Below are 72,089 nucleotides of genomic sequence, written 5' to 3' on the forward strand. Positions count from 1 at the left end.
TGGTGACCGAGAAGGCTACTTGTTATGAATGGCCAGCCACAAGAAGGTAGGGCCTCTATGTGTCAGGGAGACCGGGGCAGAGCCTTCCCCTCTGCTCTTCACCAACGAACATGGGTCATATAGTGTGCCTGAGAAATAGTAAACCATTGAGGATTATGTCTTGTTGCTTCTGCAGCAGAGGCTAGTTATCTTGACAAATATAATTAGCTAACACTGTGATCGACTATTAATACAATATAATCTTCACGAATCTTGGCTCTTCTCTGCGTTCAATGATTCTAATTGTGTACATCCTTTTTACTTTTTGGAAGTCATATAAAATAACAACAACAACAAACTATTGGTAGCTATTCAATCAGTCCCTCTTGAGCCAAGTCTCAGTTTGTTGGGAGAATGACTACAAGGAGGCTGGGGAGGAGGCCCATCTGCTCTGTATCCAAGGGAAGCATGTTGCCAATGCCCTCCCTGGGCTTGAAGGAAATAATTGGACTCATTAAGTTGCTTTTCAGTCTTCTTTTCTTTAGTCTAAATAACCCTTGGGTTAATTAGACATGGTTTCTAGCCTCAGGAAATTTTTCTGTGTGTGGTTAGTAATGGAGAGAATGGTCATAAACTCAATAATTAAATTTTCAGTTTTGCAAATGCAAGAGAATGGCAAGGTACTTGTAAGATGTCTTTAAAAATCAATAGGCCTTGTGAAACTCATATCTTATATCAATAATTCTGCAAATATTAGCTCATAATCGAGACGGTTCTATTAGGGTAACAAAACAGTTAATCTCAGTGCATGCCTGGCCAAGTGTGCCGTTCATTAACAGACAGAATCACGTAGCGCACTTGCTGCCCAGCCCTGGCTGCACATATATCTGGCTTTGTTTTTAAAATGTTGTTGCCTGGGCCTAATCCCAGTGCAATGGAATAAATATCTCTGAGTCATTCTAATATTCAACTGTGGTTGAGAACCACTGGTGAAGTGAACAAGAACAGTAATCTAGAATCAGAATTTGAGTTTTGATACCGTATCTTTTAATTAATCATGTAACTTCAGGCAAAGCATGCAGTCTTTCTGGGCTTCAGTTTTTTTACCCATATAGTAAGTATCGTAATATTCTCCCTGTCTAGTTTCTAGTACAATTTTGATACTAGGAAAAATGTATGTAAAGAAGAACTTTCTAAATTATGAAGAGTGAAAGTATACTATTTTCCTTATTACCATGAACTCGTAGTCATGATTCAATTCCATTTCTAATCATCTCATTAAAGTAGTATGAAATAAGTGAATTAGTAAATTACCCACCTGAGTATCTGTGCCCAAGAGAAAACAAAATATCCAAATGGAGTGATTTTGCTGGTAGACTTCTCCCTTCCACTCTGGTGGTCTGTGTTTGCACAAAGAAGCATTACAACATTTTGATAAATTACCATTCTTTGGCTCCATTCAGGGCACGGTGGAGACAGTGATATTGTCAGAATTGCTGCTACCTTTATGAGCTGACTCTTTCCCACTTTTCTCTAGGTATTTACTACTTTAAAGATCGTACACCTAAACCCAGACCCTGTAAAGGGTAGAGGCAGGATAAGAGTGTAACACAGGGGGCTGCTTTATACTCTGCATTCATATGGGCCTAGATTGGATTCTTTTTTTTTTTTTTTTTTTTTTTTTGAGATAGAGTCTTACTCTGTTGTACAGGCTGGAGTGTAGTGGCACAATCATAGTCCACTGTAGCCTTCAACTCCTGAGCTCAAGCAATCTTCCCACCTCAGCCTCCTGAGTAGCTGGAACTACAGATGTGTCCCACTATGCCCAGCTAATTTGTTTATTTATTTATTTTTAGAGACAGAATCTGGCTATGTTGCCAGGACTGGTATCCAACTTCTCACTTCAAGCAATCCTCCTGCCTTGGCCTCCCATCGTGCTGAGATTATAAGCATGAGCCACCATTTCTGGTCTAGATTCGATTCTTAACTTTATTATTGGCTAGTTGTGTAAACCCGGGTAAGTTATGTGACCTTCTAGAGCTTATTGAATCTTTATTAAGCCATTATTATTGCCAGACAGTTTGCTTAGAGCATAGAAGATCATTTTTTTTAAAGCCCCTCCTCAGAGAGCTCACAGTTCAGAAAGGAACACCAACAACAAAGGTACCATCACGTTTACCTTCAGTGATGTTTTGTAATTAAACAAGCCCAGTGCCTGGCAGAGAAACTGTTCAGTAAATGGTAATGAGTATTATTATTATCCATTGTCTTGGGCATGCTGGAGGCACAAGCCGTGGGACATGAACTGAAGCCCTCAGCCTAAGCAGACCTGGCAGTGGCAGATCTCAGCTTATCTAACCTTTCCTACCCCTGGCCAAGCTCTGGGCTGAAGGAAAGCAGGAACTTCCTCTGAATATAAAAAGGCCTTGCAGGGCCTGCCCTTGACCTCAGCCATCCCTGCTGTTGGACTTGTTCTAAAGCCAATCTATGGCTTTGGGTTTTCTCCAGGACTGACAGGGCATGATTCCAGATCACGATTTCAGAACGCATCCTGGCCAGCAGAGAGCTGCCTGAGTTATCCTCAGGAACACCTTGGCCTCCTGAGAATCTGCCCAACCAAAATTCCTGGGAGCAGGGCCAGACTCACTCAGGTGATTTCTGGTCTTGCTGGGGAACCAGTTTTGAGCCAGAACCTATTCCAAGTTGGGAGGTGAGTAGAAGTTCGCCCAAATATCAACCAGCTCTTCCAGCCATGGCTGTCTTTTGTAGGTTCATTATATCAAAATTAATGGAACACATTTTTGAATCACAGAGATTTATCTATGTGGTAAGAAAATGTTAATATCTGACCATTCACTTTAAAGAACATAACCATTGTTAGCTTTTGACATTAATTAATGGCATTCTACCATGTTATCAGGAGACTCTGCCAAGCTAGAATTTGAATCTGCTCATCTGCTGAAACCTACAAGTGTTTGTAGTTTAAACGAAAGCAAAATCAAAATAAAAAACATTTCTCCAGTAAAAGAAAAATTGAAAAATTGAGTCACAATTTAAAAGCATTTTTATGTTTTCTTTTTCTGTTTTCAAGCCGGACCTCAAACATGCCCATTGACTTATCTAAAGATAATCAGCTACATCACTATCAGTTCAAAATTGATGCATTGAAAGATCATTTTTCATTATAGCGAATTAAAAATGCATCAAGGGTCAGCATGCTATTATAGGATCTGAGCAGTTTAAAAGGGAAGGGCTGACTGATGGCATCACCTGCCACAACATAGCACCTATTGACTTGTTCCTCATAGACATACTTTCTGAAAAATACACCAACCTGGGCTATTTAAGGTTGTCACATGTAACAGAGGTTCTGTATTAGACCAAACTTTATTCAGCCTCCTAAACTTTCTCCTAGGCCCATTAGTTCACTTCCTTATAACATGAAATCTTAGCAAAGAACCCTGCTAAGTTAGTTTACCAAATATACTCCCTGCCAATATCTGCTCAACCTTGATCTCTGATTACCCTTGGTATGTGATCAGGTTTCTCATCCTCCACCATCCCCCACGTGATATCTGAGCACCCTGGCCTGCCTTCAGCAAGAATGTCATGAAGTAGCTTCAGCCAGGATTCCCCCTTACCCTTGAGGATTCTCTTAGCAATTTTCTATCCACTGATGCCATGCTGCTCCTTAGGTATCAATTACCATTTCCCTATGCTGTATTTGAAGTAGAGCCCAGTCTCTCTCTCCCACAGCAAAATGTCACTGTAGAGGTCTCTACACCTATAGTAATCATCTAAATAAAGTCTGCCTTACCATACTTTAACAAGCATCATTGAGTAATTTTTTTTCTTTAAGACATACATGCGGTGAGATCATCTCAATAGTCTGCTTCTACATCGGAAAAGCTGTAAAAGTGTTCAAATCAGAATAGTGGCATTTTGTTGAAGATGTTTTCCTTCTTTCTCTGCTCATTTTTCATCTTCCCGGAGGGTCCTCCTTCTCTCCCTCCCCCACCTCCCCTCCTCTGCTATTCTTTACCCCTCTCACTTGTCTCCACTCATGACAAGAAGGAGTGCCTCCACAGGGCCAATACATCAAGCTGTGACACCAGCAGAGTCTCATTCCCTCCGACAGACGTCAATTTAAAAGGCAAGAGAAGATTTCAAGGCAGGGGTGAGGGACGTGAATGAAATTAGTCATCATTACCCTGAAGCAACATGGGCTGGCTGTAGCTGTTCCCTCATCAGGCTTCTCATGACTATGCCCTGAGGATCACCCCCATCACTCTAAATAGTCATGACACTGCCAATGTATGGGTTAAAATGATGAGCAGGAGAGACAGGCCGATCCCAAAGTAAATAGACTGAATTAGAGGCATTACAACAGTTAATATGTCAGGTCCCTGTAGGGATGCCATAGATCCTGTGTGGTCTATTTCCCCTGCATATTGAAATTGATTGTGCCTTGGGCAATGGCAGGGCTGATGGGGGAGGGGAACTGACGATTCATCCTTCCCCTCACGTGGATCAAAGAAAACAGATAGTGTTATGTGAAATTATTTGCTCTGAAAGTGCTGGGACTAGAATTTAATAGCGAAAGAAGCCATGAGTGTTAGCTAGTGTCTCCCTAGGCCACACCATCCAAGGAGCATAAATAAGGTCATGCTCTCACCAAAATCATATTTCTGTGGCAAAACTGCAGGAACTATACCCTCCTTTTCCTCCCACCTGGCCAACTGTTTCTCGAAACCTCAAGGGATGCCTCCTGTATTTTTGAACACAGTGCTCTTGGCCACCACATCTAAGGTTCTCCTCCCCTTCTGCTCACTGTGTTGGTATCTATTGGGTGAAGCTACCAACTCCTGAGCTAGTCCCTGATGCCAAACATTGGTGCCACTGTGATGTTGTTGGCACTGACACTAGCACCTATAATGCCACAGAGAGTCTCAAGTTAGCGTTCACAGGCCCGGCACCAACACTCTTAATCCAGTGGATTCCTTCTTAAAGCAAATTCAATGCCACGATAACTTCAATGAAACTGATCTTTGTGTTTCTATTTCCTCATCACTGCCACCCACCCCTTCAAAGCTGTAGTCAAGAATTGGCAGTGACTGTTTCAGAGGCTGGTCTGGGTAATTGTTAATGCCTTGGTTCAGGGTCTCCTGAGACAGACTCAGAAGGAGATTTGTGTGCAGGATGTGTACTGGGAGTACACTCAAGACCGACAATTGAAAACAACAACAAAAAAGAAAGAAGAAAGAAAGAAAGAAAGAAAGAAAGAAAGAAAGAAAGAAAGAAAGAAAGAAAGAAAGAGAGAGAGAGAGAGAGAGGGAGGGAGGGAGGGAGGGAGGGAGGGAGGAAGAGAAAAAGAGAAAGAGGAAGGAAGGAAGGGAGGGAGGGAAGGGAGGGAAGGAGGGAGGCTCATGCCTATAAGGTAGGAGGATCACTTGAGCCCAGGAATTCAAGACCAGCCTGGGCAACATAGTGAAACTCCTGTCTCTATAAAAAAATACTGTTTTTTTTTTTTTTTTTAAAAACTGATGACTGTGTGAGGGGAGATAAAGAAGCTGATAAGGTAGAGGGAGAAGAAGATGAATCATCTGTGGGGGTGTGAGGCAGCAGGGGTTGGAAGAGGAAGCAGATTAATTGTGATGAGATTGCAACAGAGGCCTTCTCCGATTGCACTGGGGAGGTCTGGAGCTGGCCTGGCTGCTCAGAGTTATCTGTCACTGAAGCAAGGAGCTAGAATTTGTACTCCCTCATCATGCAGTTATGAGATGTGGGTTGTCTCAGGTAGGAGACATAAACTTGAGTGAGGTGGTTCTTTTCAACTAAAGGCAAGTCCCAAGGGATTCAGATGGGCGTGGTATGTAACAAACTCTGTTCAACTGGGGGAATGAGTATCTCGGTCTTCAAGGGGGATCTGGCTTGATCTCTCTCCCTCTCCTTTTCGCTATAGACTTTGTTTGTTGACCTTGGCCGAACACTTTTCCTTCTTAGGCTGAATTCCTTTTAAAGAAGATCCCTAAATCAAGGCAAGCCCCTTCACCTGAGTCCTCTTTGAGCCCTTGGATAAATGATTGCCAGTGCTCATAGTTGGACCACTGCCATAAGCACAATCAAAATATGTCTCATTTAAATCCTAGAAATAAAGGCAAGGAGCTTGTATAACACAAAGCATGTGAGACCTGAGTTCCCTTCTGCCTGTCTTAGCAATTAGGTGACTTAGAACAATTACTCCACCCCACCATCAGGCCCTGCCTCTTAAATGCAAATTCAGACTAACTAGTTTCCAAGGTCATTTTCCAGTTTTAGATTTCTCCAACCATGTGCTCATGGAGACATTAAAGAGGCAAATGGCATGATTTATGTCTTAGAGGATATTGAAACTGTTAATGAGGAAAATAAAGCAACTAAGAAACAATGAAAAAACTAGAATAATGAACCAGAGTTAATACACTAAAATTCCAAAATATTTGCCAGAGGCAATTGATACTAAAGCAAGCCCTCTTTTCTGTAAAGGGATAAATAGCCAATATTTTCAACTTTAAAATCATACATGGTCTCTACTGCAACTAATTTCTATTGTAATGTAAAAGCAACATACATAAAATGTTAGTGAATGAGCATGGCTGTGTTACAACAAAATTTTGTTTACGAAAACAGATGACAAGTTGTTGTTTGCCAGTCTTTCTGTAGGGTTAAAAAGAGGAAAGAAACCTTAAAGATTAATCCCTTGCATCTCAAAGAGCAGTTCATCTATGCTCAGCATTGGCATCATCTAAGAGAGTATCAGAAATGGAGAGTCTCAGGCAGCACATACCAGACCAGCTGAATGATAACATGCATTTCAAAAATACCACCAGGTGATTTACATATGCACAGTACAAAGCAAATAGCACAAATCTCATCTTATTTTCTCATTTTACAGATGAATATACTGAGGCCCAGAGTGATCAGATGACTCATCTGAGGTCACACAGCTAGTTTCAGATCAAATTGAGATTAGATATCTGATGTTTTCTTCATTCTCCAATATTTATTGAGCATCTCCTACATGTCAGGCAAAACTACCCACTTTCATGTGTAAATTAGTTCAACCATTGTGGAAAGCAATGTGGTGGTTCCTCAAAGAGCTAAAAATAAAACTACCACTTTACCCAGCAATCCCATTACTGGGTATATGCCCAAGGGAATATAAATCATTCTATAATGAAGACACATGCAAACATATATTCACTGTGGCACTATTCACAATAGCAAAGATATGGAATCAACCTACATGCCCATCAATGGCAGATTGCATAAAGAAAATGTAGTACATATACACCATGAAATACTATGCAGCCATAAAAAAAAAAGGAGCCCTTGTCATTTGCCAGAACACTGATGGAGCTGGAGGCCATTATTCTTAGCAAACTGATGCTGGAACAAAAAGACAAATACTGCATGTTATCACTTATAAGTGGGGCCTGAATGATGAGAACACATGGACACAGAGAGGAACAACAGACACTGGGGCCTACTTATGATAGAGGGTGAGAGGAGGAACAGGATTAAAAAAATAACTATTGGGTACGAGGCTTAGTACCTGGTCAACGAATAATCTGTACAATGAACTCCCGTGGTGTGAGTTTATCTATATAACAAACCTGTACATGTGTCCCTGCACCTAAGATAAAGGTTAAAAACAAACAAACAAAAAACCTACCCACGTTTATGAAACTTGTGTTCCTTTAAGAGGGCAACAGAATAAAAAAATAAAAAAATTGGCAAATTAAAAATTAATAAATGTTTTTGGGGAATAATAAATCAAGGATAGAGAATAGGGAGTACAGGGAGGTGCACACTACAATTTTATACAAATTGGCCAAGAGAGACATCATTGAGAAGTTGAGGTTAGCAGACAAAGGAGTACGTAAACATGCTGAACTTCCTGTCTTATGAAAGTGACATGAATATTGATGTAATAAATCAATTAGAGAAGGTAAATATGAGTTTGAGTCTTAGTCTACAGGGAGCAAACATGGGAACAAAATCAGAATGCGTAACTTTTACACAAGCCAAAGGAAACTCAGTCTATCCAATGGGCATTAAGAATTAGGGGGGGAAGAGAATAAAAGTGAAGGAATGAATAATAAATAGATGTGGAAAATGTAAAAAATCTAAGATTGCATAAATTATATAATTCAACAATACGTGTCTCAAGAAACATGCTTAAAACTAAGACACAAGGAATGTTTGTGGCTAAAAATGAGAATAAAAATATACTGATGTGGGAATCTTTATATCTGGTAATATATAACTAAAGTAAACAATGTATTAAGAGCAAAAAGAAACCTTTGTATATTGATAAAAGAAATCATGTCGATAGTAAATTCTATGCCCTCGAAAATAAAGCCTAAAAGTATAATTAAAATAACTGACAGTACCCTAGAGAAAAATAGCTATATCAAACACATTCTTCTTAAAAACAGATTATAGAAACAGACAAAAATAGATGTCAAATGCTTGAACAATTTGAGATTTAAATTATATCAAAGGTTTAAGCTATATTATACCTATATTATGGCACATATATTTTGTACATATGTGACATCTAACTCCATAATTCATAAATAGAAAATGTACAACCTTGGGAATTTTTATAAAATTTGACTGTTAAGCCATAAGTGAATGTACAACCAATCTAAAACCATTGATATTATTGGGATTTTTTTAACATAATGTAGTACAATTGGAAAACAAAATGGAAACTAAAATAATCTTTATTTGTAAGCTAAGCAAAAATTAGTAAATAATCATTGTATTGAAGAAGTAAACATATAATACTTAGAAAAGAATGATAATGAGTGAGGTAGGCAGAAATCTATAACGGCCCCTAAGATTCCTACCCGTGGTGTACACTGACCTTCTTCCAGTTAGTCCATCAAAGACAAATCTAGGTGGGACTGTGAAGGGACTTCGCAGATGTAATTAAGAGTTTAAATTATCTGAGTTGGAGGTAGACAGATTATTCTTGGTAGGGCTAATTCAGTGTGGCCTTAATGGAAACTGGGCTCTTCTTGGTGAAAGAGATTTAAAGAACAAGAAGGAATATGTGCAAGGGTTTTTTTTGTTGTTGTTGCTGACTGTGAAGATGGAGAGGGCCAAGAGGAAAACAACATGAGTGGTCTCCGGATGTTGAAAGTAACCACAGGTTAAGAGCCAGCCAGGAAATGGGCCCCTCAGGCCTACAACCACAAGGAACTGAATTTTGCCACAACCATGTGAATTTGGAGATGATCCAGAGCTCCCGATGAGAACACAGCCTGGCTAATACCTTGTTTTAGACTAACCAGATCCTGAGCAAAGAATCTAGCTCACTGTACGTCAAATTCTGCCCTAGAGAACTGTGAGATATTAAAGGAGCCTAGAGCTTTTTATATTGAGAGATTTGGGAGGATTTTACCATAAATTTATTTCTCTCTCTCTCTCTTTTTTTTTTTTTTTTTTTGAGACGGAGTTTTGCTCTTGTTGCCCAGGCTGGAGTGTAATGGCACGATTTCGGCTCACCCCAACCTCTGCCTCCTGGGTACAAGCGATTCTCCTGCCTCAGCCTCCTGAGTAACTGGAATTACAGGCATGCACCAACACGCCTGGCTAATTTTTTGTATTTTTAGTAGAGACAGGGTTTCTCCATTTTGTTCAGGCTGGTCTCGAACTCCCGACCTCAGGTGATCTGCCCTCCTCGGCTTCCCAAAATGCTAGGATTACAGGCGTGAGCCACCGTGCCCAGACATTTCTCAAATTGATATGAAATGACTCAGGTGATCTATTTTTTTAAATGAAATTTTCTAATTTGTGTTTTTGTCCTCTATTTTTTGACAGATTATCGATAGCTATTTTCGATTACATGTTTTATAACTCCATTATCTGACTACCTTATAGGTCTGTTTTATTTTCTGATTTTTTTTCCTTTGATTTTAGTTACTTTTTTTGTATGTTCGGTTGTTGTTCTTTACATTTGATTATTTATTATCGATTGGTTGATTGATTTATGTTTCCAGAATACTCTATTTTTGTTTAATCAGGATGCTGAAGCTTGCATATGAAAAACGTCAGAAATCATTTGAGGCTCAGGAGGATGTTTTCTTCCTCTAATGAGGTTTCACTTTATTTCTGACTGGCAGTTATTCTAGAGACACTAAGAATCTCAGGTTATCTAAATCTCAAAGGGTTTAAAATTATTTGAACCTAGACTTTGCTTCCTGTTTGGGCTGGTCTATTTGTGGTTCAATGTTTACCCTCAGAACCACTCAAAGGCATGAGTTTTTACAAGGACCCTCTGCCTAGGCAGGATCCGAGCTTCATTTTGGGCTCAGACCTATGAGTCTATTGAAAACTGTGCTTGCCTTCTCCACCTTACAGCCACTGCTTTTGGAAGTGGCAATCATCTTGAGAGAAGCTGCCGCAAATGATTATTGCTGTGCTGTTATCAAACCATAGACTAATATTCCATAATATTGATTCACCATCACTTAATATTAATATCTTGAAGACAATTGAGGTTACTTATAACTTTTCAAAATATGTATGCAGAAATCAAATATATTTCAGATGGGATTTTTTCTTAGACATTTGACATTTTTGTTTTACTATCTCACAGTATGCAGTGTTGTCAAGGAGAAACCTGATGTGAATATGCTTCTTTTCGTTTTGTAGGGAAGCTACAAAAGTGATACCTTTCTAGAATATTTTAGGAGTGGTATTCTTTTAGTCTTGGCTTGTAGAAGAATCACACCTTGGTATATTTAGCTGTGATATTTTACTCATTCTCCAGGTTTGTAAGTTTGGGTCTTTTCAATATGTTTCTTCTGCTCTGTAAACATTTTCTGTTTCATTGATTATGTATTTTTCTCTATTCTCTAGGTTTCCTTTTCCCGATGTTCCTATTAAATGGATTTTGGGTATACTGGATCTATTCTCTGCAACTATTTATTTCATTGTACTTTCCATTATTTTTTTCCTCTCACACTGTTCTGTGAAATTATTTGCAGGATCATCTAGCTCATTATTTACTCTTCGGCCTAATTCATTTTGTCATTCAACTCACCTTTTGAATGCATAGTATTTTTATTTTCAAAATCTTCAGATTATTTTTTCATAAAATGCTCTTTTATAGATATGATAAACATATTCCTATAATTTCATTAGAATTTAGTCTGCTTGCTCCATTAAATATTTTTTCACATTAGTTTTGTACTTTTTGAATGGGGGTTCTTTCTTTAGTGGTTTTGGTTTTCGTCAGGTATTTGTTGATTCTTAGATATAATTCAAACTTTAAACCATATTTATTTTAAAGTTCCAGACAGTTAAAATGCTGGTGATGCACGCACATGTTTATCATAGCACTATTACCTGTTTGTGGATGCATGTTTTGATTGTAGAACCTGGTCTTTTGAGAGCTAGAAACACTGTGGAATATAGTGTGCTGCAGCCTGCTTTGCAATTTTGAAGGCACCCTCTCCATCTTTCACGGGATCTTTATATATCTGAAATTCTCTGGCTTTATTGCTCCATTCACTGATACCTCTGAGAGGAAACTTAGTTACTTTGTCCTCTCAAAATATTTCTACAAAGAAAGTAATAGCTCCAGTTGATAACTACCTAAGGCCTCATAATCATTACCTATATCCTTTGGCTTTGAATATTCCCCCAAAGCAGCGGTCCCCCAGTTTCGTGGAAGGCAATTTTCCCACAGACCAGGGTGCTGGGGCAGGGGGTGGGTTGGGGATTAGATAGTTTTTGGATGAAACTGTTCCACCTCAGATCATCAGGCATTAGATTCTCATAAGGAGTGCCACCTAGATCCCTTGCATGCACAGTTCACAATAAGGTTCCTGCTCCTGTGAGAATTTAATGACACTGATGATCTGATGGGAGGCAGAGCTCAGGCAATAATGCCAGCAACGAGGAGCAGCTGTAAATACAGATGTAGCATTGCTGTGCGGCCCAGTTTCTAATGGGCCAGGGACCGGTACCAGCCTGCAGTCCATGGGTTGGGGACCCCGGCCCCAAACCACTCTGATTTCAGTACCATTTCTTTACTTTGTACATTTTCATTACAACTCGATATAGCCTTAGGTTCCTATTTCATTCCTATTAGCTTTCTATTCTTCAGAAATTCATCAAACTTCTGCGTTTATCAGAGGCAATCTTTTTTATTTTCCATAACATTATAAAATATTTTAAAACAGTTTATGTTTCATTTCAATGGATTTTAGACTGGGGTGAAAGCAGTTGCTTATGCTCAGTCCACTCTGCTTTAATAGTTTTTCAATGAAAATCGCAATGTTGCAGCAGCATAAATTGTAGAGAAAAAAGGCTCTGGAGAAGTTGACGCAGAACACATAATGATGGTGCATGTGTACTGTGGGGAAAAGGATGAGAATACGAGGGTAAGCACGAAATTTCCAGAGACTGACTTGTATTCCAAGTTGAGTCTGATTAAATATTTCGTCCTTGGTTAGTCAAAACAAAGAGAGAGCAGTATAATAAAGACTGAGCTAGAGCTCAAATCAGAGAAATGCTTCAGAATGAGTCAGGGCACATCTCACACAAATCCTCTTTCAAAAACACAGGACACAGGTGAGTATTTGATGACAGAAAGAAGTTTGAAGGCAAAAACCATGTTGAAGTGCAGGATTTGGGTTGCTTTCAGTATAGTGTTTATTGACAGTGATTGACATTTCATTGTAGCCATCACTGAAAGAGACTGCAATTATCTCTCAACTAAAGTACAGACCAACATTTTTTCTATAGTATGTAAATAATAATGATCATTATATTTCTTGAACTCTTTTGATGTATTCAACCCCAGCCTAGGTACTCAGGGCACTTCAGAAGTCACTCAAAGTACAATAATAATAAAATAAAATTTTAACACATTTAAAATCAGGCATTTTTAAAAGTATGTGCTATTTATAAAAGCCTATTACCAAAGATGCACACAGAGGCATTGCACAATGTGGAGGCAACACATTGAGGTCAACTCAACCATCTCTATACATTTAAATTTGAAACTGAATATTAAGAGTAGTAGACTGTAGGTGGAGAGATCTGGAAACTTATTAGGCTGACATCACTAGTATTTTATTTTATTTTTATTTATCTTTAGAATCGGGGGTATATGTGCAGGTTTGTTGCGTGGTGCTGAGGTTTAGGTTTCTATTGGACCCATCACCCAGATAGTGAACATAATACCTAATAGGTAGTTTTTCAACTCCTGTTTCCCCCACTTTGTCCCAGCTTTTGGAGTCCCCAGTGTCTATTGTTCCCATCTGTCTGTCCACCTGTACCTAATATTTAGTTCCCACTTATAAGTGAGAACACGCAGCATTTAGTTTTCTGTTTCTGTGTTAAATTTACCTAAGATTAAGATGATGACCTCCAACTGTAGCCACATTGCTGCAAAGGACATGATTTCACTCTTTCTTATGGCTGCATAGTATTCCATGTTCCACTATTGATGGGCACCTAGGCTGATGCCATGTCTTTGCTATTACAAATAGTGCTATGATAAACATGTGTGTGCATCACCAGGATTTTAACTGTCTGGAACTTTAAAATAAGTATGGTTTATGGCTTGAATTATATCTTTGGTGATCACCAAACATGACTGCATGGTAGAATCATTTTAAAAAATCCATGGGTGATATGGTTTGGCTGTGTCCTCACCCAAATCTCATGTTGAATTGTAGCTCCCACAATTCCCACATGTTGTGGGAGGCACCTGGTGGGAAGTAACTGAATCATGGGGGCAGGTCTTTCCCATGCTTTTCTCATGATAGTGAATAAGTCTCATGAAATGTGATGGTTTTACAAGGGGGAGTTCCCCTATACAAGTTCTTGCCTGCCGCCACCCATGTTAAGACGTGACTTTGCCCCTCCTTGCCTTCCACCATGATTGTGAGGCCTCCCCAGCCATACGGAACTGTGAGTCCATTAAACCTCTTCTTTATTAATTACCCAGTCTTGGGTATGTCTTTATCAGCAACGTGAAGATGGACTAATACACTGGGTTTTACTCAGATTTTGTTTCAGTTGGCTTTTAGGGTGCCTTGGGAATTAACAGTGTTAAAAAGATCCTAGATTATATACAACATGCAGCAAAGTAGTAGAATCACTAATATGGAAAACCAAATTCTTCATGGCTCTTTCACTGTAGAAATATGCACCTTACATATTTATATGTTCCTCTCTCTCTTTTTTTTTTTTTAACTAAAAGGTCTAGAATTTCTCTCAAAATGCTCCCAGATCTTAATTTTAGGTAAACATGGGCATATAAAAATGAACTCTAGCAGGAAATTAACCTATCTCCATAGAACCTAAATGGCTTTTTTCCTTCCAACAAATGTTAGAAACACCACCCAACACAGAAAAAAAGGAAAAAAAAGAATAGCTTTCATTGTCAAAAACAGGAAACATCTGAACTTTAACAAATCCTTTGGTGAAAATTTGCAAAACTAACTCCTTCTAAAAGACAACGTAAATGAAACCCCCCATTTTCCACACATGATCATCGACAGAGTTCACTGCTATTCTCTAACTAGACACTATGAATCACCTACGAACTTTCATAGCATGATTTGTATTTATTATTGGAGTATCCAAATTTGTCTTCAGTCTTGATATTCATTTTCCATTCATTTTTAAACCTGAAACAGACCAGAAGCATCTCACATTTTTTAAAAAACTAAGTGAATGAATGCCAATATGGAAAAATATGTGTCTTTAAATGCTGTGGTCTCATAAAATCTGTAACAAAAAAGCTCTAACTGCTCAATTTCACCTCTTAACTCCTGTGATTAAAATCTTTCAAAGGCTTCTTATTTTTCTTAGGATAAAATACAAAATAGAATATACTAGTTATTTTCTGCTCACCAGTCTTCCTCCCCCTCCTTTCTCTGCTCTGTTCTATGTTCAAAGAAAGGCCCTGGCTGGGAGACATTGGCAGGGTGGAAGGAGAGAGTTGAAAGGTGTTTCTGTCTTGCTGCCCCTCTGTTTCTGTGTTGCTTCCCTCCCAGCACTGTGGGCAGCCTTCCCTCTACAGGTCCTGCTACCACTGGACTCTAATAGCCCTATTCCCCTCTCCTTCCTCCTAGGGGCAAGGGTGGGGGATGATGACAGATCCCTGATACCTTGTTTGCCTCCTAAATACTACCTATGCATGTGTAAGTATCACTTTTATTAACGTATCTTTATGAAACCATTTGAGTGATTTGTTTCTTCCTAGAACCTTGACCAAGAGGCTGAAGTTGTGAAGCCCTTTATGAACTAACCTCCCACCTGCTCTGCCTACATTTCACCTATATTCCAGCCATGATTTCTCCCACTCAAGGTCATGTGCTGCTGCCTTTGCCTAGACTGCTCTTCCTTACACTACTACCTGGCTAAGTAAGAGTCCCCATGTATTTGAAATGATTTGTAGATCAGCACCAAGAAGTTACCAGCAAATGTTCGACACCTAGTAAATACTTTGTGGTTGAGGATAGTACTCATGCAAATGCTTCATCATCAGTTTAGTCCAGGTAAAGAGTTATTGACAATTCAGATGAATTTGCTTCTTTATAAATTTTTTTTCACTCTTTGGTTTATTGGACATACTTATAGCTTATTGGACATACTCACGAAAATTATTTTAACCTGTGGAAGATCAGATAAGTCTGACCACAAGACTTTTTTTTAGAATTTACTAGACAAATTTCATCCTTTTGAAATTTTATGGGAAGGTCAGGGATGGTGGCTCACTCTTGTATCTCAGCACTTCGGGAGGCTGAGGCAGGAAGATCACTTGAGGCTTGGTGTTTGAGACAAACCTGGGCAATACAGCAAGACTCTGTCTCTATAAAAAGATTTTTTTAAAATTAGCCAGGTGTGGTAGCACGGGCATATAGTCCCAGCCACTCAGGAAGCTGAGGCAGGAAGCTCACTTGAGCCCAGGAGTTCGAGGCTCCATTGAGCTATGATCATGCCACTGTACTCCAGCCTGAGTGACAGAGTGATACCCTGTCTCAAAAAAAAAATAAAAGAAATTTTATAAGAAATACAGAAGAGGTTTAAGGAGGAGAATGTAAGTTTGTTCCTATATGATATTGTTCAGTATACATAAGTAAAGTGAGAAGATGAGAAGTGAAAGAAATTGAATGATCTAGTGTATTAATTGTTGTTACGAGTTGGCTTTAACCAGCTTGGTTCTGAAGAAAACCTTATGGATCAGGAACAGAAATTATTTAAACTATTGATGATCATCATAAACCATAGGATATCACCAGCTGTACCTTTTTAACTTGGTGACACACTTCAGTTTGATCTCAGTGAGCATTACGAGTGTTTGTGAAAGTCACTTCTACTGACCTTATGATTGGAGTAAAAGCTCTATTTTTTTTTTTCTTGAGATAGAGTCTCACTCTGTAGCCCAAGCTGGAGTGCAGTGGTATGATCTCGGCTCACTGCAACCTCTGCCTCCGGGGTTCAAGTGATTCTTGTGCCTCAGCCTCCTGCGTAGCTCGGACTACAGGTGTGCTCTACCAGCCCAGCTGATTTTTTGTATTTTAGTAGAGATGGGCTTTCACCATGTTGCCCAGGGTGGTCTCGAACTCCTGAGCTCGAGCGATCTGCCCGGCCTCCCAAAGTGCTGGGATTACAAGCCTGAGCCACTGCGCCTGGCCAAGTCTTGTCTTTTTTTAATGTTTGCATAGAAGGTTATATCTTTCTAAGTTCCTTCACATGTCTTGTTTCATCTTGACCCAGTGAGGTAAATAGAAGCTCAGTATGTTAAATACTTTGGTGAAGTCCCCAGAGATGGAAGGGGGTAGAGTTTTCAAATCACCTCCTGGTCTTCTATCATTAAGTCTGGTCTTTCTTCCACTGCTTCACGTTGCTGCTGCATATATCCCTGATTATAAAATAAATGGACAGTCATCTTTCCCTGTGCTTCTGAAAGGAGACTGATTTAAAGAGGTTAAGGATAAGGAATATTATAGTTGAGCCAATGCTAAGAAAGATGTCTTTTTTTAAAAGTGGCAATCATTATTATCTGGCAAATAGAAGATATTCTATACATACTAGTTGCTCTTCCTCATGAAGAGAGCTCTGAAAAAATGTTCCTCTGGAAATAAACAAATTAATAATTGAGATCATTGTGTCTTGGCAAAAGTTTGTCACTGGTATTTGAACAAGGAGCAAAAGTTGCCACTGTCCCAGAATAGACTTCAGCTATGCCTGCCTGTGGATACAATGTCTTTCCTGAGTTAGAACTTAAAGACATTTGATCATTAATTATAAGGGTCATCGATTTAAAGAGAATTTGGTCACAGATTATCTGCTTAATGAAGGTCATTAGGCCAGGCGTGGTGGCTCATGCCTGTAATCCTAGCACTTTGGGAGGCTGAGGCGGGTGGATCACTTGACGTCAGCAGTTCAAGACCAGCCTGGCCAACATGGTGAAACCCCGTCTCTACTAAAAATACAAAAATTAGCTGGGCCTGGTTGTGCTCACCTGTAATGCCAGCTACTTGGGAGGCTGAGGCAGGAGAATCTCTTGAACCTGGGAGGGGGAGGTTGCAGTGAGCTGAGATTGTGCCATTGCATTCCAACTGGGGTGACAAGAGCAAGACTCCATCTCAAAAAAATAAAATAAAATAAAATAAAGGGCATCAAGTGCATTACGGAAACAATTTAACACAGCAAATATATCTGTATGTCATTGCAGCAAGCAACTCCCCATGTGATCTGCAGAGAATGGTCAGAGCAGGACGTAGGTGGTCAGGCCCTTTGCCTATGGCTGATTTGGTGGTCAATTCAATAAATTGATTGAATCTCCTTTGTATAATAGGCCCTTTTTCTACCTGTGTAAACTGATGCACTCATGAGGCAAATGGATGAGTGAGGGGTACCTTTTTTACTGGATTATGGCTCAAAGGTGGTCCTCCAATTTCACCCCTTACTTTTATAGTGGGATCAGGTGCTGTGTTTAAAACTCAGCAACTAGTGATCCAATGAGAAAAGAATATTTTAAGTGGAGGATGGTGAATTCCCCCAGTTCTCCATCTTCAGCCAATTGAGACATTTAGTTCATTCAGTTTCTTGAAGAATTGGAGGAAAAGAATAAGAGGATGGGGAAGGGGGAAAATCCTCTTGGATAAAGAAGCCAATCATCAGGTGACATCTCTGGCACTAACGTTTAGTAACTGATAATCGCTGTAACTAGGGCCATTGAGCTTTGCAAATATTATCTAGTAAATTTTAATTAGCACCCAGGGGATTGAAGAGTTTCGGAATAAGCTCTTGGGAGAAGCTTCCCCTGCTAGTGGTGATGTGTGCTGAGTTATTTTAGATCAGCTGGCCTGTCAGAGCGGATCAGTGTCACCGCACCACTTATCCGGAGGAAAATGCACCTGCTTCTACATGGAAATAAGGTGCATTATCTGCCAATTTGTGCTGCTTATTTCTACTGCTCCCCAGGTTTGACGAGTAGGGAGTGCAAGGGCTAAATCGGGAGGCTGTGGAGAAGAAAGGAAGGAAAGCTGTCCTTCAAGGACACACACTGTCAGAGGCTCCGGGTGGCTCCTTCTTCTGCTTTTGGTTGGGTTTGAGACCTCGCTTGGAGCTTTTTCAACATGAGAGGCATTTTGCTATGAAAACTGATGATGCTGTTTTGCAATAAAATTATCAGTTTCTTATTTTTTTGTTTGTATGGAGAATTTTTGACTAATCTGAAGAACAGGGTGACCAATTAGGTATGGTGGGACACTGATCTCTGACAAGAAATCTATTAAAGCCTAAATGAAAATATTGATTGGAAATGTTTAGAAACAAATAATATGTACAATTATAAAATGTACAATTCATTGATTTTTTTAATTGCACAGTACAGGAAACACCTCCTCATTGTTAAAGAGTCAATGAATGTAGAAGTACTTAGCTAATAGTTATAAACAAACAACTTAGCAGGCACTATGAGAAGCAAGTTATGTATGCTACTTCTATTGTTTCCACTTATAGATAGGGAAAATGAACTTACAGGAATTAAGCATCCTGCTGCAGGTCATTCAGGTAGTATATGACAGTGCCTGGATCTGATCTAAAGCAATTTAACCCAAGATTCCATGCTTTCAATAGTTCTGAGATGTACACAATTACATGTACATGTATACATACTTGTAAGACACACAAGCAGTATAAACACATCCCAATACGCATGTATACACACATGCATGCACGTTTATATCAGCTTAGTGTATACATATATTCTCCTATTTCTATCTTGCTGATTTAAGTATTTTAACATTGAATTGAAAAACTGTAATAAATATGTTAAGGTGCACTTCAAGAAAAACCTAGCATTAACTATCAGAGAAACGCAAATAGAAACCAAAACGAGATACCATTTCAGACCCATTAAAACGGTGTATTAGTCAAGGCTCTGCGTAACAAAAAAGACAGATAATAACAAACATTGGTGATGATGTGGAGAAGCTGGAGCCCTCATACACTGCTGGTAGAAATACAAAATGATGCCTCCACTTTGGAAAACAGTTTTTTAAAAAAGGTTAAACATAAAGTTACCATATGATTCAGCAATTTTGCACCTAGGTGTATATCAAAGAGAAATAAAAACATATGTCTACACAAACATTTATATAAGAGTATTCATAGGAGCATTTTTTCTAGTATCCAAAAAGTAGAAACAACCAAAATTACCATCAGTTGATGAATGGATAAACAAAATGGGCATAATAAAATATTATTCAGCCACAAAATAAATGAAGTACTGACATGTGCTATGACATGGATGAACCTTGAAAACATGTCGAATGAAAGAAGTAGTCAAAAAGACCAGATGTTGTAGGATTATTTTATGGAAAGTGTCCAGATTAGGCAAATCTATGGTGCCAGAGAGCAAATTGCCTCGGGCTGAAGAGATGGGGGAACTGGAATCTGACGGATAAATGGTGCAGGATTTGTACTGAGGGTGGTGAAAATATTCCAAAATTGATCGTGGCGATGTTTGCACAGTTCTTGAATATCCTAAAAGCTGTTGAGTTGCATCGTATAATTTAAGTTGGTGAATTGTATAACATGTGAATTACATCTTTAAAAGCTGTTAAAAAAAAAAAAAGAGAAACCTACCTGCATGTTGTGACTGAATGTTTTAGTTGGATGACATCGATATGATGAGTTACATTTCCAACTCCTTGTTTCCCCGTTTACAAAATACGAAAAATCATATTTCCAATCCAGAGTTGTGAGAATTAAACATAATACTTGCAACAGTTTTTATAAATATTGGATTCCATTTTGTTGCCAAAGAAGAACCAGATGCAGTGAAAGCAGAAAGTAAAGGAGAGTTAGCACTGAGAAGGTAATAGACAGAGAGACTCGGAAAGGGCGAGTGGGCAAAGGAGAGAAAAATCACATGGGCATTTAGAAAGTTCAGAGATGAGGCATGATGTGAAATCACCTGAACACAGAAAGCCAGTGGAAGAGCATCCTCTGAAGGAGGGCTGAGGAAATCTCCCTGTCACACACTGCTTTGTACTTTCTCTAAGGACAACCACGTTTTACTGCTGACTAGAATGTAAGAATTAACTGATCGACCACCATTTCACTCTTCTTTATTCTTGAGGGTCTAACACTCTGAGTTTTCATTCTTCCCTCCTTCCATTCCCATTTCCACCATGCCCAAGGTACACTTGTTACAATGTGATTCTCTGCTGGGGCCATGAGTCAGACACTTGAGCCCTGAAGAGGGAATAACCATACAGTCTATACAAGATAAAAGTCAGTGGCCTACAAAACAGGCGTGAGAACAGATAAAACAAAACCAAGGACTACACGAGGGCCAGTTGGAAATTCATCACTTCTCAGCTTCATTCATAATCCCTCATTTTCTTTCCTCTCACACTGAAGTGGAGTATTAGTAGCCAACACTCAGCAGGCTTGGTTAAGTTGGTTTTGGGATGCAAAATAGAATAGTGATCAGAAAATAGACTCAGCAATTTGATTTGTGTGATCTTGGGAAAAATATTTAGCCTTCTCTGAACCTATTTCCTCAAGGGCTATTGTGGCTATTTTACAGGCTTCTTGTAATTTTAAAAGGTAAAGATGCATATTGGCAGCCTAGTCCCTGATCATAGTCATTTTTTAAATGCTTAGTTTGGTTTAACTTTTACTTTTTACTGGTTTATCACCCCTGCACATTTAGAATGTACATTTTACCAAACAGGATTCACATAACTCATGCACCCATAAAGGCAAACATGAAATAATTGATTCAAATCAAGACTAAACTTGAATAGGCTGAGGACGGTGGCTCACACCTGTAATCCCAGCACTTTGAGAAGCTGAGGCAGGCGGATCACCTGAGGTCAGGAGTTCAAGACCAGCCTGGCCAACATAGTGAAACTTTGTCTCTACTAAAAAATACAAAAATTAGCCAGGCATACTGATGCACACTTGTAGTCCCAGCTACTTGGGAGGCTAAGGTGGGAGAATCACTTGAACCTGGGAGGTGGAGGCTGCCGTGAGCTGAGATCACGCCACTACACTCCAGCTTGGGCAACAGAGCAAGACTCTATCTCCAAAAAAAAAAAAAAGACTTAACTTGAAAGTAAAGTAAGTTTTTTTGGTTTTGAAAAAACAATTCTACATAAATAGTCACATGGTGATGTGCATTTGGCAGATATTTGTGTGTATGTAAATAATATGCTTTGTTTCCTCTTAAATGTCAATACAAAAATAGAAATGCAAAAATATCACAAGGTATTTCCAGTTTTACTGTAAGTATCAAGAATCTTAAAGGTTCCCATGTGAACACAGTGAGCTGTGATCCTTTATATCAGGTCTTTATCCAATCTGTGTATTTTGTAAAACATGTTAGCATTTCATAGAATTCATCAAATCTGCTAGATAAATTAATTTACTTTGAGGTTTCTCAATCTGTGGCACACTTTGATTTGAATAAAGGCAAACAAATATACATTTACCAAATAGCGCCTGTGGACTTAACCCCCTGTCATGCCTTGCAAAAGCCACAGAATATGAAGACCAGCCTTCATCTTAATTTTTTTAATTGGAGAGACAAAATAACTAATGCATGAAGTAACTGGCGTACTGAAAGTAAAATGTATGTCAGTGTTAGCATTTTGGAAAGAACAATTTTAGAGATGCTAGGGCAAGAGGGAAGCTGGATGGAAAGATTAGAGGAGATGTTTGAGAAATGAAACCTGGTGGTGATAGCATACGCCAAGAGAAGGGGTTTTTGTGCAGTCATAATGAGCACGATGGTATTAGCTTTTCTTTTTAAAAATAAAATTCTTCTCTTAGCCCTTTTTTCCCTCCTCCCTTCTTTCTTTTTCTTCTACATGACATATCAATTTTAAAACACTTTAGGCCTTATCTAAGAACTTAGATTGAAGGTTGGGATGTTGTCTGTATGCATCAGACTATGTTCAGGTGTGTATCTTTATGTAGATTTCCTGCTGGTAGACATTTTAAAAGCCTGACTCACTTTAATAACTGACTTTAATTTACATTTTACTTGAGTTATATTAAACATACTAACTAATCTTTCAATAGCACTTAAAAGTTTACCTAGAATTCCCACAGATTGTCTCATTTGATCTCATAATTACCGTGTCAAGTAATTTCCTATTAGCTCATTTTACATATAATATACTGAGATTTAGAGAGACTAAGTATTTTTCTGAGATCGTTTAATGATGAAATGAACAATCCTAAGGCCTGAGTATCCTTTAATCATTAAAGAAAAAACATGCAAGACAAAAGATCATGAAGTTTAACATATTGGGAATGACACCTTTCTGTTATGTTGGAATTTCAGCAAAAGTTCTAAAGCTGTGAAGGGTTTAAAGGGTTAAAAAAAATTCCAACTTATTTCCATAGAATTTGTGGGAAGGGGAAACCGTCTTCGACCATGGTCACTCCAACAGCCCAGGTATGAGAAGATCAAATATTCAAAAGTAAATGTGGTGAGGGAAATTTTCTTTGAAGAAAACTGACAGTTCTTGACTGCCTCTCTTAGGAAGAGAAAGGACTGCTTCCTGCCTCCATGCCAAGCAAGTGGAGCCCAATCACGAAATATGATGCTGTCTGCAAGAGGGAGGCTAGCATCTCAATCTGGCTTGAAGAGTGCTGAGACTTTTAGGCCACCCAGAGCTACTCCTGGAGTGCAGGAGGCAATAATTCTTGGGAGAATTTGGAATGTGTCCTCCGGATCTGAGGAGAGGCATAAAACGTCTCACATGGAGAAGTTTGCAAACCCTCAGGGCTGGCTGGAAGAAGCTGTAAAGAAAAAAAAAAGGACAGAAAATCAGTAGATTTAGGAGAGCCAGGATAGGTGTTTTGCTGTAAGACACTATGAGAGGTAACCAGGCTTGGAAAGCCTTGAAAGGATTTTGACAAAGAGGGGCACCTCCAAAGGCAATTCACATGCTATACAGCAGGGCTATCTTTTCGATGTTTACCATAGTAGACAGAAGACATTTGTATTTAAAAAAGGACTACTAAAAGCTCTGGCCAGAAGAAGTGGAGGAGTTAGAAGAGTAAGAAAAGTGAAAAAACCAGGAGCGATATTCAAACCATTTTACATTTGGTGGGACATGCAGGTTGACCACCAGAATAGATGCCTTCCAGGGCCACTGTGTACTAGCTGAACATTAGCCTGCACAAAATGGATTTTGTTTCCCCTTCTGGGCTAGTACTTGCCAAACCTCAGAGCAGCCTTGAACTTGGGGAGCAGAGAAGCAACTCTACATTGGGTACGATGTGAAAGTTTAGGTACAGACTAGAGTAGAGCTTTCAACACAGAAAACGAGACTTTCCAAATGTATGGGACCTGCTGAAGATGTTGTCTGGAGGAGAGACTGTTGCCTCCTACAGAGTCCTTTGAAACATTAAAACATTTGAAACATTGGAAAACATTTTGAAACATTAAAACACTGGAAAACAATTAAACTAATGTTGTTTGTACCCTAAGGAGTTCAGCAAGTTGGCTAAATGATTTTCATGTCGCAAAATTATTTTTATAAAACAATCGTGAACATAGAGGAAAAAAGTTTGAGGTGGACTTGGCTAGCATTTTATAAGTGAGTTTCAGAACCGAGTTTCATACAGGGGAAGTTGCTTGGCCCAGGTCATACACACAGTTTAATAGAACACTGAACCATGTGCAGGATGTCTGGAGCAAGGTCAGACTTACCTTTTACTAATGGAATGACATATTGCACTGGTTAAGGTTACACAACACACATACGTGATTTCTCCAATAAACAATGGGAAAGGATAGCTTGTTGTAGGCCCAGGAGGATAGAGATATTTGGTAAGACTAAAGAAAGTGAAGACAAAAGGAGGACAAGCTTTATCTTATTACAAGTTGACTTAGATTTGGAGGAAATATTGAAGGCTAGAAAACAGCGGGCAAAATCCAATTATTAAAGAAAGGTATTAAAGCCATAACAGAGAATTAGTTAGTGACCAGTTTGAATAACAATGATTTCTAAGCAACAGTCAGAGAAAATATTTTGGAGGATTCAGTCTTGTAGAAAAAAAAAATATTTAAATCAAAATAGGCCAACATATGTGAAAGAATGTCTCGTGTATGGAAAACACAACAATTGAGAACACATTTTTTTTTCTTTTTAAAATAATTGATTCAAAATGTATCACTTTCTTCTAGTTTGTGTTCTTCCTATTGTGCTACACTTTGATACATGGCATAATCTCTTCTTATTAAAAAAAAAAAATCGTGCCTTAGGGGTAGATCTCTCGTTTTGGAGAAATTTAGGAAGAAAATGTGATAATGTAAAAGATAACTAGGACCTTAGAGCTACTCTCATGAAGTTCATATTCTGATGCAAATATAGTCAATCAAAAAAACATAATTAGTGAACTATGTACTGTGGGAAAAAGTAGAGAACAAGTAAAGGGAAATTGAGAGTTCCAAGTGAGTTGCGGGTAAGGAGATGGGTAGCAATGGTTAAGAGTAGCTGTTATTGTTATGAAAGTACATTATGGCAGGTTAAGCTTCATTTGGACCTGCAACAACAGACACCTGTGGCATGCTCACTTGTTGTATGTCTTTTCTGCTACATTAAAACAATAGCAGATTTTCTGCTTCTAAAATACCAGTTTCTTTCCTCCTACTTCTCTTCCTACTCTTCTCTTAACATGTCACTTCTACCTGCTACACAGCTAGAGGCTGATAAAGTGGCATCCGCTCGGGTTAGCGTAGGCGTTTCTTATTTCTTGAGTCAAATATGTACACATGCCACCGCAAATGGATGACTGCTCGGTTTGTTTGCTTGTGGATTTTTACAACTTCATCGGTGTTTTATCAGTCAAATTGTCAGTGTTTTTAACAGTTGATGGATATGACAGAAATTGGTACAGTGTAAGTCTGTGGTTCTCAACTCTAGCTGCATATGAGAATCACCCTGGGAGTTTGGAAAAATGCAGATGCCAGGGCCCAGAGCCAGGGATGTTGATTTGATTGGTTTCTATGAGGCCTAGGCATTAGTGCTAGGTGCTGGCCAGTGATTCTGAGAAGTAGCCAGGCTGGGGTATCTCGAGGTGTGCCAGGCAGCCTGCAGGTACTTTCAGAGGAATATGCCATGTGATTTAATCCTCACAACACTATAACAAAGGCATTGCAGTCCTCATTTTGCAGAAAAAGGTCTGTATTTTTGAGTGATGGCATGGTTTTCCCAGAGCCACATCACTAGGGTGTAGAAGGGTGTATTTCACTTCTGACATCGTATTTGGAAATTGTGGGTTGGAAAAGCTAATTCAGTTCCACTCAAATAAAATGGTTTACTTGTGAAACGTTTTTCCACCATCTGCGCCTCTGAAAATAGAGTGGCAATTTCCATTACGGAACTGTAGAAAGTTTGACCCCAAATATACAACTGATAAAAAGTGAAATTAAATAACACACCCTACTTTAGAGAAGGAATTCCCAAATAGGTATCTTAAAATTATTTCCATTTTTTTGCTTTTATGTTTATACATTTCAAAGAAGAGATTCAGCCAACCTTTATTTTTTAATGTTTGAAACAGCATTTTCCCTTGCTACTTCTGAGCAAGATAAACCCAGGAAGCACTAGAAATTTCAAGCAATAGGTTTTTTTTCTTGATGATCACACTTGAGTAGTGTAAAATATTGATAAAACAAAAAGTCACTCTTGTTATTATAAATGGTTTTGAATTATTACTTCAGTTATAAATAAATTCCAAATATAGAGAGTATTGTTACAATGACTTTGACAAGCATGATTGCTCCCATATTATGCTCATATTACACCTCTGTACATATGTGAATCTTTGTACAAAGTGTCTTTTTTTTCTCAATTGAAAGGCAATTTTTAGCATGTGATAAAAGATACAGAAGGTTAAAAAAAGAGATGATCGTGAAAAGGCAGCAAACCTGCTAGCCGAGAGTCACTATCCTACTGATCCCCAGAGTTAACCATTTTTACCAGATTTTTGTTTTATGTGGCTATCCTTCTGGCAATACTACATGATTCTACAAACATAAAATACATATATTTACCTTTTCACATAAATAGCAGCATACCATAAATTCACAGTTTCATATCTTGCTATTTTTACCGGCTAATACTTCTTTGAGGTCATTATATCAACACATATAGACCTACTTCATTATTTTTAGTGACTACATAATGTTATATTGAATGGCTGTGCCATAGTTTGTTTAAATGAGCACCCACAGGTAGGCATGAGTTGTAATATTTTTTGTTTTAAAACAATAGTATCAAATGCTCTGTGAAGTGGCCAACTTACACTTTGGCCAAAAATGTATGAATATCTGTTTCCCTATACTTTAGTCAACTCTATATTATCACATTTTAAAATGTTTATCTGAATCTAATCAGGAAAAATGCTTGTTTATTGTTTTAATTTATATTTTGCATTTATATCTTAGAAAGCAATTCATAATTTATTCTGTGAAGTGCCTGGAACTGCTCATATATTTTGAAGGATAAAAATATAAATAACAATGCAAATATTCATCTATGTACCACCTAGCTTCATGTGTAGAACATTAGTGATTTTCTTTAAAAAAGCTCTGTGGATGGTTCCCATTTCTTATTCAGCATTCAAAGATCATGATTACTCTGAATGGCATCTTCTATTCTCTTGCTTTTTTCAATAGTTTAATGATATTTGATGAATCCCTAAATGTTAGATCACTTAGCTCTGCATGCCTTTTAAGTTTCCACGTATGAAACCAAACTACATGTATATATTTGTGATATGATTGTTTTTTGCTCACTCAAAAATCTTTTTATATGTTTTTTAATATTCACCAATATCTATACCTAAGAATGTGTTTCTAGTGTTCTGAAAAATTCTCCGGTACTGTCTCTTCAAAAGTTACATTCCTCATTCCAGAATTCCTCATCCTGATCTCCATGACTCTTAACTTCTTTATTATTTCTATTTTATTTGTAGTTTTTAAAATTTTATTTAGAGATAGGGTCTTGCTCTGTTGCCCAGGCTGGAGTACAATGGCATGATCATAGCTTAGTGCAGCCTTGAACTCCTGGGCTCAAGCAATCCTCCCATCTCAGCCCTAGAATAGCTAGGATGACAGGGACATAGCTCCATGATTCCCAGCCAAGTTTTTTCTTTAATTTTAGAGACCGGGTCTCATTATGTTGCCCAGACTAGTCTTGAACTCCTGGCCTCAAGCCATCCTCCCATCTTGGCCTCCCAAAGGGCTGGACTTACAGGCATGAGCCAACACATTGGTCTCTTAACTTCTTTTCAATATTTTTCATCAATTTTGTTTTATGTTACATTTTAGAGAAAAAGTATTTATATCTCTGAATAAATAAATATATCAGTCTATATAATCTATGATTTATCTGTTAAAATTTTTATATCAATTTTTTAACTTCCAAAATAAGTATTAGTTACTTTTTATATCTTTTGTCTTTTTATAGTCTTTTTTTCTTGCTTATATTTTAAGTCATTTTTATTTTAATGTAGAAATACAGTTATTTCACAGTTTCATTTAATAATGTTGATATCTGAAGTCCTACTAAATATAATTCTGCTATTTGCCATTTATTTTGGCTATCACTCAAAGTGCCTTGATATCTTTGCTATTATAAATGGTATCTTTTATATAATCCATCTTCTAGTTTTGGGTTACTGGTATACAGAAATAAAACTGATCCTCACTTTACATACTAATTTTATCCAGTGTCCTTGATAAATTCATAAATTAATTCTAATTTGGGTTCTTCTACATATACAATTCTTTGTAAATAATGACAGCTTCCCAATCTTTATTTATTTATTTATTTATTTATTTATTTATTTATTTATTTTTTTGAGACGGAGTCTCGCTCTGTCGCCCAGGCTGGAGTGCAGTGGCGCAATCTCGGCTCACTGCAAGCTCCGCCTCCCGGGTTCACGCCATTCTCCTGCCTCAGCCTCCCGAGTAGCTGGGACTACAGGCGCCCACCACCGCGCCCGGCTAATTTTTTGTATTTTTAGTAGAGACGGGGTTTCACCGTGGTCTCGATCTCCTGACCTTGTGATCTGCCCGCCTCGGCCTCCCAAAGTGCTGGGATTACAGGCGTGAGCCACCGTGCCCGGCTATCTTCATTTATTTAAACATTTATTTATACCTTTTGTTTCTTTTCTTGCCTAACATCATCCACTAAAATCTCTAGGCCAATGTTAACTAGAAATGATTATACTAGACATTCTCATCTCCTTCCTAATCTCAGGTGACTAGCTTTCAGTATTTCATCATTGAGCTCTAAGTTTGCTATAAGGTTTTTAAAGATACTTCTTAATGGATTAAGGAAGCTTCTTCTATTACTAGTTTGTTAAGAGGGCTTTCTTCATTTATCGTGAAAGGACATTGAATTTTATTCATTTTTTGCATCCTCCAAAACATGGAATGATTTTCAGTTATTACTCGACAAAAACCCATCTAGATTGTGATATATTATTATTTTTATCTAACGTTAGAGTCAATTTATTAATTTTTGTTTAGAAATTTTGTATCCATGTTTATGGAATTGGCCTGTCATTTTCCCGTCTTGTTATGCTCTTTTCAGGCCTACATATAACTATTTAAAAAGCATTTCCTATGTTTATATTCTCTGTAAGAGTTTTTGTAATATTGGTGGTGTTTCTTTCTCAAATGTTTGGTAGAATTCACAGGAAAGCCATCTGGACCTGCAGTTTTCTTTGTGGAAACATTTTTTTTTAAGCAGCTTTATTGAGACATAATTTACATACCATAAAATTCATCCATTTTAAATGTAAACCTTAGTGATTTTTAGTAAATTTACAGAGTTGTGCAGCCATCACCAAAATCCAATTTTAGAACATTTTCATCACCTCAGAAATATTCGTCATACTAATTTGTAGTTATTTTATTCCAACCCCCAGTTCCAGGCAACCACTAATCTATTTTCTATCCTATAGGTCTACTTTTACTGACTATTTGGTATAAATATAATCATACAATACGTAGCTTTTGTCCCTAGATTCTTTTACTTAACATAATAATTTTGAGATTCATCTATATCATAGCTAGGTGATCAGCAGTTCATTCCTTTTTATTGCTGAATAGCATTTGACAATATGAATATACTTTATATTGCTTATATATCCACCAGTTGATGAATATTGGGCATTTTATGTTTTAGTTATTACTAATAATGTTGCTATGAACATTTATGTGTAAGTCTTTGTACATACACATTTTCATTTCTTAGAGTGGAATTGTCATATCATATGGTGTATCTATGTTTAACACTTTAAGAAACTGCCAAACTATTTTCCAAAGTGGTTGCACCATTTTACATTTCTATATCCAATGTTGCAGTGTCTTCACATCTCAATAATACTTACTATCTTTTTTACTATAGCCATCTAGTAGGTATGAAGTGATATCTCATTGTGGTTTTGGTTTGTGTTTCCTAATGACAGATGGCATCGAGCATCTTTTCATGTGCTTACTTGCCAGGTGTATATCATCTTTGAAACAATAATTATTCCAGTTATTTGCCTGTTTTTTAAATTGGACCACTAACTTTCTTATCATTGAATTGTTAGTGTTCTTTATATATTCTGGTTACATGTCTTTTATGAGACATAGGATGTGCAAATATTTCATCCAAGTGTGTGGTTTATATTCTCATATTCTTAATAATTTTGAAGCACAGAAGTTTATTAGTTTGATAAAGTCAATTAAAATTTTTTTTTGTTTATAAGCCATGCTTTTCTAGGTATTATAAAATACTATTATGTATTGCATCTAAGAAATCTTTTCTTAACCCTCAGGGTCAAAAAGATTTTCTCCTGTGTTTTCTTCTAAAAGTTTTAGAGTTTTATCAGTAACATTCAGGTCTATGATCCATTTTGAATTAATTTTGCGTCTTATGCAAAGGGTCTAAATTAATTTTTATGCATGCAGGTAACTAATTTTAAATGAAAAAGAACAGCAACACTGGATGTTAGTGAGGATATGAAACAGATGAAACTTTCATAAATTGTTGAGAGAATATAGAATGGTAGGATCTATTTAAGAAAATAGATGGCTGTTTATTATAAATTATAACATTTATTGACCTTATGACCAACCAATTCCATTTTTACCCAAAACAAAAGAGAATATATGTCCATAAAATAAGTTATACATGAGTAGTCGTAGCAGTATTATTCATAAAGGCCCCAAATGAGAAATGGCTGCAGGGACAATAAACTGTGGTGTATTCATATAGTAGAATACAATACTCAACACTAAAAAAGGTAAAATAATGTTGTTACATACAACAACATGGTGAATTTCAAAAACATTATCCTGAAAGTAACAAATCATACAGACAAGAATGCCTATGTTTTGATTCCATTAATATGAATTTCTAGAAAAAGCTAACATATTATTTTCTTTACAAAGCACTGGAATAAAGGGAGAAAATGTCAGAGCAATGGGCGTCTCAGGGTTAGAGGGGTATGAGTATTGCTACAGAGGGAGGGTGAGAAACTTTCTGGAATGATGAACTGTTGTATATTGATAGTGGTTTAAAATATCCAGATGTATATCAAAACTCAGTGGATACACCTGAAGAATTTTACATTTCACTATGTGTACATTTAATTTCAAAAGAAGAAAACTATTGAAAAATTAATTAAACTGTTGTCAGAAATATATATGTTGAACTTGCAGTTTCACTAAAATATAAGATGATTGATGGTTGAATGGATAGATATGTATCTATGGATGGATAGATCTGTAGTAAAGTAAATATAGCAAAAAGTTAATGGTAGAATTTAGGTGGTAGGTGTATGGGCGTTCACTGTAAAATTTTTTCCACTTTGCTGTACATTTGAAATTTTATATAAAAATACATTTGGAAATTTTAAAAATGTGCTTCATTGTTTCCTCAAACCCAAACTTATTTATTTTACAGTCACAGAAAGAAGGAAGAAAGCTTGGATTCACTTCAAGGCATATTCTAGAGAAGGCCTTGTCTTCTCTTTATATATTTATCTATATTTCAAGTTAAGAAGATGTGGAACTTTAGTCTACATCTTATCTAAATGTATTAATCTCTTTAGGGTAGCCAAACTTGCTCCTTTTTAAATCATGATAATATCCAGGGACTTTAAAGAGTATCTTCGTTAATTTATTCATTTCGTATACAGAAGCCAGTCAAAAACGTTTTTTGAGGAGCTTAATCTGATGTCTTTATTTAAAAAAAAATTTTTACTGGTTACTGAATTATGCAGAATGCACAAAAGTATCCCATGATCCATAGGAAATAAAGTTATTGTTTCTATTTACTTTGTTCCTGATGGTTCAAATGATCTTACTCTTACCAAAGCAGTATAACCCTCATTTCATATTTACAAAATGTTTATTGACAGCCTGCTATAAACCAAGTTCAAGAGTCACAAAATCAAACAGATCACACTTCATATGATTTTGCTCTGTGTCCCCAATCAAATCTCATCTTGAATTGTAATCCCCATGCATGTGTTGGGGCCGGGGTCTGATGGGAGGTGATTGAATCATGCGGTAGATGTCCCCGTTGCTGTTCTCATGATAGTGAGTTCTCAAGATATCAATTTGTTTGAAAATCTGTGGCACTTCCCCTTTTGTCCTCTCTCTTTCTCATGCCGCCATGGTAAGACATGCCTTGCTTCCGCTTCCTTTTTCCCCATGATTGTAAGTTTCCTGAGGCTTCCTTAGCTTTGAGGAACTGTAAGTCAATTAAACCTCTTCTCCTTATAAATTACCCAGTCTCAGGTAGTTCTTTACAGCAGTGTGAAGCTGGATTAATACAATATCTATAATGAGTTTAAAGTTTACAGAAGAAACTTTCTATTTCTTACGCTTTTCCCTTTAATTTATTGTGAAAATATTGAGTTTTTAAACAATAGACTCTCCTCAAAACTGCCAAGCCAATGTTACTATTTTCATTTCTCCACAGTACACTTTATTTATGCCACTATTGATATTACATTTTTACATAATTTCTAATTTTTACATTTGACTTTATAGTAATCACATTTTCTCATGTATATTACTCTGGAATGACCTCTTGTCATAGAGTGTAAGAGAGACTAGGAAAGAGTATAATAAAGATAGGCACAAACAACTTTCTTCCCAGGAAAAATGAAGCAGTGAAGTTAGTCTAGACTTTGTTTTCCAGGAACTAGTAGCTTCCTCTCCCTTCTCTGTAGAAGAGCTAGGAGTACTTGTCTTTCTTACACTCATTTTTCTACATTTTCTTAAAAGACTGCAGATAGACCGGGTGCAGTGGCTCACACCTGTAATCTCAGTACTGTGGGAGGCCAAGGAGGGTGGATCACAAGGTCAGGAGTTTGAGACCAGCCTCGCCAATATGGTGAAACCCCGTCTCTATTGAAAATACACAAATTAGCTGGGTGTGGTGGCAGGCGCCTGTAGTCCCAGCTACTTGGGAGGCTGAGGCAGGACAATTGCTTGAATCTGGGAGGCAGTGGTTGCAATGAACCGAGATTGTGCCTTTGCACTCCAGCCTGGGTGACAGAGCAAGACCCTGTCTCAAAAAAAAAAAAAAAAAAGAAAAGAAAAGAAAAGGTTACAGATATAAAAAGATTTTGTCTTTATCAATAAAATTGCAAGCTCTGAGGCTGGACAGGGTTGCACTTTGGGAGGCCAAGGCAAGTAGGCAGATCACGAGGTTAGCAATTTGAGACCAGTCTGACCAACATGGTGAAACCTTGTCTCTACTAAAAATACAAAAATTAGGCCAGACGCGGTGGCTCACGCCTGTAATCCCAGCACTTTGGGAGGCCGAGGAGGGCGAATCACAAGGTCAGGAGCTCGAGACCATCCTGGCTAACACGGTGAAACCCTGTCTCTACTAAAAATACAAAAAATTAGTGAGGCGTGGTGGCAGGCACCTGTATTCTCAGCTACTCGGGAGGCTGAGGCAGGAGAATGGCGTGAACCCAGGAGGCAGAGCTTGCAGTGAGCTGAGATAGCACCATTGTACTCCAGCCTGGACGAGAGAGTGAGACTCTGTCTCAAAATAAATAAATAAAAAAAAAATTGTAAGCTCTATGAGTTTTCAGAAAAAGTAAGGCTTGTTTTAAACATCTTGATATATTTAAATAACAGTGCTTTTTGGCTAAAAAAAAAACTAAAGAATTAAAAACTATAGCTTTCCATGTTAACATAGAAAAACTATTTGTCCTGTTTAGTAAAATGTTGTTAGGACTTGTCTTTTGTTGATTCTCAAGAAAAGGACAGTAGAAGGTGAAGATCAGAATTTGTGAGTCAAGAAAGCATACATACACATGAAAGCTTGGGAATTGAGAATTTGTCTGGGAGAAATCTAAACACTTAGAATAAATTCTTAATTACTTAGCTTCGTGTCTGTATTTGCTTTTTCTCTAAAACAAATGTTATTTACTCCAGAGATGGGCAGCTGGATTTGTGAAATATGTGTGAAGTGTTGCTTGAGTTGGAACTATTTTAGATGAAATAATATTATCACAGTATCTAGTGAACCAGCAGTCTTCTGAAATGGGGCAGGAACTATGAATGGTTTTACCTTCACAATTTTTGGAAAAAATCATAGTCATATCTGAAAGTGACTCTTCCTATTAATTTATAGATATGGTATTAACTGTTATTAGTTTATAAGACAAAACTTTACCTGAATGCATTTGGTTGAACATAATTGGTGCTAGGCTAGGTGAGTAGCAAAACTCAACAAAGAACTTGGCCTATTGGCAGGAAGGTTTCTAAGAAGAGAAAGAGTAGAGGTAATGGTGTGTTACAGAAATAGGCATAGCAGGAATTAGAAATAGGTATTAGGCTATGTGGGTTAATTTTGAGTATGTCTTGGAAGACCTCAGTTGATTTGGAGTCCTTTTAGGACAAGATGGGGGTGAACAGATAGTTAGAATAGCCTCCCCTCTGTTGCTCCTCAAGAGGCAACATGGTCCGTGATTAAGGATATTCAATCTCTGGAGCCAAATTGCCTGGGCATAAATCCTGCCTGATACTGATTAACTATGTAACTATGAGCAAGATAAACTTTCTGAGCCTGTTTCCTCCTGTGTAAAAAAGGGCTAATAATGGTATATTCCTCATAGTGTTATGAGAAAAATTAAAAATGGAAACAAGGCCAGGATAGTGCCTGGCACATAGTAAGCATCTTGCATAGTAATAGTAGTAGCAGTAGTAATATTTGTGTTGTTATTCTAAAAAAAAAAAAAAAAAAAAGAGGGTTGGGATATTTTGCCCGTTGGCCAAACTTAGTGACTGCCAGCTTTTGTACATAAAGTTTTACTGGAACACAGCCATGCTTATTTGCTTGCATATCTCTATGTCTGCTTTCATATAATGATGACAGAATGAAGTTGTTGGAACAGAGACTATACGGCCCACAAAGCTGAAAATATTTACTATATGGCTTTTTACAAAATACGTTTTCAGACCCTTACTCTAGAGGGATTAAGCACTGCTTGTCCCATGGACTTGAGCCATCATGGGTTCCTTCAATAGTTTTCTGAAGACACTGTAAAAACTCTCTTTCCATATTTTGAGTCCTTATTCCACTTTCTAAAAGTGCACTTACTCTATATGCTAAACTAGCTTCCAGAATCTCGACTCTCTCTTTTAGTCTATCTTAATAAGAGATTCTTAATGGGAACCTCTTACTCTACTAACCTCTCCAGTTCTGGGTCAACAAAATACTCACGACTCTGCTGTAGCTTTTTAGAACTGTGATACTGTAATCTTAGGCTTTGTCATTGTAGGATTGGTCCTAGATACCACCTTCTTCCCACCTAGCTGAAATTATATGCTACCTGGTGGGATTCACCAGAGGCTCACCAAGCTTGCCCTGAAACAAGTCCTCACACTGAAAGACTGAAGTAAAATACAATATCCAGAGTTATAGAGGACTTACTGAGTTCCAGGCATTATTATAAAAATATTAAACAGATTATCTCATTTAGTTCTCAATCTGATAATCCACATTTTATAAATTAGGATTCCGAGGATTAACAGAAACAGCACCTTCCCCAAGGTCTCCCAGCTTGTCCGATGTCTAAGCCCAGCCAGTGTGATTGTGGGGCCACTTCCTTAACCTCCTCCTCCTGTGAGAGCTGATGCCTGGCATTCTAGGTATAAGTCCGCGAACCACAATCTCCACTTCATCTAAAGAACAGATGGAACGGGAGGAGCAATAAGAGCTCAGTAACACAAGGAGTCTGGTCCCTGGAAGGTTAAATTCTCATGTCCACAAGTATAGATATCCAGAAAATCCATCTGGACTGCAGATTAAGGGAGGAACACCAAGAAGACCCTGAAAACTGAGGCAAAATTTTGTCTCAGAGAGATTTTTACATGCTTTTGGAAAAAATAAACCAAACAAAACAACACAACAGTATAGATAGCTTGGAGCCCAAAGGTTGAAGAATACAGGCATACCTTGGAGATATTTGATTCTAGACGACCACAGTAAAGCATATTACATAAATATTTGATTTCTCAGTACATAATAAAAATCATGTTTACACTATACTTTAGTTTATTAAATGTGTAGTAGCATTATGTCTAAAAATGCAATGTACATATATCATAATTAAAAAATACTTTATTGCTAAAAAATGCTAACAATCCTCTAAGCCTTCAGTTAGTTGTAGTCTTTTTGCTGGTGGAGTATTTTGCCTTGATGTTGATGGGTGCTGATTCATCAGGGTGGTGGTTATTGAAGGCTGGGATGGCTATGGAAATGTCTTAAGAGAATAATAATGTTTACCATGTATATTCTTTCTTTCTTTCATGAAAGGTTTCTCTGTAGCATGCAATGCTGTTTGATGGCATTTGCCCCTGGTAGAACTTCTTTCAAAATTGGAGTCAATTCTCTCAAATCCTGACACTTCTTTATTAACTAAGCTTATGTAATGTTCTAATTGTTTTGTCATCACTTAAACAATGTTCATAACATCTTTACCAGGGGAAGATTCTATCTCAAGAAATCACTTTCTTTGCTCATTCATAAGAAGCAATCCTTATCCACTCAAGTTTTATCATGAAATTGCAGTATTTAGTCACTTCTTCAGGCTCAACTTCCAATTCTATTTCTTTTGATACTTGTACCTCATCTGCAGTTACTTCCTCCATTGAAGTCTTAAAACTCTCAAAGTCATCTATAAGAGTTGGAATCTTCTTCCAAACCCTGTTCATGTTGATATTTTGACCTCTTACCACAATTCTCAAATGTTCTTAATGACATCTAGAATGGTGAGTCTTTTCTAGGAGATTTTCAACTTATTTTGCCTACATACATCAGAGGACTCATTATCTATGGCAGCTGCAGCTTTATAAAATGTATTTCTTAAATAATAAGACTTGAAAGTTGAAATTACTCCTTGTTCCATGGGCTGCAAAATGGACATTGTGTTAGTAAGCATGAAACAACATCAATCTCCCTGTGTATCTCCATTAGAACTCCTGATGGACTAGGTTCACTGTCAATACCACTAGCATTTTAAAATAAATCTTTTTTTCTGAGGAGTAGGTCTCACCAGTGGGCTTAAAATATTCACGAAACTATACTGTAAACAGATTTGCTGTCATCTTGGCCTTGTTCCATTTATAAGGGCACAGAGTAGATTTAGCATCATTCTTAAGGGTGCTAGGATTTTTGGAATGGTAAATGTGCTTTGGCTTCAGCCTAAAGTCATCAGTTGCATTAGCCCCTAACAAGAGAATCATTGTGTTCTTTAAAGTTTTGAAGCCAGGGACTAAATTCTCCTCTTTAGCTATGAAGGTCCTAGATGGCATCTTCTTCCAATAGAAGCCTGTTTTATCTACATCGAACATCTGTTTAGTGTAGTCACCTTCAATTATCTTAGCTAGATCTTCTGAGTAACTTGCAGCAGTTTCATTAGCACTTGCTGCTTCACCTTGTACTTCTACATTATGAAAATACATTATTTCCTTAAACCTATGAACCAATCAGTGCTAGACTCAACCTCTTCTCCTGCAGCTTCTTCACTTCTCTCAGCCTTCACAGCATCGAAGACAGTTAGGGCCTTGTTTTAGATTAAGCTTTAGCTTAAGGGAATGTTGTAGCTGGTTTGAGCTATCCACACCACTAAAATTTGCTCCGTATCAGCAATAAGTCTATTTCACTTTCTTTTCATTGGTATGTTCACTAAAGTAGCACTTTTAATTTTTTTCAAGAACTTTTCCTTTGCATTTGCAACTTCGCTAACTGCTTGGTGCAAGAGGCTTAGCTTTTGGCTTATCTCATTTTTTGACATGCCTTCCTCCCTAAGCTTAATCTTTTCTAGTTATTGATTTAAAGTGAGAGACTTGTATATTTTTTTCTCACTTGAACACTTCTTGGCCACCGTAGGTATATTAATTGGCTTAATTTCAATACTGTTATGTATCAGGAAATAGGGAAGCCCAAGAAAAGGGTGAAAGACAGAGAAATGGTTAGTCAGTGGAGCAGTCAGAATACTTACAACATTTATGGATTAAGTTCTCCATCTTATCTAGGCAAGGTTCATGGCACACCAAAAAATTTACAATAAGAACATCAAAGATCACTGATCACAGATCACCGCAACAGATATAATACCAATGAAAAATGTTAAAGTATGTGAGAATTACCAAAATGTGACATAGGGACACAAGTAAGCACGTTAGAAAAATGGTATCAATAGACTTGCTCAAGGCAAGGTTGCCAAAAATGTTCAATTTGTAAAAAAATGCAATATCTGTGAAATACAATACAGCAAAGCACAATAAAACACGTATCCCATATCTACTACATTTTATTTATCCATTCTTCCACGTATGGACATTTGGGTGGTTTCTAGCTTTTAGATATTGTGAATAATTCTGCTATGAACACTGAGATACACATATCCATTGAAGTCCCTGATATCATTACTTTTGGGTATATATTTGGAATTGCTAAATCATGGTGCATTTGATGGATTTTCATATATTGAACCAGCTTTGCCTTTCATAAATAAATCTCATTTCATTGTGGTGTATAAACTTACTATGCTGCTGAAGTCAGTTTGTTCATATTTTATTGAAGCTTTTAAATTTTTTATATCAATTTTCAAAAGGGATATTAATCTGTAGTTTTCTTTGTCTTGTAGCATTTTTTTTTTTTTTTGAGACAGGGTCTCACTTTGTCATCCAGGCTGGAGTGCAGTGGCACAATCTTGACTCACTGCAGCTTCGACCTTCTGGGCTCAAGCAGTCCTCCTGCCTCAGCCCCTCAAGTACCTGAGACTGTAGGTGTGCATCACCATGCCCGACTTTTTTTTTTTTTTTGTAGGAACAAAGTTTCACTATGTTGCCCAGGCTGTTCTCAAACTCCTGAGTTCAAGTCATCTGCCCACCTCGGCCTCCCATAGTGCTAGAATTACAGGCATGAGTCACCACAACTGGCCAGCATATTTTTCTGGCTTCAGCATCAGGGTAATGCTGGCCTCATAGTATTAGTTAAACAGCCATTTTCTCCTCTTTGTGTTTTTAGAAGAGATTGATTGAGAAGAGCTGACATTAAGTTACTATGTAGCATCCTTCCATTTCAATATGAAAGACTTCTTTTGTCATTTCTTGTAAAGCAGATCTGGTGGTAAGGAACATGTCAGCTTTTGCTTATCTGAAAATGTATTTAATTTTCCCTCATTATGGTGGACAGTTTTGCTGACATAGAATTCTCAGTTCGCAGTTTTTTTCTTTCTTGTAACACTTTAAATATATCGGCTCACCAACTCTGGATTCCAAAGTTTCTACCTGATAAAGCAGTTAATAATTGTATTAGTCCATTCTCATGCTGCTCTAAAAAACTGCCTGAGACTGGGTAATTTTTAAAGAAAAGAGGTTAAATTGACTCACAATTCCACATGGCTAGGGAAGCCTCAAGAAACTTATAATCATGGTGGAAGGGGAAGGAAATACGTCCTTCTTCACATGATGTCAAGGAGAAGTGAACGAGCACAGGGGAAAAAGCCCCTTATAAAACCATCAGATCTCATGAGGGCTCACTCACCATCATGAAAATAGTGTCAGGGTAACTGTCCTCATGATTAAACTGTCTCCCAATGGGTCCCTTCCATGACAGGTGGGGATTATGGGAACTACAATTCAAGATGAGATTTGGGTGGGGATGCAGCCCAGTCTTATCAAGAATCTTACTGATTGATTTGCCCATGATGAGTCACTTTTTGTTGCTGCTTGAAAGGTCCTCTCTTTGTCTGCGTCTTTCAACAGTTTGGTAATAATGTGCTTCAGTGCACTATCTTTGGGTTTACCTTACAAAGCATTTAATGAACTTCTTGGATGTATAGATTCATATCTATCATCAAATTTGAATATTTTAAGACATTATTTCTTCAAATAATCTCTTTGTCCTTTGTTCTCTCTCTTTGCCTTCTTGAACTCTCATAATGCATATATTGGTCCTCTTGTGGTGTGCCACAGGTACCTTAATCTCTGATCTCTTTCTTCATTTTTTTTTCCAGGCTTTTTCAAGAAGGATTTCTGTGAATCTATTTTGTTCCCTTAAACAGATCATGTTTTCTTATTGCTTTGCATGTCTTATGATTTATTGTCATTGTTGAAAATTGGGCATCTGGAAACAGCCACATCTTCCAGTTTTTGAAGACAGACTCTGTCTAGGACTGTACTTCACTAATTAGCTGGATTGGCTCTGAGCCTAGAGATTAGCTGAAGGTGGAAGTTTAACGTGTTTTTGGAGTACGTGTCTTTCCTGGGTCTGAAAGTGGCCTTCTCAACTCTACCATATACATGACTTCTCTCAGCTGTCTAAATTTCCCAAAGAGTCTCTCTAGGTTCTCCTTGGGGCCTTAGATGGTCTATTCTATGTCTCCACCTGTAATCTTTTATCAGAGATATCATCAGGTCTAAAGTCTCTCTGCAGTTTGTACAAGCAGAGACTGACACTTTTACTACCTGAGATGTGAGTTATAAGTAACAGAAACCAGGCCTTTAAGCAATCCCCAGACAGTTTAGAACATTGCAAATAAGATCTCCTCTCTCCCCAGTTTGAGAGGGGGAATTGGTAACTAGGCTGCCACCTCTTCTAGGCCAAGACCACGATACACAAGAAGAGGGACTGGAATTTGAGAAAAGGCAGGTGAAAACACTACAGAATTTCCCACCATTTGAAGGTAGCTTTCTCCTGATTGAGCACACATTCATTTGCCGTAAATCTTTTTTTCAGAGCTTTTAGAAGATTAGTTCGGCCAGTTTCTAGTTATTTTTTGGTGTTTTGGTATTTTCAAAGCTTGTGGATTCCTAGTCTGCCATTTTGCTAATGTCGCTGTTGTCAATTAGTCTTTCCATTGAACATTTCAATGGGTCCTCCACATTCACTGATAACATGACGGAGACCATTCATTCTAACATGCCACCTATATACATTTTCAAAAGTCCTCGATGCTATTATTTTCCATCCACATTCTACAGGCAGTTTCTACCATTCCACCAAAAATTACTCTCAAAGGCCACTTGATGCCACAGAAAGAGCTTGGAGTTCTGAGTTCATCAGGATTTGGTTGTAATTTTAGTCCACCATTACTTGTTTTTATATCTTGGACCATAATCATAAGCTCTGCAAGTCTCAGTATACTGAGTTACGTCGTTACTTCACCTGTAGTATAATCACTTTGCAAATTTGATTTAAAAACAAGATTAGGCCAAAAGCGAATTTCCCTGTAATGCATCCCTATAGATTAACTTAAAAGCCATCTTTCCCTTTTTCAAATGGTTTCTCTTATGGAAATCCAATGGGAACTTTTGCGCCTCCTTCGAATTGCTGTAGCACTTGTTGTCTGCATCGTTTACATGTCAGCTGCCACTGTGTGCCTGGAAACAAAATTTTTCCCTTTGCTCATGTCTTGGCACTTTTTAAAGAATGTGTTCATCTGGAAAGAAGGTCATGCCTCTATCTGTTAATTTATCTGTTGCCTATTTATTGACTGTTTTTTGACATCATACTAGGTTCTGGTTAGAGATGTGAGTGAAATATAGTTCTACCTCAGAAGCTTAGAGTCTTTGTGGGAAAAAAAACCAAGCTTATACCTCAAATAGCTTTACATTTTCCAAAGAGAATTATTAGGTACAATACATTCATGCATTACAGGTAAATATATAAATACTTACTTGGTATCAAAACCCTGTTAATCACTTTTCTATTTTTAAAAAGAAAATTTCTCTTTTCTCCTCGGTTTGCTCCTTGCTATCTGGGATAAACTTCAGATATCAAGGAGCAAACCTAAAAAGGTTCAGAATGCTAGTTCAGAGAAGCAATGAGAAGATATTATCTGGCACTTATACAACATGCTTGACATGAAAATAGAGCTGGAAATCTCACAAAGTTAGGTGATCTTTCAAGAATTTCAATACTTCCTGCTGTCAGTTGGAAGACCTAAAAGAATAGCCTCCTTTATAACACAGTTAAGGTGGGAGGTGGAACAAGATGGTGGACTAAAAAGCTCCACTAATTGTCTACCTCACAAGAACACAAAGTTAACAACTGTCTACATGGAAAAAACACCTTCATAAGAGCCAAAAATCAAGTGAGCAGTTTCATATTGCTGAAAGAGGCACTGAAGACATAAAAAAACAGTTCTGAATCACTGATGACACCCCTCCCCAGCCCCAGCCAGAAGTGGCTTCGTGTTGGGAGCCTCTGAATGCTGGAGGAGGGAGAACATAGCAATTGTGAGGCATTGAAAGCAGGGCTGCCTTGTTAGCATAGAAAGGATATCCCAACGAAACTCTGCTGCCGTCTGCTCACAGAGGGAGCATTGAAAGCAGCCCTAGCCAGAGAGAAAAGCAGATCTCATGGATGGGAGCTTGAGTGCCTGCAAACCTCACTACTGAGGGCTAAAGCACTTTATGTCTGCAAGTAAACTTGAAAGGCAGTCAAAGTCATGAAGACTGCAACTTTTAGGTGAGTCCAAATGCTGAACTAGGCCCAGAGCCATTGCACTGGGTGTGGCATGTGACCTGCTGAGACACCAGCTGAGATGGCTAAGGAAGTGCGGGCATCATCCCTCCCCTAACCCCAGGCTGCACAGCTCCTGGCTCCAAAAGACACTCTATTCAAAATAGCTTTTCTGCTCTGGTTTCTCCCCATCTTTGCGATTTTATCTACCTTTTATCTTTAATATTGGTGACCTACAGATGGGGTTTTGGTGCAGATGTCCTTTTTATTGATGTTGATGCTATTCCTTTCTGTTTGTTAGTTTTCCTTCTAACAGTCAGGTCCCTCAGCTGCATGTCTGCTGGAGTTTACTGGAGGTCCACTCCAGACCCTCTTTGCCTGGGTATCACCAGCAGAGGCTGCAGAACAGCAAATATTGCTGCCTGATCCTTCCTCTGGAAGCTTCATCCCAGAGGGGTACCCTCCTATATGAAGTGTCTGTCGACCTCTACTGGGAGGTGTCTCCCCGTTAGGCTACACAGGGGTCAGGGACCCACTTGAGCAAGCAGTCTGTCCATTCTCAGAGCTCAATTGCCATGCTGGGAGAACCACTGCTCTCTTCAGAACTGTCAGACAGGGATGTTTAAGTCTTCAGAAGCTGTCTGCTGCCTTTTATTCAGCTATGCCCTGCCCACAGAGGTGGAGTCTATAGAGGCAGTAGGTTGTGCTGAGCTGTGGTAGGCTCTGCCCAGTTTGAGCTTCCAGGCGGCTTTGTTTACCTACTCAAACCTCAGCAATGGTGGACACCCCTCCCCCAGCCTGGTGTATATGTGGCACATTACACCATGGAATACTATGCAGCCATAAAAAAGGATGAGTTCATGTCCTCTGCAGGGACATGGATGAAGCTGGAAACCACCATTCTGAGCAAACTATCACAAATAGAGAAAACCAAACACCACATGTTCTCACTTATAGGTGGGAATTGAGCAATGAGAACACTTGGACATAGGGTGGGGAACATCACACACCAGGGCCTGTCGGGGGGTGGGGGGCTGGGGGAGGGATAGCATTAGGAGAAATGCCTAATGTAAATGACGAGTTGATGGGTGGAGCACACCAACATGGCACATGTATACCTATGTATCAAACCTGCACATTGTGCACTTGTACCCTAGAACTTAAAGTATAATAAAAATAATAATACTAATAAAAATGAAGAGACAAAGAAGGTCACTATATAATGATAAAGGGTCAATTCAGCAAGAGAATAATAACCATTGTAAATATACATGCATCCAATACTGGAGCACTGAAATACTTACAGGAAATATTATTAGAGAGAGAGATAGGGCCCAATATAATCATAGCTGAAGACTTCAGCACCCCACTTTCAGCACTGGACAGATCTTCCAGATAGAAAATCAACAAAGAAACAGCAGACAGTATCTGCACTGTAGACCAAATGGATCTAATAGATATTTATAGAACATTTTATCCAAGAGTAGTAGAATACACATACTTTTGTTAGCACATGAATTCTTCCCAAAGATAGACAATATGTAGGTCACAAGACAAGTCTTAAAACACTCAAAAAAATTAAAATGACATCAAGCATCTTCTCTGATCACAATGGAACACAACTAGAAAATAGTAACAAGAGGAATTTTGAAAACTGTGTAACTACATGGAAATTAAACAATTTGCTCCTGAATGACCACTGGGTCAATGAAGAAATTAAGAAGGAAATTGAAAAATTTCTTGAAACAAATGATAATGGCAACACAGCATGCCAAAATCTATGGAATACAGTGAAAGCAGTACTAAGAGGGAATTTTATAGCTTTAAGTTCCTACATAAAAAAAAAAAGGAAAAAATTCATATGAAAATCTAAAAATGCATCTTAAAGAACTAGAAAAATAAGCATACCAAACCCCAAATTAGTAGAAGAAAAGAAATAACAAAGATCATAGCAGACATAAATATAATTTAAATGAAAAACAGTACAAAAGTTTTTAAAAAAACAACTTTTTGTTTCATTAAAGTTAAAACTGACAAACTTTTAGCCAGGCTAACTAAGAAAAAAAGAGAGAAGATCCAAATAAATAAGATAAGAAATGAAAAAAGAGACATTGCAACTAATACTGTAGAGATTCAAAGGATCATTAGTGTCTAATATGAGTAACCATATGCCAATAAATTGAAAAACCCAGAAGAAATGGACAAATTCCTAGATACATACAAACTACTAAGAGTGAACCAGGAAGAAAACCAAAACCTGAACAGATCAGTAACAAGTAATAAGAGTAAAGTCATAATAAAATGTCTCCCACTAAAGAAAATCCCATGGCCTGCTGGCTTCACTGCTGAATTCTAGCAAACATTTAAAGAAGAACTAATACCAGTGCTACTCAAACTTCCAGAAAATAGAGATGAGGGAACAACTTCCAAACTCATTCTACAAGGCCAGTATACCAAAACCAGACAAAGAGACATTAATAAAAAAGACAAGAAAAGTAAAGTAAAGAAAGAAAACTACAGGACAATATCCCTGATGAATATTGATTCAAAAATCCTCAATAAAATACTAGCAAATCAAATTCAACAATACAGTAAAAACATCATTCATCATGATCAAGTGAGATTTATCCCTGGGATAGAATGAAGAATAAAAACCATATGAGTTTAGCACTGGTGATTAGCCTCAAAAAATATCACATGATTATTACAATTGAGGCTGAAAGAGCATTTGATAAAATTCAACATCCTTTCATGATAAAAACCATCAAAAATTGGGGATAGAAGGAATATACTTCAACATAGCAAAAGCCCTAAATGACAGACCCACAACTAGTATCATACAGATGGGGAAAAACTGAAAACCTTTTCTCTAAGATCTGTAACATGACAAAGATGCCCCCTGTCACCACTGTTACTCAACATAGTACTGGAAGTCCTAGTTAGAGCAATCAGACAGGAATAATATATAAAGGGCATCCAAAATGGAAAGGAGAAAGTCAAATTATCCTTGTTTGCAGATGACATAATCTTATATTTGGAAAAAGGTAAAAACTCCACAAGAAAACTATTTGAACAGATAAACAAATTCAGTAAATTTGCAGGATACAAAATCAACATATAAAAATGTAGCATTTCTATATGCCAACAGTGAACAATGTGAAAAGGAAATTAAAACTTAATCCCATTTACAATAGCCACACATAAAATTAAATATCTAGGAATTCACTGGGGGAGTGAAATGTTTTTATAATAAAAACTATAAAAGACTAATGAAAGTAATTAAAGAGAACACCAAAAAATGGGAAAATATTCCATGTTAATGGATTGGAAGAAATCAATACTGTTAAGATGTTCATACTATCCAAAGCAATCTACAGGATCAATGCAATCCTTATCAAAATACCAATGACATTCTTCACTGATACGGAAAAAACTATACTGAAATTTATATGGAACCACAAAAGACCTAGAATAGCCAAAGCTATCCTAAGCAAAAAGAACAAAACTGGATGAATCACATTACCTGACTTCAAATTATACTATAGAGCTCTCATAACCAAAACAGCATGGTACTGACATAAAAACACACATACATAGACCAATAGAACAAATAGAGAACACAGAGACAAATTCACATACCTACAGTGAACTCATTTTCAACAAAAGTACCAAGAACATACACTGGAAAAAAGACAATGGTGTTTCAAGAAATGGTTCCGGAAAAACTTGTTGTCCATATGTGGAAGAATGAAACTAGACCCCTATCTCTAGCCTATATACAACAAAATAATCAAAATGGATTAAAGACCTGAATCTAAAACCTCAAACTGTGGAACAATCACAGGAAAAAACATTGAGGAAAAAATCCATTGGTCTGGGCAAAAATTTTTTGAGTAATACCCAAGAAAGACAGGCAACCAATGCAAAAATGGACAAATGGGATCACATAAGTCAAAAAGCCTCTTAACAGGAAAGGATACAATCAACAAAGTGAGAGGCAACCCACCAAATGGAAGAAAATATTTGCAAACTACCCACTTGATAAGAGATTAATAACCAGAATATATAAGGAGCTCAAACAACTCTATAGGAAAAATATCTAATAATATGATCAAAAATGGGCAAAAGTCTGAATAGATATTTCTCAAAAGAAGACATACAAATGCCAAGCAGTCATATGAAAATGTGCTCAACATCCATCACTGATCATCAAAGAAAGGCAAATCAAAACTACAATGGGATATTATCTCACCCCACTTAAAATGGCTTATATTCAAAAGACAAGACAATAACAAACGCTGGCAAAAATGTGCAGAAAAGGGATCCCTTGTACACTGTTGGTGGTAACATAAATTAGTATGATTACTATGGAGAACAGTTTGGAGGTTCCTTAAAATCTAGAAATTGAGCTACCATGTGATTCAGCAATCTCACTGCTGGGTATATGTGCAAAGGAAAGGAAACTAGTATATTGAAGAGATATCTGCACTCCTATGTTTGTCGCAGCACTGTTTGTCTACAATAGTTAAGATTTGGAAGCAACCTAAGTATCCATCAACAGATGATTAGATAAAGAAAATGTGGTCCCTATGAAAAATGGAGTACTATTCAGTCATAAAAAGAATGAGATCCAGTCATTTGCAACAACATGAATAGAACTAGAGATCATTATGTTAAGTAAATTAAGCCAGGCATATAAAGACAAATGTCACATGTTCTTATTTATTTGTGGGATCTAAAAAAAACAATTGAACTAATTGAAATAGAGAGTAGAAAGATGGTTACCAGATGCTGGTAAAGGTATTGGGGGTTAGTGAAGATGAGTAATGGGTACAAAAAAATACACAGAATGAATAAGACCTACTATTTGATAGCACAATAGGGTGACTATAGTCAATAATGTAATTGTACATTTTAAAATAACTTAAAGAGTGTAATTGGATTGATTATAACTCAAAAAATGAATGCTTGAGGAAATGGGTACCCTATTCTCCATGATATAGTTATTTCGCATTGTATGCTTGTATCCAAACATCTCATGTACCCCATAAATATATAAACCTAATATGTACTCACAAAAATTATAAACAACAACAACAAAAAAAAACAGTTAAATATGAACAAGCTGATATGGTTTGATTGTGTCCCCACCCAAATCTCATCTTGTGTTGTAGCTACCATAATCCCCACATGTTATGGGAGGGACCTCATGGAAGGTAATTGAATCATGGTGGGGCAGGGGGTTCCCTGTGCTGTTCTTGTAATAGTGAATAAGTCTCATGAGATCTGATGGTTTTATAAAGGGCAGTTCTCCTGCACATACTCTCTTGCCTGCCACCATGTAAGACATGCGTTTTCTCCTCATTTGCCTTCCACTATGACTGTGAGGCCTCCCCAGACATGTGGAATTGTGAGTCCATTAAATATCTATTTTTTTGATAAATTACCCAGTCTCAAGTATTTCTTTATAGCAGTATGAAAGTGAACTAATACAGTAACTTAGTGCTGGTAGAATGCAGTACTGCTACTAAGATACCCTAAAATATGGAAGCCACTTTTGAACTGGGTAACAGGCAGAGATTGGAACAGTTGGGAGGGTTCAGAAGAAGATGGGAAGATGTGAGAAAGTTTGGAGCTTCCTAGAGATGTGTTGAATGGTTTTGACCAAAAGTCCAGGCTGAGGTAGTCACAGATGAAGATGAAGAACTTATTGGAAACTGGAGCAGAGGGGACTCTTGTTATGCTTTGGCAAAGAGTCTGGTGGAATTTTACCCCTTCCCTAGAGATTTGTGGAACTTTGAACTTGAGGGAGATGACTTAGGGTATGTGGCAGAAGACATTTCTAAGCAGCAAAGCATTCAAGAAGAAGCAAAGCATAAAAGTTTGAAAAAATTTTAGCCTGATGATGAGATAGGAAATCAAACCTCATTTTCTGGGGAGAAATTCAAGCCAGCTGCAGAAATTTGCATGAATAATGAGAAGCCAAATGTTAACTACCAAGACAATGGGAAATATGTCTTCAGAGCATGTCAGAGACCTTTACGGCTGCCCCTTCCATCACAGACCTGGAGGTCTAGGAGAGAAAAATGGTTTCAGGGGCTGGGCCTGAGGCCCCCCTGCTCTATGCAGCCTCAGGACATGGTGCCCATTATCCCAGCTGCTTCAGCTCCAGTGGTGGCTAAAAGGGGCCAAGGTACAGCTCAGGCCATTGCTTCAGAGGGCGAAAGCTCCAAGCCTTGGTGGCTTACATGTGGTATTGAGCCTGTGGGTGCACAGAAGTCAAGAATTGAGGTTTGGGGACCTCTGCCTAAATTTCATAGGATGTATGGAAACACCTAGATGTCCAGGCCAATGTATGCTACAGGGAAGGAGCCCTCATGGAGAACTTCTAGTAGGGCAGTGTGGAAGGAAAATGTGGGGTGGGAGCCCCCACACAAAGTCCACACCAGGGCACTGCCTAGTAGAGATGTGAGGTCATTGTCCTTCAGAGCTCAGAATGGTAGACCAACTGACAGTTTGCACTGTGCACCTGAAAAAACTTCAGACACTCAATGCCAGCCTGTGAAAGCAGCCCTGAGGGAGGCTGTATCCTGCAAATCTACAGGGGCAGAGCTGCCCAAGACAATGGGAACTCCTCTTGCATCAGCATGACCTGAATGTGAGACACGGAGCCAAATGAGATAATTTTGGAACTTTAAAATTTGACTGCTTTACTGTAGCCCCTCCATTTTGGTCAATTTCTCCCATTTGGAATGGATGTATTTACCCAGTGCTTCTGCCCCCAGTGTATTTAGGAAGTGACTAACTTACTTTTGATTTTACAGGCTCATAATCTGAAGGGATTTGCTTTGTCTCAGATGAGACTTTGGATTTTTGAGTTAATGCTGAAATGAGTTAAGATTTGAGGGGACTATTGGGAAGGCATGATTGGTTTTTAAATGTGAGAACATGAGATTTGGGAGGAGCCGGGGCAGAATGATATGGTTTGTTTGTGCCCACATTCAAATTTCATCTTGAATTGTAGCTCCCATAATCCCCACCTGTCGTGGGAGGGTCCCAGTGGGAGGTAATTGAATTATGGGGGTGGTTATCCTCATGCTACTGTTCTTGTGATAGTGAGTGAGTTATCACCAGATCTGATGGTTTTATAGGACTTTCCTCCTTTTGCTCTGCACTTCTCCTTGCTGCTATCATGTGAAGAATGACGTATTTACTTCCCCTTCCACCATGATTGAAAGTTTCCTGAGGCCTCCCCAGCTCTGTGGAATTGTGAGTCAGTTAAACCTCTTTCCTTTATAAATTACCCAACTTTGGGTATGTCTTTATAGCAGCATGAGAATGGACTAATACAGCGACTAAGTCACCAAAAGCAATTGCAACAAAGCGAAAAATGGACAAATAGGACCTAATTAAACCAAAGAGCTTCTGCACATCAAAAGAAATTATCAGTAGAGTAAACAGACAACCTACACGATGGGAAAAAATATTTACAAACTATGCCTCTGATAAAGGTCTAATATGCAGAATCTGTAAGGAACTTAAATGACTGAAAAAGCTAAATATCCATTCAAAAAATGGGCAAAATACATGAACAGACACTTCTGAAAAGAAGACATACAAGTGGCCAGCAAACATATGAACAAATACTTATCATCGCTAGTCATCAGAGAAATGCAAATGAAAACCACAATGAGATACCATCTCATATCAGTCAGAACAGCTATTATAATAAGGTCAAAACAAAAGATATTGGTGAGGCTATGAAGAAAATGAAACACTTATACACTGTTGGTGGGAAGCCATTGTAGAAAGCAGTTTGTAGATTTCTCAAAGAACTCAGAATTACCATTCAACCTAGCAATCCCATTTCACGTTATATATATATATATATAAAGTTATGCCAAAAAGACACACATGAATTTGCATGTTCATCGAAGCACTATTCACAATAATGAAGTCATGAAGTTGACCTAGGTGCTGAGCAATGGTGGATTGGATAAAGAAAATGGTTTACAGACTGGGAGTAGTGGCTCATGCCTGTAATCCCAGCACTTTGGGAGGCTGAGATGGGCAGATCGTGAGGTCAGGAGATCAAGACTATCCTTGCCAACATAGTGAAACCCATCTTTATCAAAAATACAAAAATTAGCTGGGCGTGGTGGTGCGTGTCTATAATCCCAGCTACTTGGGAGGCTGACACAGGAGAATCGCTTGAACCAGAGAATCGCCAGCCACTACACTCCAGACTGGCAACAGAGAGAGACTCTATCTCAAAAAAAAAAAAAAAAAAAAAAAAAGAAAAAGAAAAGAAAAGAGAAAGAAAAGAAGATGGGTTACATATACACCTGGGAATGCGACACACACACACACACATACACACACACACACACACACACGCATCATGTCCTTTGCAGCAACATGGGTGCACCTGGAGGTCATTACCTTAAGTGAACTTACACAGGAACAGAAAATCAAATACAGTATGTTCTCACTTGTAAGTGGGAGCTAAACACTGGGTACTCATGGACATAAAGACGGCAACAAATAGACACTGAGGACTGCAGGAAGTGGACCTCAGCATCACACAATACGCCCAGGTAACAAACTCACTGATGTATGTCCTGAATCAAAAATAAAAATTGGAAACTACCAAAACAAAAACAAAGTCCTTCTTTTGTTTTCTGGTACACTCCTTCATTTTACACCAGAGGCTGCTGTTTCTAAACTGTTCACTGGAATAAAGTTTCTTTCCTTCAGATTCCTTTCTCAGATTACTTTTGTTCACAGGAGAGTAATGTGTAGTGGCTGAAAACAAGGAGACAATAGGTATTTTAGAGGAACAAAAAGTTCATTTAATGAGCTCCATGGATCGTTAGAGACCAGAGAACTCTGTATGTCCTCACATTACAATGCATTGTCGGTGATGAAGACAAGAAAAGAGGTAGTGAAGGTGTGAGGGTTACCAGCTATGATTTATCGTCACTATCACAATTTCACCCAAAGCTGGCCATTCCCAGGTTCATTTGACATGACTGGAGATTGATGCTTTGTCAAATGAAAAGTAATCTCACCTGGCAACTATAAATATTTCTATTAATTATTAAATTATTTTTTAAGAAAATATATCACTTTGACAAATTTTACCTCAATGTGTTTGCTTCTGCAAAGCTAAATGATCTCAGGATAACCACTTACTCTCTGATGGTATTTGACTTTACAAGGACAAGCAAAAGGATATTCTATATCTCAAAAATATATATATTGTCCCTCTATTCTCACTGGGCAAGAAGAATAAATAAGTGATTTTTTTGGTGGAATATCCTTGTCCAAACTTCCTTATATTGTCTGGAAGCCCCAATATGGATTATATTTTTAATGAATTTATCCTCTTTGGGGAAAAATAGAAATAACATAACTGTAACATATTATTTTCAAATCAGTCTGACACATAATCATCATTTTTTCAGAGTTCCAATAGGAAATCTTTGTCCAAAATTTGTATCAGCTCATAATTTTTGTATCAACAAACAAAATCAATAGATTGATTTGAACTCTTCAAAAATGATTTCAATAAATTGTGGTTAAATGCTATATCTGTAAATGATTTCTGACCCTGGAGATGTTAGAAAGTGCTTACAGTATTTCTCCTCTTTTCAAACATAATTGGGGCCTCAGAAAAACTTTTTGTGTTCTGCTGACCTCAGACTGGTTGGGGATGGAACTCCAAATTTGTTCTGGCATGCTATAAAAGGAATTTTATGAGCATAGGGCTAAAACCAATTTTGTAGTATGTTAATTATGTCCAATGTTATTTTAAATAGAAGTTTTCAAATGTAAAAATATATGAAAATATTTTTAGAGAGCTCTGTTCTTGGTTCTGAAACTTCTGCATGTCATATGTCTTGTACACAACATCAGCCCCAAGAGAGAAAAGCACACAAAGAAATAAGCCAGATAAACAAGGTTCAAACTAGACAAATTCCTGTATGATTTTCTAAACCTTTCTTGTCAAGCTGAAGCTTCCAAATCCTAGGACAGTAACACACATTTCTCTAGTCCTGACAATAAAGAGCATGTCTCCTTTCTTGGATGTAAGAAAGTCTAGAGTGATATTTAGGTGACAATAATGTGTGGTGAAGAGTGGGCCCAGCAGGCATGCTCACAATGACAAAATCGTATTGATCATATTTTAATCCGGTACATTGCTCCACTATTAACTGGCAAATAAATGATGTATTTGCTTTCTAGACATACTCCAGGAAGGCCAGAGAAACTGGATTATTATCCATATGGAATAGTCCACTGGTGAAATTCTTGCAGGGTATACCAAAATGGATCAAGAATATGATCTTCACATATTATATCCTTTACTTGGAACCAAAAAAAAAAAAACCCATCTGGGCTGCAAGGCTCCATTAGAAGAGAAATGTGGCATGTCACTGTGTGACAATTGCTGGTCCCTGTCCCACATCTTCTTAGAGGGCTGGAGCCCAGTGTGGGACACAGACTAATTATGAGTTGAGGTAAAGGCCTCCTCTTAGGTGTGGATGTGCTTATTACACATATGCCACTGTGCTAAGTACCCTATGGGCAACAGGAAATAATGAGAAAACACGATGTCTCCACAATAAGAAGGCACACGGGCTGGAATCCAAGCTGTGGAATCACACAGCCCGAGTTCAAAGCCACAGGCAGACAACAGTGAAAGTCTGGGGGCACAGCACAGGTGAGCATGACTAATTCCTAAGTCAGCCCTCCCACTTTGTGGATGGAGGCAATGCTCACATCCATGGCATAGACAAGGTCTGGGGGACTCAAAGGTTACCAACAGCAAGGAGAATAGGCAGCATGTGGGTGAGTGTGGATAAATCCCATTCCCTAAGCCTCCCTGTTAACATGGGTGAAAAGCCACATTGGCACCCATGGGTGGTACCCTGCTGAGGTTGCCAGGACATGGGAATATGAGGACAGAAGGAAAGAGGATGCTTCTTCTTTCTCTGCCTCACATACCCTAGGTATTCACTAGGAAGAGAAAGGAACTAGAGTCATCTTGTCCCCCTCTTTCTAGATGACTCACCGATCATCTTCAGTCTATACTTCTCTCAAATGCCTCCTGAATCACTGGGACTTCTTCAAAAAAAAAAAAAAAAAAAAAAAAAGCTTTTATTTTCCTTTTTCCTCTTCTGTCCTCTCTTCACGGATGGGTAATTGTGTTCCTGTACCACAGGACGCTCTGCTTGGATGGATCCTCCAAACCAGGAAAAGTTAATTTCCTTAAACCTTGAACTGCTTGACTTAAAATTGAAGTCAGGGGAAGGGAATCCAGAAGCATAGTGTGCTGGCAAAAGGGTAAAAGTTTTTTTTTTTTTTTTTTTTTTTTTTTTTTTTTTTACCAGACTTCTGGTCTCCCTTTCCCTGTGCAAACTGGTTGAATGAATGTTAAAATCACTGTTTATATTCTCTATAAAGTTCTGATTAATGAAAAAAATGATTTGTGAGGCTAGTCTCATGCTGTAGCTAATCTGGTGTGCTTTGTGTGTCTTTCTGTATGATTCTATCATAAAGAGGAGTACCTAAGATAGAATGTGAGCCTAGGACCCCATAAGCCCACTGTTCAAGCCGGCTGAGCAAACTGGTCAGTAACAAACTTTGCTGCTGGTCTCCATCTTGTTTTATACCCTTGGAAGCTTGACCTTATAACTACACAGCAGTACTTTCTCTTGGTCTCTGCCTTTTTTACAACGGCAGCCTGGGTTCGATCCTGGATTAGGGAATGAGTGCTTTCTGATTAATATCTGTGAGATTTTTACCATTTGCTGATTCCCCCTCCATGAACAACTTCTAGCTTCCTTTCTTAAATCTTCCTTTCTCTGAGCTACCATTAAAGATTCTAGGTTTTGTAAAAACTGCTTAGCACCTCTTTGAAAATACCTTGTACACTTGTGGTTAACTCGTACCTTAGTTGAGGCTTGTTGGTTTCACCTGTGAGGTTACTTTTGGTAAAGTTTAAAAGCTAGAAATATTGGCAATTTGGTGTGGCTAAAGTCAGGTAACAAGGGATTTAAAAGGATTTTCTTAAAGAGATCTATGGTTAGAAGTCAGCTGAATTAAAAGCAGCTATCTAAGCCATAGGTAGAGTTAAAAGGCCTGTATGTTTTTCTTTTCATGGATCTTGTTTTTCTGGAAAAAGATTTTTTTCTCAGTTGACCTAATTATTTTTCTCCACTTTGTCTTGGCCACTCTTAGTGCACACATAAGAGGTGCTAAGATAACTTCTTATAGCCTGGGACTCTTTGGAAGGAGCCATGGACTACATTTTGAAAAACAAACAAACAAGCAAACAAACAAACACCTCCGTTTTCCTCATGGAACCCCAGAAACTAAAAGTGAATACATCCCCCTCAAAATCTGTTGTTGTCTTCCAGCTATGCCTGTTTATTAGGCTCTAGAAACTGCATGTTTTTCCTAGCACTTTTTCTTGAAGGGCGCCACCCAGAGGCCAGCAGTCCAATTAGGAGATTGGCAAATGAAAAATCTTACAACTGCTGGATCTTCTTCTGTCCATGTAATCATATATGTGTTATGCATGTGATGTTTATAAAAAACAGAACTCTGATTAATTGGCTTAAAAAATAAGTGTTTAGATCTAATATTTTTTGAAGGAAAAATAAAAGCCATAATGCCTTTTCATTCATATGACTTTAATCTTTGAGAAATAAAAACAGTTTTGAAGATAAATAGTAAAAAAAAAAAAAAGAAGTCTTCAAAATGTAAATGTGTGGTCTAAATCATGCAAGTCAGATACAAGGTTTGCTAAATGTTTTAAGGTTATAAACTGCTTCTTTGGCTTTTGAGAACTGTTTGACTTGCCTGCTTTTCAACCTAATAAGGCCTGGGTACCTGTGGAATTTAATCACAACCTTAACTATGCTGAAAAGACTCAGACTTTACCTGCACCTAGTACCTAATTAAAACAACTTACCAGGCTTTACACTAAAATTAAAAATTGCTTAGATTTGCCATTATAACATGTAATTGAGACTACTGAAACTATTTACATGCAAGGTGTGTAAGGAAAGTAAAATGTGTTTTTGGTAAAAGATTATAGGAATGCATGGGAATGTAAATTTTTGTTTAGTTTAGAGGGTTAAAGGTTGTTTTAAATTAGATTAAGATAAAGCTAAAGGCTTAAACAAGTGGTGGAAGGTTTGTAAAAATTAATCTTGCAAAAGAAATTCTGTGTGTGAACATATTAACTAAATTCAAAAGGGTATATTATACGGTTTTTCTGTAAATTGAGCATTGAAATAAATGCACAACAAGGTTTTCCTAAGTTACCAATCTGCTCTTTAGCAGAAATTTATAAAGGTTTATAAGAGATTTATAAGAATCTCACCTCATGATCAAACTGGTTAATATTGAATAGAATTACCTCTAAGGTTATCTATAAACTTTCATTAAAAGTTAGATTGGACATTAATAGTAGACTAATGAAAAGGTGAAATTTGGCTTTCTCTCTCCTGAACAGGATTTTCATGTAATATTAAAGACAGATTGCTTGGAAAGCTAACTCTTACCAATTACTAAGCAAAGATTTTTGCCTTCTTTTAAATTTTTGAGTCATCATTTTGGCTAAATAAATTTTGGCTAAAACTTATGGTAATCTGGAATGCTGTGTCATAATATCAAGTGTTTTAAACTTTAACCTGTTTGATATGCTTCCCAAAATCAAACTTCAGCTTCCAAAATTGACTTTTCTGACCCCTAACTTTTAGATGCTACAGAGGGTCCATGGAGCATCCAAAAGAGAGTTAGACAGGTTTATATTACATGTTTAGTCATGTGGGATTGAAAAAATAAGAATAATGTTTAACCTTCTCCAGGTTATATTTCAGTGAATAATGTTAATATATGTTCCAAAATTATATGGTATTTCTAAAATTCTAATGTATATGCTATCAATAATAATTAAGGTTATTATATTAAGTTATTGTACACCACAGAAATAACCAAATTTCTTTGTGAATTGTGTTTTTGACTATAACTACCCTGGATATTTTGTCATTCATAGACAATTGTTTTCTTGCTTTGATCCTTTTCAAAAGATGCTTTATAGTCAGCTACAGGACTTTGGTAGATGCTCTCAAATGCAGATTTCTGATATATTTGGAAACTGTGACATTCAAATTAAGGAAAAACATACAGAAATCATGAAGAGGTGAAATGTCAATGAATATCAAGCAGAACAAGAGTTAACTGAATGGACTGAACTAACAGAAAACTGAAGTAATCTTTTTTTTTAACTTTTTCTTAAAACATTGCTGATCCTTGTTTTACTTTTCAGAGCCAAGGAAACTTTTTTTGCGCTATCTACTGCTTTTAACAATTGAGTAAGGTATACTTCTGTGAACAAAATTTGGAGCATATTTGTTTCTTTCTGCCTGGTTTCTCTAGAATTTGAAAATATTTGTGAGTATTCTTTTTTTTTTTTTTTTTTTTTGAGATGGAGTCTCGCTCTGTAGCCCAGGCTGGAGTGCAGTGGCCGGATCTCAGCTCACTGCAAGCTCCGCCTCCCGGGTTTACTCCATTCTCCTGCCTCAGCCTCCCGAGTAGCTGGGACTACAGGTGCCCGCCACCTCGCCCGGCTAGTTTTTTATGTATTTTTAGTAGAGACGGGGTTTCACTGTGTTCGCCAGGATGGTCTCGATCTCCTGACCTTGTGATCCGCCCATCTCGGCCTCCCAAAGTGCTGGGATTACAGGCTTGAGCCACCGCGCCCAGCCGAGTATTCTTAACTTATGGCAATATAGTTGTATCAGTGCAACAAGAATTCATTTTATTTTGCGACAGGACACACTTAGAGAAACTGATCGTTTTATCAAGGCTTTGACTGGAAGAGTGTGCTTCCTTTTAAGGAATCAAGCTTGACTTGCAGAGCCAATAAAAGCCCCTTGGGAAAAGTGGCCTCGTTCCTTATCTACACAGTCCCCATACAGGTTTCCTAATCTGTGGTGAGTAAAGAATGCCATTTTCTAACAGGTCCAGGAGCCTCATGTTCTTGGGACTTCAAGAAAGGAGGAATTTACCCAACTCATAGGTGTCTGAGGGTACAAACCCATGGCTTGGCTCAGCTTTAAAAGGTCTTATCTGAGACTCTTTGTGGAACAGAGTTCCATCAAAGCCAATTTAAAAAGCCCATGTGAAAAAAATTATTATTACTGTACTTTATGCAAATAATCAGGCCCAGTATAAGACTACAGTTTATTTTGCAAACAACTCAGTCCTATAATAATTTGTTTTTGACAAAAATGAGGACTGGAGAGAGAAGAATGATATTTCCAAAGTTATCATACACTTGTCATTAAATTCTAATCTCATTAGTTGCTTTTAGGTTTTGCTTACATTTTAGACTAACCCTGCTTATTCCTGTGAACCAACCAGCAATCTCCAGCTGTAGCTCAGATGAAACAAAAGGGATAGGATATGTAAAAATGTGGATCAATATTCTAGTTCTGGGTAAATATCCTGCAAATCCTGCCAGGTCATAGGAGCAAATAGGGTGCCTATAACCCAGAGGTTTATTTATTTGAGAAAATAAGATCAAGGGAGCTAACCAAAGTCAAGCCCCATGCACCCAAATCTTAGCAGGCATAACTATAGTCACTAGTTATCTGGATATGTCAGCAGCCTTGGGTTTTTTTAGCTGTCGTTACCCCCTTGTTTCATTTTGATATATGTCATCTAATAACCTGAATTGTTTCTTCTTGCTTAGAGGCTATTAAACCTCAAATAGTGATGTGAATGGAACCATGCATGGATGCACCATTCTTCTGGGGACCTTTAAACCAACCTCAGGAGGAGCTCTAACTTTTGCTTTCCCAAAACAGTGCCCCCTGTCAGCAGGACACAAGTAAGAGCAGTCATCGTCCACTTTCTTTAATAGCAATTGGGATCTCCACTCCCAAAGGGAGAACGAGAGGAGTTAGCCAGCTTGCTTTAGGCAGATAGTAAGGGAAGAGGCCCCAGAGAACCTCTGACCCCACCACCCACAAGTGCTTACACCAGATGTTTTGTGCAGATAAGGGAACTTGCATAGAGGGCTTGCCTAAACTTGCCCACAGTGGAAAATTCATTCCTTAAAACATGCACAACAAGGGAAATAAATCAATATGGAGCATCTCAGACTAACGGTCTGCATGCACACTGGAAGGATGGGGTGAAGCTGCCATGAATTCATGCCTTAAGCCCTGATATTCAGCTGTGAAGGGGGCAACTGGCAACCTTTCAGGACACCTCTCTTTGCTGAAAGCTTTCCTTTCACTTAATAAATTTTACTCCACACACTCTCTGGTGTCCATGCACCTAAACACATCTGCCCACCAGAACTTGCAGCCTCCTCAGACTCTCAGGTCATTGGTAGAGACACCACTTCTCCTCCTAAGGCTATTGTGTTCAGAACCTCCCCAAGCTCCAGGAGAAGAGCTCTCCCGGTTTTTCAAATTAATGGCAGTGCACAGCAGAGGCTCCCCCGGTAATACTCAACCTACATCTACCCAGCTACATTTATATTCCACAGCCTGACCCCTCAGCACAAATTTGGGGCCCCTGTTTTGGCCAAGGGAAACTGCAGCACCTGTCCCTGCTATCTCCCCACCTGCAGAAACTTCAGACTCTCTGTGCCTGGCCACCTTCACTTCCTAGGTCCCAGCTCCTCCTCCCATCCCTGACTTGGGAATTGCCTCAGCCGAAATCTCCCCAGTTTGCCTGCACAACCAGTCATGGGACTAATGACAACTTGCAACCACACTGTAAATCTGGGAGCCACTGCTCTACTCACTTTGGGGGCCCCTGATGAGCAGTAGTGGAAAGTTTCTCTCCCCAGTTATGCTGAGCCATCATCCATTCCATCATCCATTCCATCATCCATTCCATCATCCATTCCTACCATTGACAGCAGTGTTCTGGATACCACCCCTTATTCAAAAGCTGTCACTTCTAGTCTGCTACTGTCTCATGGAAGAAGTACAACCTATTTCATATGGGACTCTCTGGTTCTGGGAACACACAACCCAGTGGGAACATTGCCTCAGTTCACATCTCTACCAGTTTGTCTATGCAGTCAGTCATAGGACCAACTGCAACTGTAGTATGGGAGCCACGGCTCAGCTCACATTGGGGACCCCTGATGAGCACAGTGGAAAGCCTCTCTCCCCAGTACCTCTGTTATTCTGAGCCTTTCCATTATGGCTCCTCCAGACACCTGTAGTTTAGGGAGCATCACCTCTGCAACATCATCATTCATTCCTACCATTGACAGTGGTGCTGTGGTTACCACTCCTTATTCAAAACGATGATGGACGATGATGTTGCAGACCTTTCAGTCTGTTATGTCTTAAGGAAGATGCCCATTTAATCTTACCTGGGGCTCCGTGGTCCTGCGAACCCAAAAGCAACATTGCCTCAGCCTACGACTCCACCAGTTTGCCTGCACAGTCAGTCATAGGAAAAACCGACTTCCTGCCATGCTATACAGGATTCATCTTCCAGCCCATATTTGGGGCTTCTCATGGGCAGGACAAGTCAGACCATTCTTTTATTCTGGAAAACCCTGCAACCCCAGCATCAGTTATAGGCCTAAGGTTTCCTTGCAGCCCAGCCACCCAGTGGCAGCATAGCGGCAGCAGATCTCACTGGTGTGGCATCACCATATTCTGCATTTGACCTGCCTGTCAAATGCATCCAGACATGATTAGAAACCCAAGTGCCTTCCCCATTGGCAAAGCCAAGTCTTCCACATTTAGATTTACCACTGGGATGCTTGGCACTGGGGACAATAACCTCAATGGTTTGCAATTCTACTCTAGGCCTACTGCAGACTATCAGACCAAAGCCCCTACAGATGGTGGAAACATTGGGGTTGGCATGTCTGCCTCAGGCCCCAGTTATACATCAGGAACACTGGAAGCTACTCCGGGATGGAGGGGAACACTCAGCACCAATTCTGTCTCCCCATTTTTTTGGGGGTATCCTGGGCCCACCTGCCCAAGACGTGGACTGTGGTATGGTAGCGGATAGCAGCAAACCCATGGTTGGAGGCTCTGGTACTCCTGTTTTTAATCAAGGCACCTGGAGCAGACATAGACAGAAGAAAAATTTAACACTTAGAGGGCCTACCACCATAAACAAGAGACATGTGTTAGGAGACATGTCTCTTTTTATCCTGGATAAGAGCACCTGGGGCTCACCTGGCCACACATCAGTTGTGGCCACAAACACTGGCACCATCCCTGCTTGTTCCACCTTCATGCCAAGTACCTGGCATGCACTGCTCCAGGACCCAGGTGTTGCACCCAGAGGGACAACCACATCCCCATTGTTGGAGGCCCTTGGGCTCCCTTTATTCATCAGTCTATGGTAGGTCTGATGGTGCATCTGCAGTGAATGCCACCATAGCTATAATGAGAGGCCTTCATGTGCTGGCACAGCAGCCAAGCACCCAAGGCCGACCTGGACAAAGAACAGACGGTGCAATGGGGGACAGCACCACAAATGCTGTGAGTGGCCACATTTATGGTCCCCCATTCACAAAGAGCACCTGAGGCCCACCTGGTACACACAGGTGCTGTGATGAGGGACAAATAAGAAGGAAGTCTCCCTCATGTGATCCCCGTGAAGGAACTTTGTCCCTAGAGGAAGGGGTTCAGTCCCTTTAAGTTAAACTTAAGCTTCTGTCTCCCTTTAGAAGACAGAGGCCCAAAACCTCAATGGGGGTGTGTGTGTGTGTGTGTGTGTGTGTGTGTGTGTGTGTCTGTGTTTTGGAGGGCATGAGACCCCTGTGGAGAGTAGAAGAAAGAAGAAACCAGCATGTGTCAGCTGTGCTCTCCCTGGCTTGACTGTTAACCTGGCTGCCCCAAGTCCCCAGCCAGGGGACTTCTAATCTTTGAACTGCCAGGACGCCCACTGCTATTTACAGGTGCTACTTCCCCCCTGGCCCGTTTCCAAAATGGGCCCATATCTTTCCCCATTGTGTGTATTAAAACCTTGTTTTTGCTAATGTGCCTCTGCTCATTGTGTCTTTCCTCTTTGACTCAACTGTGGAAAAAGAATTCACTTGCATGACGGGTAATGTATTGAGACAGACTTTGTGCAAAACTTCCTGTGTCTCAGGAAATAAGATCTGGAAGCAACTATCCTTTCTGAATTCACATGCTCGTGTCTCTGTGTGAAGTTTGAGCATCAGGGATGACAACGCAGCGGGACGTGACTTTCATACCGGAGAGATATCAGGTGGCTAGCCCTCGCCTCTACCCTCTGTTTGTCTCTCCAACCACTCTGACTTAATTGGAGTTCATATCCTCCCAAATGTGTGTTAGGATACTGCACTTTCTGATTTTCATTTTTAAAACTGTTTACATGTCGTGTGTGTGTGTCTTTTTGTTTAATTTAGACTTAGACATGTCATCCTTACAGATTCCCACTTCACCCAGAGAGGCTGGGCTTGGCATCCAGCTTCTTGCGTGTAGACGAAGCAAGAAAGGAAGCATTCATGCCTACTCTGTAATTATTGAAAATTGGTGTTTACTTAGAATTTTTTCATGCTGCTTAAAATGATCAGAAAAGATTGTCTTTAATAACTGCACTGCCTCTAGTCTAAATCACTAAGATATCAAATCTCAAGAGTTACAAATACACCCAGATCTGGCTGACCCTAGCATTCTTCTAGGTCTCCACTAGAGTGAATTGCTGAAAATACGATCTTTTCTAAGGTATTTCACAATCCAGGAGAACCATCTCAAGATGGTTCTAGCATCTCAAGCTTCTAGCATATTAAATATTTGCTAGTGATGACTTTATCGTAAACTCTGTGCTAGGCCCTGGAGATACAGAGTTGAGACGTTTCTTGTCCCAGAAAATTTACAATGTAGTGAAGAAGGCAGATGACTAGACCAAAATTTCAACTAGGTAGGTAGGTGCTGAGATAATGGGAGCAGGTAAGAAGAATATTAAATACTTCTGGGGGTAATGAAACATGAAATGCCCCTACAAGTAGGAAAAGGGAATAGTTAAGTGGAGAACCACTTCTAGGTTAAAGGATCACTTCTAGGTTGAATCCATGGCATTGAAAAGTTAGGGAAAGAATGGAGATGACCAGCCAATGGGACACCAGACAGGTGGCCAGGTGTGGCTGAAGAGTGAAACCAAAGCTGGGAGATGCACCTGCAGTGTTCAACAAGGGCAAAATGAACACAAACTTAAACACCACAGTGGGGCACCTGTCCATTATTCTGAAAGCATGAGAAGTAATGAAGGAATTTTAAGCAAAAACATGACAAGATTATATGTAGATTTTTTTTTTTTTTTTTTTTTTTTTGAGATAGAGTCTTGCTCTGTCACCCAGGTTGGAGTGCAGTGGCAGGATCTTGGCTCACTGCAAGCTGCGCCTCCTGGGTTCATGCCATTCTCCTGCCTCAGCCTCCTGAGTAGGTAGGACTACAGGCGCCCGCCACCACGCCCAGCTAAATTTTTTGTATTTTTAGTAGAGACGGGATTTCACCTCATTAGCCAGGATGGTCTCGATCCCCTGACCTCGTGATCTGCCCGCCTCGGCCTCCCAAAGTTCTGGGATTACAGGCATGAGCCACCACACCCAGCCGATTACATGTAGATGTTAGAAACCTCTCTGTGACTGTGTGAGAAAGAAGTAAATGGTGCCAGGGCAGAGGCAAGGAAACTTAGTGACACTACAGTGAGCCAAGCAAAGATGAAGCAATGAGCTCCTGGTGCAAAGGACCTGACAGCAGGGATGGTGAGAAGGTCAGAGAAGAGGGAAGTGAAATGGGTGACAGCAACAAGCCCAGGCCTATCTTCATCATCTGGCTTGAGTAAACGAACATGAGTGATTTTGGCAAAAAGATAAGTTCTACTTTCATAGTGTGAGATGATGATGGAAAATCTAGATTCGATTTGGAAAGCAGTTCATTCACTCTATCAAGTTAACATATCTGTCGAGCATCTGGGATGTGCTGTGGACTGTTGTAGGTAGTAGTGTCAATTACAAGAAAGGAAAAATTCCTGATTTTATGGACCCCACATTCTAGTTGAAGTGGAGAAAAGAAGCAACAAACATGCAACTTATCTGGTAGATTAGTCAGTAACAAATGCTATGGAGAATAAAGAAGTACATGGAGGATTGAGATTGTGGATAGAGAGAAGCAAGGGTTTCCATTTGAACTATGGACAAGACAAGCCTCACTGGGAAAGGGAAATGTGAACATCAGAGCCAACTGAGCCAGATATCTGAGCAAAGAGCATCTCAGATAATAGGAATAGTCACTGCAGAGGCTCAGGGGAAGGACATCTGGGGTCTTCAGGGAGCAGCTAGTGAGATAATGTGGCTGGAATGGAGTCAGTACATGGGAGGGATGGAGGGAGGGAGGGAGGAGGGGACAGAGAAGATGTGGGGTGAATTCCTTGCACCACCACTTATTAATTGTTTAATGACAAACAGTGGACTCCAACCTTCAAGAGTCTCAATGAAATCAGTTCTACTATGGACTGTTTACCTGACAAAATTTCTAAAAGGATAAAATGAAATAAAATAAGGAAATGACTTGTAAGTCATTATTGTTATTGTTCTATACATTTGGATGGATAAATGGATATATGGATGGATAGATGCATGGATGGATAGATAGATAGATAGATAGATAGATAGATAGATAGATAGATAGATAGATAGAAACTGAAATTTTGTGTCCCCTCAAAAATTCGTATTTTGGAAACCTAACCCCCAATGTGCTGTTAATAGGAGGTGAGGCCTCTGGGAGGTGTCTAGGTTTAGTTGAAGTCATGAAGATGAAACCCTGTGATGGGATTTGTGCCTTTATAAGAAGAGCAAGAAACATCAGTGCTTCTTCTCACTGCCACATGAGGACACAGCAAGAAGGTGGCAGTCTTTAAGCCACAAAAAGGGTCATCACAGGAACCAGAATCTGCTTTCATCTTGACTTCACAGGCTCCAGAACAGAAGACAATAAATGCATTTTGTTGAAGCCATGAGTCTATGTTATTTTGTTATAGCAGCCTAAGCTAACTAATATAGATAGGTAGGTAGGCAGATAGATAGATCGATGATAGATAGATAGATAGATAGATAGATAGATAGATAGATAGACAGCATATATATATATATATATATATATATATATATATATGTATGTATGCTCTCTCTATCCATCTACATAGATAGATAGATAGATAGATATAGAGAGCATATATATATATATATATATATATATATATTTATATATATTCTGTGAATGAGTTCTCTAGGCAGTGGTCCTCTGATTGCCTTTACTAGGCAATGCAAATAGAATAACCCTATTTTAAAGGAAGCATAAAAATGCTTACTTTTATGAAATGAACACATATAAAATATGATAACTGAAGAAATGCACAGCATTGTGCCTAGTGCAATATTTATGAGATTAGCCCTGTATCAATAAAACCATCACAAAGAGACTAGTGGACTCCTCCTGGTGCCCTGCTGCCTGATTCCTTTACTCTCAGTTGTTTAGTACAGTTCCAGAGGGTCAAAGTTCCTGCTCACTGGCTGCAGAAAATCACCTGCCTTCTGTAGTCAAACTGCCTCTCGGAAGCAGGGTCAAAATCTGTTTGCTTCTAATAGTCCTGCACCCTGTCTCTACCATGCCTGGAATATTACCAATGACAAATTAAAAAATTCATATTTCTTGACATTTTTTAAAAAGGCCTTCAGTTATAATTCTGCTGAGGCACATTTTTAAAGAATATGTGAGAGATATGAAGATGATTTTGATATTTATGTTTTGATGCACTTACATAGCTAAAACTATTTCTAAACAAATAGAAATATTTTTCTGTTTATTAAAATAATATGAAGATGATATCATTTGAATAATGCTAAAATTCAACCTTTCCTACTCTAGTTCCAAAGACAGTCGTTTGCTTTTACTCCCATAGTTCTAAACTTTACGCTTATTCTGCTCTGTCATGACGTACCCATTTTAGAAAATATTTCTACCACCCTAACATAAGGGAGGATGACATACTCCCACTCCCACTCGTATTCCTTATCTCTTCCTTTCCAGTAGTCATGTTCATTTCATTGATTTTGCTGCTTTTGTTTTATAACTTCATGTAATTTTACTAGTTTTATTGATGAGGGAAAGTGGTTAAAAGCATTGGTTCTTAAAGTAGACAGCTTGGTTTGGAATCCTTGCTCTTCAGCTTACCAGCTTTGCAACCCCAAGTAACTGATGGAGCCTTCCTATGTCTCTCTTTCCTCACCTGTATATCAGGGAAAAGGCTAATACCCGCCACATGGGGTTGCTTGTAATGCTTAAGTGGAACAAAGCATTTGCAGACTTTACCATCCAACACATAGATGCTCTTAAGTATTTTCTACTATTATCAATTTCTTGTTATATCAATATTCACTCTAATCTTATGACTGTATGCACAAAACTGTTTTCCCATGGCTCCTCTGTCTTTCCTTTCTTCTTGCACAACTCAACTCTGTCTTTAATGTTTACTTTTGTTTGTCTGCCCCCCTAAACACTTACATTTTGTCATGCACTGGCAACAAAGTATCCCATGTTTTATCTGTAAGTTGACTCTAAGGGTTTGACATAGTTTGGCTGTGTCTGCACCCAACTGTCTTCTTCAATTGTAGTTCCCATAATTCCCACCTGTTGTGAGTGAGACCCCATGGGAGGTAATTGAATCATGGGGGCAGGTCTTTCCTATGCTGCCTCATGGTAGTGAATAAGTCTCATGAGATCTGATGGCTTTATAAAGAGGAGTACCCCTGCACAAATTCTCTCTTGCCTGCCACCATGTAAGATGTGACTTGCTCCTGCTCGCCTTCCACCATGATTGTGAGACCTCCCCAGCCATGTGGAACTGTAAGTCAATTAAACCTCTTTTCTTTATGAATTACCCAATCTTGGGTATGTCATTATCAGCAGCGTGAAAATGGAGTAATACAGGGTTGAAAACTAATAAATTGTATTGACTATTTAAGTACTGCTCAGTCCTGGAGAAAATAGTGAGATAGGATTATATTTTCTTCTTGGCAGGTGGAAGGCCCCAACTTGTGTCTTTTCTATCAATTATTTAAAATTGTACTTTTCTCATACAGATGTTATTGCTTTTCATACCATTTGAATTCCCTTCCTCTTTTTTCTCCTTGCATTCTTTGCCCATAAAAAAATGTATTTTGTATTTTTAAACTCAATATTGCTTATGTGACTACTTCCTTTACTTTTCCTGAAATCTTGTGCCTTCCCAACTCCATTGGAAGCTCTAGGGCCAAAGTAAGGACACGGTCTCAGAAAAAAGAGGGCCAAAGCGGCTACTCAAATTGTTTTTAGGCAAGAACAGAGCTGCTCACTAATTACTCATTACAAAAAAATGTCTAATTCTGACCTCGTCATCCTAACTTCTTAGATCTGTGGTAGAACCAAGAATCTGCACTTCAACCAGCACTCCGGGTAAGTATGATGCAGACAGTCCACACTTCATATGCTGCTTCAGGCCTTAGGTGAAAGCTTGCCAAAGGCCCATTCATTTTGTCAGATAAATAATTATATATAGGAAGTGCGGCTAATCCAGTAGTTATTAATAAGCAGAGTATCTCTTCTGCATCTGCTTCTCAGGAACTAGAAAGCAGCTTGCGGGAAATGTGAGAATTTCAGAGATGTGGATGCATGTCTTTCTGGCTCTAAATATTTTCATTTTAGAGATCTAGAAACTGCCCCTGGCTGTAAGGACCGTTCCCAGGCCCTCCCGGAAGCAGTCACTGCTGTAACCCCAGGGCGATGTGATGCAGTGATGGCCTCCTGAACTACAGCTCATTCTTTTCCTGAGATAGAGCTGGGAATGACTCTCCCAGAAGTCCCAGGACAGGAGTGTCATCTTCAGGAGTGCCTTCTGAATAGGGAAACTGAGGATCCTAGCATCAAATAGCTGCTCAGTGTTTGAGCCATGATCTAGATCCTGGGTTTATTCAAGGCAGGGTGGGGGACGTGGGAGGGACCAGAAAAACAAAAACAAAGAGAACTTCTGCTAAAAAAGGGTTTATCTTAGGTAAATAGCCCCTTTTCCTTAAATCCATACTATGTTTTAAATGACTGTTATCAGAGCCTTTCTTGGAAGTAGGTTTCATAAGATGGAAGGCAAATGAAAGTTTATGGGCAGAGAGATTAGGGATGGTGGGGAGAAGTACATTGAAGTTAAGGATTCACAGCACAAACTTGGACTGGCTACAGTGGATCTCGGCTGTAATCCCAGCACTTTGAGAAGCCAAGGAAGGAGGATTGCTGAGCTCAGGAGTTCGAGACTAGCCTGGGCCACATGGCAAAAATACATCTCTACAAAAGAAAAAATAATTAAATAAAATAAAAAGTTATCTTGGAATAGTGTTGTACACCTGTAGTCTCAGCTACTGGGGATGCTGAGGCGGGGGAATCACCCAAGCAGAGGGAGGTGAAGGCTGAAGTGAGCCGTGATCACACAATGGCACTCCAGTATGAGTGACAGACTGAGACTCTTTCTCAAATGACTAAAACAAAACACAAACTAGGTCAAATTTCTAATTTGCCATTGGAGTAGCGTAGGCTGTTGTACAGAAATTTAGAAGCACTGACTGGTGAAAATACCTGAGTTAGCCACATTGACAATCGCTATAAAAGTGTTTTTCTGTTTTCCTTGAAGTTTTATTGATCTCATCGAATACGTATCTCACATACGCAGGGAAATGTGAGCCTTAAAAATGCAAAATATTTGTGAGCCTAACCTCGATGGACCTCAAAACTTATGACAGAATGATGACTAACTAATGAGCTTGGAATTTGCATTTATTATTAATAAAAACATTCATAGTGCTTACTCTACAACAAGCACTATTCTAAGTGATTAGCAAATACAAGCTCATCAAATCTTTGTAATAAAAATAAAATTGGTAGGTATCATTTGTAATCCCACTCTTTTTTCAGTAAACTGAGGCCCAGAGAGGTTAAATACCTCATTCAATGTCACACAATAGGTTGCAAAAAAAAAAAAAAAACAGAAATTACAACCAGATCATCTGAACTTTTGTCACTGGGCTGTATCACCTTATTATAAGCCGTGTATAGGGAAAGGATTAAATTAACAAGAGTCTGAGGTAAAGACAGAAGAGGAAGATGCGAACATGAGTGATGCTGGAACCTGGGGAGAATTTAAGTTCGGAAGTTCTCAGTGATGAGGCCTGGGAGGGAACATGAGACGTGGCTGGAATATTAACTTGGGATGGCATTGGCATCTAAGTCCCCTGAGACAGGACTCTCTTCTCCTTAAAGATCAGAAAGACAGGTTTGATGAAGCATAATGGAAAACAAGGTAGAAAGGAAAAGAATAATGTGACTTCAGTGAGGAGCAGTAACATTTTTCTTTTAAGTAACAGAAGAAGAGAGGGTCTCTGGGGAAGCAAAGACCTCTTGCTGCCAGGTGTCTAGGTATTTATTCCCTGGATGAATATGGGGAAAGGTGGCAGTCGTTGTATTGGCTTCAGAAATCCTTTAAAACCAAAGCTTCAGTTCCCCAGATCAACGTTAACAGTTGTGTCAGGTTCTCCACTGTGTCTGCAGTCACATGTTTTCACTGGAGTAACAGTTCTTCACAGGTATGCATAAGTCTCCTATGTTCACCACAACAAATTACCACAAACTTAATGGCGCGAAACAAAATACATTTATTCTCTTACAGTTCTTGAGGTCAGAAGCCTGAAAGCTCTTCCACTGGGCTGAACTCCAGAGATGGCAGGGCTGTGCTCATTCTGGAGACTCGAGAACAGAATCAGTTTTAGATGAGATAGCACCTACAACCTAAGCTGAGAATGCAATGTAAGTTGGGTGGAAGTCAGTGATACCAGATATGAAGGCAGTACGAGTTCAGAGAAAGAAATCAGAGAATAAAGGTTTACTTGTTAATATTTGGGAAGGTTTTAATCTTCTACAACAAACATTTATGGAGAAAAGGTGACTGGAGAACAGGAATGTGCACGGGATTTGGTAATTGGTAGTGGGGTGTCTGCTGTTACAGTCACGAATCCACATGCTTTGTCCTCAACTGGCAAGCGGAAGTCTGTCCCCCACCACTGACGCTGTCAGCTAGAACTGGATTTTGGCATTTCATTGGCTCAAGTCACACTTTTGGTGTTAGAATCTTCCTATATTACAGTTTTGCAATCTTGTGTTCTACTTAGGTTATTTTTTAAATGTTAAATTCCAGCACGGGCTGGGGTTTTACCTACAGAGTCTCTGTCATAGGTGACGCCATGAGCATCCTAGGGCGTCCAATTCAATCAAGTTGTCAGAAGTGAGCAGGAAGCTAGAAGACAGCTGGTGAAGTTACAAAGGGAAAGTTAAACCTTAAAATGGGCTATGAGAGAGGCTGCCCTGTGACACAGTATATTCCAGGCCTTATTGAATCCACTAGGTCCCCATAGCTGAGCAAATTGGAAACCGTAGGGCTTCTTAGATGAAAGACCTTCTTTGTTACTTAACCTCTACCATGTACCAGACCTCAGAGATTCTTGAGGCAACTGCTACTTTTCAATCCAGAAGGAAATCGATAGAAACAAACTTTTCAATGCAGAATTTTATACTCTCAAAAATAAGAACTAAGGTTTCCTTACCTATTATTTATGAAAATCACGATCTATTTTTAACAAAAATTTTTAAAATTTAATACTAAATTATGGGTGAAATTCAGCATCTGTTCATATGTTTCCAAGCTATTTGTATTTTTCTCCAAAATGTATTTCTTCTTAAAAGGCAACTAAAACTATGTTCTATAATTATATAAAATAATAAAGTCATTTTTTCCTTAAAAATATTACTGTCTTTTGATAAAAAGCAATGAAACACTGATCCAAGGATAAAATTGGCAAACCTTTATACCTACAATTTTTTTAGGGTCAAATATCTTAATGTGACATCTGAACAAATGCTTAGTAGCATCCATAATTTTATATTAAAATTAAAACAACTGTGGATTGCCATTTTAACTTTCATATTCACCAGAAAAATTATTGTTGAAGATGTGGAGAAATGAACATTTTCAAGCATTTTTAACAGGAATATACATTGGATTATCTGCTTGGAAGCATAATTTAGAAATATCTTTCCAAGTTTTCAACATATATACTATTTGACCTGACAATTCCATATTAAGGACTCTTTCCTATGGGTATATCTAATGTGTAAGCAAAGATGCATGTCCATTGTTATTAGTAGTAACAGTCTAGAAATATTTTAAAAGGTTCATTATAGGAAACTGATTAAAATAATTATAGTGTATTCATGTAATGGATCACCTTGCAACCTTTTTAAAAATGGGATACCTCTGTATGTACTGACATGTGGACACAGAACTTTCCCTAAGATATATTGTTAAGAAGAAAAAAAGAAAGGTGTTGAAGAAGATAACACAGGGCACAGTCATATTCATAGAAAATTCGAGAGAATATACATAAGAACTTTTAAGCAGTAGTTCTCTGTGGCTTGTTGTAGGATGACAGAAATAATTATTTTCACTGTCTACTTGTTTTGCTACGTTGTGTGTACATTTCCTACCTTAATTGTAAAATTTAGCTAAGGATAAATAAAGTATACCATGTCAGAATAGTCTGAGTTCTACAAGCTTTTTAATATCTCTTTAAGAAAAGGAGGAATTGGGAGGCTGAGGCGGGTGGATCACCTGAGGCCAGGAGTTTGAGACCAGCCTAGCCAACATGGTGAAACTCTGTCTCTACTAAAAATACAAAAATATTAGCTGGGTGAGGTCGCTCATGCCTGTAATCCTAGCTACTCGGGAGGCTGAGGTGGGAGAATCGTTTGAGCTTGGGAGATGAAAGTTTTAGTGAGCCGAGATCGCGCCACTGCACTCCAGCCTGGGTGACAGAAGAAGAACCCATCTCAAAAAAATAAAAATAAAAAAGGAGGAAAAGCATTCAGCTTAAATATGTCAAGATACCGGGAACCATAGGCACCGTAGCTCACGCCTGTAATCCCACTATTCTGGGAGGCAAGGCAGGCGGATCACATCAGCTCAGGAGTTTGAGACCAGCCTGGGCAACAACTAGAGGCAGCAGCACCACCACTGGCTAATTTTTGTGTATTTTAGCCAGGTGTGGTGATATGTGCCTGTAGTCCCAGCTACCAGGGAGGCTGAAGCAGGAGAATTGCTTGAGCCTGGGATGTCGAGGTTGCAGTAAGCTGTGATCATGCCACTGTACTCCAGGCTGGATGACAGAGCAAGATCCTGTCTCGCTACATATACATATATATATATATTTATATTATATAATTTACATAGAAATTCCAGAAAAATACATAAGAATTTTTAAGCAGTAGTATATACGTAAATAAAATTCCATATATATTTTATATACATAATTCATATGTAATTACATATATACAAAATATATATGTAATTTTATTTACATATATATCT

The sequence above is a fragment of the Macaca mulatta genome, chromosome 15 (genome assembly GCF_049350105.2).
Source record: "Macaca mulatta isolate MMU2019108-1 chromosome 15, T2T-MMU8v2.0, whole genome shotgun sequence".
NCBI lineage: Eukaryota > Metazoa > Chordata > Mammalia > Primates > Cercopithecidae > Macaca > Macaca mulatta.